Genomic DNA, 72,089 nt, shown 5'->3' on the forward strand with positions numbered 1-72,089 from the left:
TAGATGATACTAAATTATCAGCTGACTTTCAGTTTCATAACTCCATTCTCATGCTGGCATCTGTACCAATGCAAAGATAATGGAACTGCCATGAATGGAGGTGTTTTATCACAGTTCTAAAAATAGTTTCTGTTTTAGGTAAATCCTCAAATTATTTTGATGTTACATAATTATTCAACACTTTTTTGACTTGTAGAATATGTCATTGCATGTGAAACCAAACCTTCTTTTCTTTATAAAGCATAGAGTTGTTGTTTTGGCTTAAAAAATATCCACTCCAGAATCCAGATGCTTCATACTGTCCAATGAGATAGATGTAGGAAAGTTCATCGAAGCTTGTTAAATGCTATCATCTTCAATTACCCTACAGTTATTAGAGTTTCCTAAGAAAACCTGATACTTCTCTTTTTACTAAAACACCTGCACCAGCACCATGTGTCATAGATGCACTGTTCTGTCAATGTGTTTTCTTCTTCTTCTCTGTTGGAATCCTTTTGGTCAGTATGAGCTGTCGGCTTAGATCTAACTCTCTCCGCATTTCTGCACATGTGGAACAGAAGTCAAGTCCCTGAGCACATTTCAAAGCTGCTGGTTTGCCCTTGATGTTTTAAGTTTTCTTTCTTTCTTTCTTTCTTTCTTTCTTTCTTTCTTTCTTTCTTTCTTTTTTTTGGGGGGGGGAGAGAGTGATACTGAAGATGGTCATGCTTCCTGCATTGCTTATTCTTCATAATATTCCAATTAGCTATAGGGAAATCATATATATCATATAGGGTAGAAGAATGCTTGCTTACTTTAAAAGTTTTGTTAATAGCCTTGAAACATATCTACTCAGTCACAATCTGGCCATTAATTAGTTACAGCTGAATTTAGCTAAAATTGATCTTGTGTCTATATTAATTGCTCAGATTAAAAATAATAATCTCAAATGCAGTATTTCGGTCTTGGAATCAAGAACTAAGTGAACAATTCCTTTTGTGCACTTTGAAATGACCATGATGTATTTGATGGTTGAAAGAGAAGATGTTTGGAAGAGAAGTATATCACAAGGAATTAACAGTTTGCATCAAAACATTAACCTAATTGAAACTTTAATTGTACTAAACAAATCACAGAAAATTGTATTAGTTTTAATGATTGAAAAAAAAAAAAAAGAAATGACAAATACCCACCATTTGCTTCCACATGGATGGAACTGGAGGGTATTATGCTGAGTGAAGTAAGTCAATCAGAGAAGGACAAACACTATGCTTTCACTTATATGGGGAATATAAAAAAATAGTGAAAGGCATTATAAGGGAAAGGAAAGAAAATGAGTGGGAAAAATCAGAGAGGGTGACAGTACATGAGAGAAACCTAACTCTGGGAAACGAACAAGGGATAGTGGAAGGGGAGGTGGGCGGGGAGATGGGGTTGACTGGGTGACAGGCACTGAAGGGGGCACTTGACGGGATGAGCACTGGGTGTTATACCATATGTTGGCAAACCGAACTCCAATAAAAAAATACCAAAAAATTCATTGATTACTTTTTTCTTAATTGAATTGTTTACACAGCCTATATACATATAGTCAATATAATTTCTACTCCCAATTTATTCATTTTAAAGTTATGAAAATATGGTTTTGTTTGTTTGTTATTGATACAAAAGGCATGGTAATCTTTGATTACTAATCATCAGAATAGTTGAAGATAGCTTTGAGAAAGTTTAAGATTTCAGTTGCTAAGCAAAGGATCTTGAATTTTAGTACTGTAAATAATGGGAAACCACTATTGATTTCAAACCACTGGAAATGTTTGAAGGAAGGGTAAATTGGAAAAGGAGGAATTTTTTTCAGCTTTATTGAGAGATAGTATATTGAAATGTACAACATTGTATAAGTTTAAGGAGTACAATGTGATGATTTGAAATGTGTATATTAAGAAACGACTAACACAACAAGACACAATATCTATACCGGTGTGTGGTGATAACATTTAAGATCTACTCACTTAGCAACTTTCAAGTATATAATTCAGTAAATATAGTTCACTATAGTCGTCATGCTGTGCTCATTTTATACCTGGAAGTTTATGTCCTTTGGTCAACATCTGTCAATTTCCTCCTATCCTCCCTCCCCTAGTCACCATCTTTCTACTGTTTCTGTAAGTTTGGCTTTTTTTGGATTCCACATATAAGTTAGATCATACAGTATTTGTCTTCCATTGTATGACTGATTTCACTTAACATAATAAGAGGGCCTTTTTTTTAAGTTGGTAATGGCTATGTACATATCTGAGTTAATTAAATTGCTTGCACATGACTGAGTTCACAAATATGCTGGCAGAAACAAACTGGCTTACAGTATTCACATGGGAGGGCCCCAGGGGTCATGGAAGACATATTCAACAACTAGTGGAGGCTTGGCCACAGCCTAGGATACCTGCAGTTTTAAGAGTCCAAAATTGCTACTGAAACTGGATGCTGGTTGAGTATCATCAAGGATGTCAAAAGAACTTAAGAGATAAGGGGCGCCTATAGGAGAAGTTATGTATATATATAATATATAATATATAATATATAATATATAATATATATACCTTATTTAAGAATATGACCAGCACAAAAGATCTCTTTAATTCTTGAGTAAAATACGTCTTTATTAAAACTCTGTTGATTTTTTCAACTTTTATTCATCGCACAAATATTTATTAACTATTTACTGCATTACAGGAAATTTAGGATATTCAGTAAATGTTGTAAACTAGATGTAAAAGGTTTCTTTCATAGGACTTGTATTGCAGCTTGGTAGGTGGTGGGTGGGGAAGACAATAAACCAACCCATCTGGAGATGATAGTAACCTTTATAACAATAGTTTTAGTTGACTGGAAGGAATAGAGGTAGGATGAATTGAGGAAAGAACACAATGTGAGGAAGTGGGCATTGTGTTAATAGACAACTCCTTGAGAAATGTTTAAAAGTGACTGGAGAATAAAGCCATACACAGAGGGCAACATGTTGTACAGGGACCTTTATTTAGGATTTTTGTATGTTAATAAATATGAAAGTCTGAAATTTGTCAAGATACTCATAATGGTTTTGGTTTCACTAATAATCTTTAACTTTTAAAAATTTAAGTTAGCATAATTTCTAAAGCCACTTGGTCTTAAATGGACAACTATATTAAATAAAATTAAATTAAATGATGTATATGATTAATAGGATTTGATGCTTAGAGAATTTTCCAAATTAAAGAAAATAATAGGGTTAGATATTATTTTGAAAAGAAAAAAAATCTTATGAACATTTTTAACCAGCAGTTTTGTTATTTAAAAATTTTAATGTTATGAATTAGCTCTGGCTTTTCCCCAGTTATAGATAGGAACTATTACTGCTGTTCTCAAAAGGGAATGCATTTGTGTGTTTACAATAAATATGCTGTATTTTAAGTACAAAAGATATAAAATATATTTTCAAATATAATTACTCAGAAATTCTATTTCAGAAAGATATAAAGCTTTAAAGTTCTGTACTAAATGACTGAAAATGTGCCCCTTTATATTGTACATGACCTCATTGCCAGTGTGAAAAATGTTAGTAATCTATACTTTTGAAACATATTTATTTTTATTACTTTTCCTTTTTCATGGTAAGTGTAGAAATACCTTTCTAGATCACAAAACTATAATAAATGTTAAAATAGATTTTATCTCAAGTTCAATCATGCCATAACAAAAATTCAAATAGAAAAATATGTCTTTAATAACAGTTTCTACCACCAATCTGAGTATACCTAAATCTTAATTCTTACTTTGCTTTGCAGTTTCATACTAATTTGCATATCTGTTATTACTTGCTGGTATGCTTGAATGCCATTACATTTTTATAAATTCTATCCTTCCTCATGCACTTAATATGTATTTGTTGTATGCCATTTCCAGTGTCTCTTGTAAACAAGATATTTCAATGTGACTTTTTCACTTAATGAATATTTTACATGAGTCATTCAAACCATAAGCATTCTTTTCTTTCCTAATCTCCCCCATGACATGTAAATATACCATATAAGGTAAGGCTGCCAGAAGATAGCCATTTTAATGAGTTGCTATTTTCAAGAAAATGTAATAATCATTAGACACAGATCCCTGGAAACCTAAAGCAACAGCATTCACCTGGAAAATAACACAATTCAATAATAAAGAAAGTTTCTGAATGTAAAAGCATTAATTTCTCATTTTCATACTTTCCAATGCCATTTTGAAGTCATCATCACTTTATTGCAACTCTAGTTTTGTCAGCTTACCAAATCCAAACCTGCTTTCACAAGCACTAGCAACATCTGTGAAAACATGAATTAAGAGTACCCCAAGAGAGGTCTTGTTGTATCATAATTTTAATACAAACGACATGATGAGGCACTATTAGTACCATTATACATGATGCTACATTTCTTTAATTAAAAAGAAGTCATAAAATAAATATTGGAAACATTGGCTTTTGATTGATATATCAAAGCAGTTGATAAATTAGTGAACTTACTTTGGTGGAGAAATATGGATAAAACAATATAAAATTTAAAAGAAGTTTGTAGACATACAATAAGCTAAACCAGAGTTTCAGCAATCCAATATAGGCTCCAAATGCATGTTTATTTCATCACTTAAAATGTTATGTGCTTTAATTTGGCTCCAGAAATCCAAGCACTTTTGGCCTTTTTAATTGATTATATGTTTATTTTAAGAAATCTTTACTGAAAGACTCTCAAGAGAAAAACAGCTCATTTTGATAAGCAATCTCCCAGGCATGCACTCACCCAGAATTACCCATTTACATGTTATATGTACCCATATTATAGATAAAATGTTCAACTTGAAATAACTGTGCTGGCAGCAGAAGGCATGGTATAGGAGAATTTGGAAGACAAACTAGGTTTCTTCCATTTTACTGTAAGTTGGAGATTTGCACCTTATATTTGATGGTACTATTTTTCTCCACCCCATTCTAATTTTGTGTTTTTTCAAAAACATATCATTTACTTTCCTCGATAAAATGACCAGGGCATTGAAAAAATAATATTAACTGAATTAGAGGTGAGAGATTAAATTTAAAATCAAGATAAATACTTGCATAGCATGCAACAATTGAACATTTAGAAAAATCTATACCTAGATTTATCTTGCTTATTTACTACATATTTGCTTATTTGGGCAACTACAAATGCAACATAGACCACATGGCATAAAAAGTATCCAATAGAAGAAAGCAAAGGATAACATAAATCTTGACCTGCACTAACCAAACAGACATAGACAGGGTTAAATTTTCCTCCAAACACACTCAATATACTCCTTCAACCCTAGTGATATAGTGTAGTTTTTTCTTTTTCTTTTTTTTTTTCTTAAGATTTATTTATTTGTGAGAAATCCCAGGAGAGAGATTCGCGAGTGGTGGGAGGGGGAGAGGAAAAGAGAGGAAGAGAAGCTCATGCTAACTCCCTGCTAAGTGTGGAGGCCCATGGCCCATGAGATTATGACCTGAGCTAAAACCAAGAGTCAGACATTTAACTGACTGAGCCACCCAGGCACTCCTGGTGTAGCTTGTTTTAAATCAGAGCACTAATCTCGATAATGTGCATCACTTCTCCTTTTACAAAGGATGAATGAATAATTAGGAAATGGAGATAAGCTTTATCCTTAAGTTTCTTAAATTGTTAACAGATATCTTCAGATTTCATTCAACTTTAAATTCTGTTTATGGAGTTTCTAAGAAAAATTGCACCAGACAGTTAAGCAGGCCAGGAAGATTCCATTCAAGACTGTTGCAATAGGGAAGAGAGATTGAACTCAACTGTTTCTCAAACCAAAGACTGGCATGTTTTTGAGCATAGAGTGAAGTTGCACAAAAGTACTAAAGGGGAGGTGGTAAGTGGAAATTAGTCATTGTGATTACTCTTTCTTTCTTTGCCTATTGATATTTATGGAAATTAGGCTTCCCTCTCCAACACACATGCACGAAAACACACATGCACACTCTTACATGCTTGCACATGTGCACACATGTGAATAGTCTTCTTTGATGATTACATTTCAAAGGGATGGCTTCTAGGATCTTGAGAATGACATTTCAGGATTGTAAACCTGGCAAGAGGCTGAGAAAATATTCACATCTCAACAGGGCAGAGAGAGAATTTATAATTGGAAGCTTTCTAAAGTCAAGGAAAGGGAGGTCAGGAAGCAATAGTTAGCAAGGAAACTGTCTAAAGTTTAGTCATGCTGAGGGGAATATTGTGGTCAGAAGTCAAATATAGAAATGGAATGTATTTTCTAGTATTCAGGAATAGTTGAGGAGAATCTTACACTATGTGCATTTCACTTTCATAAGAAAAATATCATTTAAATTCTGTAGTAGAATAGGTGCCATTACCTCTACTGGTATAAAAAATGCCCTATTTTACATAACAGAAGTCAGTTTACTTAACTATTAGGAGAGGGATAATAGTACTTTCATACAGTTGGTTATTACTAGGATTAAATAAAAATAAATGTGAAGCTGTTATGACAGCCCAAGATCATAGATTACACTCAGATAAAGGATAGCTGTTAGATGTTACTAATGAGTATATAGTCTCTAGATTCTATTTTTTTTTTCTAGATTCTATTTGAAAATTATTATATGATTGAATGATGTAATTATTATGGTGAAAATATTTAGGTACTCCTTTTTGTTTGAAATATCTACTAAGATAACTTTTCTATTCACTGTATATAGCTATATATACATTGCAACTTCATTTTTATTTGGGATATATATTATATTTATATAAGTATTATATATTTTAATAATATGTATTATAGATATAATACATATATATGTATTATATATAATATATTTTATATTTTATATATATATATATTATATATATTTTTTACTTCATTCGAAGTGTGAAGTGCTTGTCTCTTTGTAATGTTTATAGTATGTTTTCCCAAGGTCCTATAAGTCAGAGGAAATGACCAAGGCTGAGGGGAAAAGTCTAATAATCTTTAAGGATATAGAGCTCTTGAGGCCACAAGGCCTTCATTCATCTTCCCGTCCTCTTAGCTACCTAATGGTTTCTGTGCTTTCTTTAATGACTAATGTAAGCAACTGTTGAGTTCCCTAGTTGCCACACTCTGCCTTGGTATCTGGAGTCTCAGGGGTATCTGCTGCTACTGTGGCTTCCTTTCTCTAACCACAGCCAGTCTTGCGATTTACATTTCCAATATCTCAGCTCTCCTTGAAACTTTAGCTATTGTCTCTTGGCTCTTGCTACTGGTTTTACTTCTAATCTCAGCATTTTTGTCTCCCATACAATGGTTATAAATTCATATGGACTTCTCAGTGGCATTTTGTTTTTCTCAATGTAGAGAACTTCTCTCTTTGGAATTTAAGAGAGTTCCCTGGGAATGACATAAAAGAATGTGTTTGCCTAACTACTTCATGTTCAGCGGAGCAAACATAAACTGTGGTTACCTAGAGTCAAAGAAGATGAGTGTAAATATTCTCCTCCAGAACCACGTCTACTGTTCAATAATTAGGCCTCCTGGAGACACTATACTAGCACTATTAAAGGGTAAAATATGGGTAAAAATAATGTGGGTAAAATTTTCAACTTTCTAACAGAGTAACATGTAGAGATTACAGAATAGCTCTTCCAAAGAAGGGGCAAGCTTTCCTAGCCTTCAAGTCTCTTCATTTAATGTTGCTGCTGCCAATAAAGCTGTTTGGGGCAAGAATTATCAAACTTTTCAAGGATCAAGTTTTGCCATTCTCATAGCAGATTTTCCTGTATTTTCATCCTCTACTGATTTTTCCAGAGAACCTAACCCTCAGACTACCTGTTAACCAGGATGAGGTACTAGATCAATCTCAGCATTTTCCTGAGTGCTTGCTAAAATTTTGAATCAATAGGAGTTTTCCAGAATTATTTTCCTTTGTGTACCATGTTCCAATTGAGTTTAGGGTCTCTGCTTGCTTGAATCTATTTCTGCATTCCCCCACTACAAAGGCTGCCCATGAAACAACAAAAAGTATCAGTATTCATAATCACCCTCCCAATTTCCACAAAGCATTTTTCCAAAATAAAGCCTAGATGGCTCAGCATCTTATCTCAGATTGAGTTCCCTGATTATCCATAGCACTTCCCTTCCCTACTTTCCTGATTCCCTATATTGAATCTATTGTCTTCTTCATTCCCTAAGAGCTTTTATATTTCATCACCCCCCACACCATTCTAAAAACAGACCTACAGGTTCCTACTGGAAAAATAGATATTGTTTTTTTTTTTTCCCCTTGATGAACTAGTGCTCTTAAAATAGTAATGAAACTACCAAACAGACTCTATCTCACCATTTTTGTTTTGTGACTTGGCTTTTATGGTACTTGAACATAATTATTATACTAATTCACAAGCGTTATTATAGTCAATGCTTAAAAGCACTGTAAGCTTGGTTTTATTGACGAGCAATCAAGATCAGCTAAAAGATGGGGAGAGCTGGGACTTGAACTCACTTCTGTTCCTATATTGCTTGCTCTTCCTATGATATGATGCAAGTTCTGTTATAGTACCTCTCTTGCAAAACTGTTGAGCACTGGAAGGGTGGAAAGTTATTTTTAAAAATTCCTATTCTAATTATTAGCTATGCAGTATTTTCTCCAATATTTTTGTGAAAGTACCGAAGCAGAAAATTTTCAGCTAACATCCATGTATCCACCCAGATGCTGACACTGACATTTTATCATACACTCTTCTATCACATAGTGAATTTTAGGTCAGCAATTTTGGCAGGTTATTTTTTTCTCATTGTAGAACAGCTTTTCAGTCTGCAAAATGGGAATACATAATACCTATCTCATATGGTTCTTTGAGAATTACCCAGGAAAGCATTTGTAATTGATCAGCAAAATACCTTGAATAAGAAAATCATAAATTCAATGAAAATGCTCCCCCTGTGAACAGTTTTCCTTCCAGTCAAGGAAAAAAGATGCATGCAGGAAAAAAGCTGCAAGTAGTTATATTCATTATTAAATAAAGAATTTGCCCAATAGAGGATGATTCTATTTTCAATGGCATTTTATTTCCTTCAGATTCTTTGAGTTAACAAAAAATTCATTTTAACTTCCTGATCTCTTAAAATATGGAAAGTGCACTGACTCTATCCTAGTCATCAAGAATCCTCCGACTCCATGGTGAATATTCAGAAATGTTGAGTCTTATAGTACCATTAGGTTCTGGTCAGATTTGGATGTGGGAGATACTGACCCTTAAAATCAGTGTTTCATCAGGCCAGATGTTAAATCCACTTGTTTTCTTACCGTGACTAATGGTATTATTTCCTCTCCCACAGAGCCACTAGAGATATTACATCTAAGAACATTCATTTAGGAAAACCTTCACTTTTAAAGTTATTTGTTTAATGTATTTTTTAGGGATAAACAATAGTAAAGGCCTCAAAACTGAGATAATTTTAAGATTCACTAAGGTGACACTGATTAGAGAACTATGTGCAATATGTTAAAAGAATAAAAAAGACTAATAGCAAAGCAAAACACAGGATAATAATTACATTTTTAGATAACAGATTGAAATGTAATTGCAGAGGTTGTGTTATGTAGCTAATACAAGGGGAAAGTTGCTTGATTTATATCCATTTTTACAGTTTTGATTTGGAGAGAAAACCTGAAAGAATAGGGATTAAAAAATAAAAAAAGTCAAATTAGGATCACACTTGACAATATAAGTCTTGAAAAAATATATCAGTAATCCGAGTCTCACCTCTAGCACTGAACTCAATGGCCTTTGATTTTCTCATCTATAAAATTAGAATGTTGATAAGACATTGTCTCCAATTTAATTGCTGCTTTGGAACTAGGTGAAGGAAGGATTGAAACTGTTAGCAGAAATATATCAGAAGACTTTGATTAGTAGAAGAATATGCTATTTTCTCCTATTTTATAGGCAATATTAAGAAAATTATTGGAGAAACCAATAGAACAGCAATAAGGTTGTAGAGAAACATATTATTATGCAATGTTAGGTGAGCATGTAAATTTCTACAATTTGTCTAGCAGAATTTCAATGTTGGTAATAAGTTAAAACAGGAATTGCATATCACTAGTATGTCTAAAGAAGAGGGATTGAATGGTTCTTCCATGTGTGTTTTTATGTCCATTGATTTTCAAAGCACACACTGAAAAGATGCATATGGAACAGCTACCTGTGGCTGTTCAAGTAAAGTGTTATAGTGAAATAATGATAGGAGATATGAGGATTTTCATGTTCATTTACTTGTAATCCTTTACTTGTAAAGTATTCTGCTGTTAGTCTAAAATTTAATATATTTTGTAGGAATAAAGGCAGCAAAGGATCTTAAAGAAAACAATTTAAGGCAAGTGAATTGAAAAAATTAATTTAGACATTCTGAGAATTCTGGCTAACATGGTGAACTAAGCATTTTATTAGAAAAATTCCTACTTTCACTTTAAACAATATAATAGAATGTCTCTAGATTCAACAAATGTGCTTAAAATCTTCAAAGATATAAATCATAGAAATCATCTAACAATAACAGTATGGCATGAAGGAAAATGGGTGGATTTATTTTGAAGATACATAAAATCTAGTTTCTGAAATTGAAAAAAATGGGCAAGAATAATGGTCAACAAGTTATAAACAAAATGGGAAACTGTGATTGGAAGATACAATTGAAAAAAGTTATTAATTCTGCAGGAGAGGGAAAAAAACATGGAAAAGAAAATCAGTTTTGGAAGGATGGAATGAAATGGTATCACAATAGGAGAGAATGGAAGAAGTCTGTATGAGAAGAGAAAATTACTGAGAAACGTACAGTGTTACATACAGTCAGGAATCCTCAGAATAATGTCCCAAAAAGAGTCCCAAAAAGGATAAGTCAAAATAAGTATGTAATGAGACACAGCACATTAAGATTGCAAAACATTTCAAAGGGTATATTTTTGACCTAGTAAAAGTGAAAGATCTCTTTAAACAGATCACCCCAAAAAACCCATAAGAGAAACATGAGTGGATCTGACTACTTAAGATTTGTGTTTAATAAAAGTCTCACTGGTAGTTGACAAATTGGAAGAAAGACTTTTCCTTCACTAAACTGGACAAGAGATTAACATCTAGAATACACAAAGAACTTGTGGAAACAAACAACAAAAAACAACAAAAAAAGGCAATAGTATATGTACAAATGATGTAATTTGCCAATTGTAAGAGATAAGACTTAAGGATTAAGATATGAAAAGAAGTGGAGAAAGACAAATTATGTAATGAGCTATTTCTTTGTGCCATTGGATGACAATTATTAGGAGGATGCATAAAGATATACAGAGGAAAACACTTCTTGATGCTGATACTACTGAAGGATAATAATATTTGCATATCCTATTAGACTATCACATTTGCCAGCATATTTTCCAGACAAAAATTTTTCACATATTCAAAAGCAACATTAATATGTTTCACATATTCAAAAGCAAAATATTAATATGTTAATATGCCACATATTAATGTAGCGGGTATGATTCATGATTAGAAAAATGTATCAAAAACAAATAGAGAAATTGTGCTATGAGTATACTACAGAGTAAGTGGGTACAACGAAACACAGCAATGAGCAGATGCTAAAAAGAATTGTCAGTAAAAAAAAAAAAAAAAAAAAACCATAATGAAATTTAGATCATGTCACTATCAAAACCACAAACACAAATCTCTACAAGCATATATAAGAATTACATCAAGCTTTATTAGAAAACATGTCTATGAGAGAGAGAAACTTAAAGGCAGTGTTCTGTTTTCCTGTGTATAAATCATACTTTACTGTTCCATTGCATTTTCCATAAGATTTGTTGAAAATTGGGCATTTTTAAAAGTATAAAGGAAAAAAAAAAACGGGAAAACAGGTTTTCCCTTTCTCCAGAGTTTGTTGTTGCTTCTTCTTGTAGATGATATTTACTTAGTAACCTTGTTGGGTTAATTTTGTAATGCCTGTATTCTTTGTTGTGTGGGATCACTGAAGTCTCTGTTCATTAGCTTGGTGGTTGGCTAGTGGATGGGCAGAAATTTCCTTAAATGCTTGGGAGCAAAAAAACACCTGTAAGGCTTTAAAGATGGACTTTGTAAGTATTGGAATATGCCTTCAAAACATAGTTTAGTTTCTGCTTCCTGTTTGCACAAAGCTTGAGTGTCAGTCAGAGATAGGAGTGTAGGGTATTTCCAGGTCTTTCCTGAGCTTCATACAGGAGTTCATGGCATTCTAATTTCCCAGGGATGTGTTGGAGTTTTCAAAACTTATTTCCCAAAATATTTTATCTGCTTTCCTGTTGAACATTTTGGTTAGTTTCTTGTTTTTCCTAAGATCCATCGCCCTAGGCAGTTGTGACTAACATGTTTCCCTGTAAATGTTTTAGACAAATGCCCTGAGTAGCTACTTTAGCACTCAGAGTGTTCTGAAAGGCCAAAAACAAGCCTTTGGACATCCTCCATGGAGGCATCGCATAGGTCAAAATACACAAACACAGTGCCTTGCAAATGAGGTTCATTCTGCAACTTTTCACACCAATACCTGTACCAGTAAAGTGATTTTTACTTCCCAGATAACCACTGAGCTGGGAAGAGAGGGATGAGACCAGGATAGGTTAAATACACCACAGAGTTCTTTATCCTTGTTGAGATTCAGCCAGTTTTTCTTGATTAGGCATTTCTCTGGTTTCTATAAGATTTCCTTTTTCTAGAGTTCCAAAAAATTGTTTCCAATAGCTTTTGCCAGTGTATTTGTTGCTTTTATGGAGGAATAGATTTTGGTACTTTTCACTCCTCCATTTTCACTGATGTTCAGAGTTAGAACATTTAAAAACATGAAGAAAGCAATTGAGATTATCTTGTGAGTCTATTTTTTTTAATATGAAGAAGTTGAAATTAGAAATTAAAAGTTTAAAAAAGTATGCTTTGGCATGAATAAGCAGAATGTTTCAGATGTAGATGTGTCTGAATATATTACATATTCCAATACATATTTGAAATTAACACATGACTAGCTAGAAGCTAAACTTCAGTATGTTATTTTTGTTTTTTAGTTTTTAAAATTTTTAAAGTAATCTCTGTGCCCAATATGGGGCTTGAACTCATGACCCTAAAGTTAAGAGTCACATGCTGCATTGACTGAGCCATCCAGGTACCCCACTATGTTCTTAATATTTCTCCACCTCAAGTCTGTTTTTTCTGTTTCCCACTTCTTTAATGACAACAGGTTGAAGATATTGGCATCAGTTTTGCCTTATTTTTCTTCTTATCCTATAGTTCATAAACTGTCAGTATATTGTCAGGACCCTATTTCTAAACAAACAAATCCATTGCAGGAGGTTCCTAGCTGAAGGTTCTGCTTCCAGACTCTTCTCCATGTAAGGCTCCAAAAGTAATTTTTTTTAAAGATTTTATTTATTTATTCATGAGAGACACAGAGAGAGAGAAAGAGGCAGAGACATAGGCAGAGAGAGAAGCAGGCTCCATTCAGGGAGCCCGGTGTGAGACTCGATCCCCGGACTCCAGGACAATGCCCTGAGCCAAAGGCAGATGCTCAACTACTGAGCAACCCAGGCGTCCCCAAAAGTAAAATTTTATCTCATTTTATCCTACTGTCATTTGTGCATATTGAATTGGCAGAGACAACAAAATAAATTTAATTGCTGTTCCTTAAATAATGTATATGCTTCTGTACCTACCTCAAGTGTCCTCTTTACTAGTAACATCTAAATTCTATCATTAATCCAATTCCAAATACCACTTATTTAGGGAAGCTTTTCCTTCTACACAAAGACTTTTCACCTGTACACTGGATATTTTTTTTTTACACTGGATATTTTTATGAGCAATAGTTTACCTACACATTATTTTATGGCAGCCTTTATGTGCATTTTACTTCCCTGAAAAATTTCTGAGGGCAGAGATTGACCTTTCCATCTTTGTATCTATCCATTACCTTTCTAAGTGTTTTTGCATAAATCTAACACTCAGAAAATATTTATTGAACTTAATTAAAACTGTAATGTAAATTGCTTATCAAAGGTTGGTAAGCAAAAGTGCCATTCATTAAATAGATCACATTTCATGTATCTACAGACCATATGCTATAATAATCATAAATATCTCCAACTATTGTTCTCTTGCTGCAATAAAAGAGGCAATTAACAGTTATTTTAGAAAAGTGTTAAATACTTTTCTGTGTAGAAGTGCCAAAGAACTCCCCAGTGGGCAACTCTATAATATAAGCTGGAAAATGTAGCAATTGTTCTTTTTACTTTATTCAAAAGAAAGCTTATATTTATAGATCAGCTGACTATGATTTCAAAGAAATATTCATAAATGTTTACATACCTTGAGTCTAAAACATGGCTCCTTTAGAAAAGATCATTAAATATGGCTCTTTTATAAAAGATCATTAAATAAGAAGTGATATTGTAATTGAAATTTTATTTACTCTACCATCAAGGTTATTTTGTGACTTTTCCCTGTTTCCCAAATCATAATAAACAGATATTTGTCTCCTTGCTTTTAGTCAAATGGTTGTAAATGGGCTTTGAGGGAATATTTTCCTTCACATTCCTTGACTGAGTTTTTGTTAGGCTGTGAGCCAAGCCATTCTTACCTTTTTAATATTCTTAGTAATTACTCCATGCAGTGCTATTATTGCTCATTCTGCTCTACATTTGGATTAAGGAACAGACACAGATTAATTACCTCCAATTTTATTTGTCAGATTTCATCACTAATACAAAACACATTACTAGTCTTAAAGAATGGGTCATTTCTTTTTTATTTTTTTAAAGTTTCTTTTTTAAATAATAAATTTATTTTTCATTTCTTTTTTAAAAGATTGCATGTATTTATTTGACAGAGAGAGACAGAGAGAGAGAACACAAGCAGGGTGAGTGGTAGACAGGGAGAGGGAGAAGCAGGCTCCCCGTGGAGCAGGGAGCCCAATGCAGCACTTGATCCCAGGACCCCAGGAACATGATCCAAGCCAAAGGCAGCCCCTTAACCAACTGAGCCACCCAGGTGCCCTGAGAATGGGTCATTCTTAAAGTGTTCTCCATTTAATATTCTTACTGTGTATGCTTCGGTAAGACTTGTCACTTCTGTGGTCCTTTCTGCACTGAATGGGACAAGAAAACTCAGTCTCTGGTGACAGCTCCTTTTTGTCCTGACTGTACAATATTTTCCTAACTTTTATCATCACCCTTTGGCTTTCTTAAGAACTTTTATGCTAAAAAAAAAAAAAAGAACTTTTATGCTAGTCATTTGATTCTCAGCACACCCAGTGAGGCACATGAAATGAATATGATCATCCCCTTTTACATAGAAAAAAACTGAAACTGAGAAAGATTTAAATGAATTATTTAAGTTTAGTGGCAGAAACCTTTTTCCTGACTACTAGCTATTTTCTATTTCTATAATGTTTGCTGCAGTCCTTGGTTGATTATAATTTTCGTGAGAAAAAATGGTATCATGTCTTGTACTAGTTGTTTTTAGATACAACCTTAAAGGGATGTTGAAAACAAGTGATGCTCATTTGAATAATTTTGAGGACCCCCTCCAAAAAATATTTTAAGCTTTTATAGTTTCTATTTTGCATTTTTTTTCTTTAAGGGCTAGAATCATTATGCTAAGATATTACTAGTTTTTTTATTACTCTTTTAATCACCATATTTGAAGGAGCTGTTCAGAAGCACAAGTCTATTAAAAATAATACCAAGAATGTTGAAGAATTATTTAAGAAGTTGGCCTATAGCATGATCTGATGGGAAAATATCCTCTGTATCCCTCAAGAAACTTCTAGTGAATTTTAAATAAATTATTTATTTTTAACTTCAAGGCAAGGTATATACAAAACCGTGAATGGAGCTAAAGTCATATGTGGTGTTTAAGTTACTCAAATGGTAACTTTTTGATCCCACTTTCTGGTATCTTTGCCCTAAGTATACATTAATGCTGGTAAATATATGTTTTAAAGACTTTTATGATGTACTTTAATTCTAGCATTCTGATAATTATTATAGATTAATATAGATATATAATTCAAATAGTGATGAATTCTGAGGAATTTAGTTCTATTGTAAAAGTTCAAAAGTAGATCATATACTGATGTACAGGGAATCTTCCCTTATTTTTATATCATGCAAAGAACTTCCTACCCATGCAATAATCTTGCTAGAAAACACAAGTAGAAGAAAATGAAAGGAAAGAAGGAAGTACTTCCAATATCAAGAAGTAGCTAAATGGCTAGTAATGAATATAAATTTAATCTCATGGATACTTACTCTCTTGTGCAGCATTTAACAAATTAGAGTTAACTTTTTAGGTATAATATTTTGTCAGATAAACCTCAACTCAGGTTGATGAGGTTCCATAAGCAATTGCCAACCAGGGAACAGATTGGAATTTAGTATTACTGCTGCGTTTTTAAAACTTTCTCATCACCTTCTCATTGTGTTGAAATGTTCTTGATCCATACTTTTTTCCCTCTTTATGGCAATTTGATGGTGTAGTCAATAGCAATATCATCACAAATGTTTCTTTGTGAGAGAGACAGCTGTGTTCACCTATAAGTAGTATGTACCATGAAGAACTTAATTCAAACAGATGCAATCTAATTAAGGCCTTATAAGATGTCTTCCCCTCCATACACACACATCTCAGAGCTTAGTAGAAACAAAGTTGCAAACTAACTTCAGAGATTTTACATGCTTACCTTTATTCTCAAGTCAACATTTTTATAAAATTATAAGCAAAGGGATTTATTACAGATTTTTAAAAAACAATTAATTACTTGTTTCCATAGAGATTCTCTTTTACTTTCTATGTTTTTACCTAAACAAAAATTCTGTCTTTTTAAATGCATTCCTTCTAGATAATTTTCCTTTGGGGACACCAAGGTTATTAGACATTGCTATCATGATACATGATACACTCCATCACACACCATTGCCATCGTGATCTGTTTGCCAAAGGCAGAACTTTTGAATGATGGCCTATTGCTTTTCCAGGAAATTTTATTACCTTAAGACATACATACAATGCTTTCATCTAGAAGATTCTAGTCACTTGGCTATTTATCTATTTGTTAGCTGATTTTCATTTGACTACAGCCCCTTTTCCATTTATTTATTCAGCACTTTGTTGCAGGTACTGGAAGCTTGCAGACTACATTCCCAGATTCATGAAAGCTGACCTCAGGCTTGTTAAGATGAAACATGTCATAAAGAAAAGGGCTCTCCTTAATACCTATCACCCATTTAACCCATTCCCCCGCCCACCTCCCCTTCAGCAACCCTCGGTTTGTTCTCTTGTTAAGTCTGTTTTATGGTCTGTCTCTCTCTTTTTATCCCCTTGTGTTCATTTGTTTTGTTTCTTAAATTCAACATGTAAGTAAAATCATATGGTATTTGTCTTTCTCTGACAGACTTATTTTGCTTAGCGTAATAGTTTCTAACTCCAGCCACATTCTTGCAAATGGAGAGATTTCATTCTTTTATATGACTGAATCATATTCACGTATATGAATATTATATATATATGAATATATGTATATATGATATATATGACACATATATGCATATATGTGATATATATGATATCTATATCTACACATATAATGCAACATTTTTATCCATTCATCAGCTGATGGACGTTTGGGCTCTTTCCATAATATGGTTATTGTTGATAATGCTGCTATAAAGCATCAGGGTGCATATGTCCCTTTAAATCAGTATTTTTGTATCCTTTGGGTAAATACCTAGAAGTCCAATTGCTAGATCATAGGATAGTTCTATTTTTAACTTTAGGTTCTTTTTTTTTTTTTTAACTTTTTGAGGGACCTCCATACCCTTTTCTGGAGTGGCTGCACCAGTTTGCATTCCCACCAACAGCTGGAATATAGCCATGCCTTCATGCATTCATGTATGTATATGTATACCAATGGCTGCTTTGGTGCTACAATGGCAGAATTGAGTGGTTACACCAGAAATCCTGGGGCTATCAAGCCTAAAATATGTACTATTTTATCATTCAGGACAAAGTTTGCTGACCCCTGATCTACACCAAGGAAAGTAGAGTATCACATTGGATCAGGCTAAATTTGTTGATATTGGTGTTTTTACTCAAACCTGGAAATAACATGTTTACTAGAGTAGCTCAATTTATTTGTAGAAGCCTGGATCAAAAATTGTCCTATATTTAATGAGGCTAAGATAACAGAAATCCTCTTGTATTGAACAAGTGATTTAAGGTATAAGAATGTTAAACTGAATCTCATATATCTCCCAGGGCCCCAAATATGGAACCAAAGGGTGCCTAGATTCTCTCTTCAATCAAACATTATAAAATGCACCATTGGGTAGAGCCCTCGTATCATTGTAGTAATTGCCCTCTGTACATATGAGGGTAGGAGATGGGGCCATTAAAATCAGTACCCCAGTTTGAAATGGCACAGTAGGATCTTGGTCTGGCAGGGCAAAGAGGCAGGCATACTTACTCTAGTGAGAGTAGGGCTGAAATAGTAAATAAGTTTTAAATGTGAAAATTGTTGGTGGCAGCTAGTTGATCATAGCAATGAAATAGATGGGCAGTTAGTAGAATATTACATGGCTCACATAATCAAGAAGACTCTGGATGTGGTGAGCAGAGATATGACTTTAGTCATCTCACAGACAGCAGCTCATTTACAGATTCATTTAATGAAGGGAAGGTATGTCCCTTTGAAGAAGAATCCTGTCAATTTCTAGGTACTCTGTTTTTTGCATCCCAGTGGTACAGAGCTTGTCAGAACATCCCCTTAAAAGAGAGAGAAAAGTCAGTCAGTACATGTATCTTTTACTATCACATCACAGGACCCCACCCTCCCCCACACATACATACACATACAATGCTTGGTACTATATTCTTCCCTTTTCATTTTGGAGGCATTTTGTTTATCAATGTGAGAGTTTTCTTCAAGTTATGTCTTAGAATGCCAGTTTAAATGAAGCTCAAATTAAACCAATCCTCTGCAGCAGATCTAGGCTTAAGTACAAGCTATTCGTTGGGCCTTGGAATACAGTAAGTCCAATGGAACTGAAATCTTTGCAGCAGGCAGGGATGCTTTGTGGAACCCTTAGCAAGACCAGAAATATAATCCCAGTTCCAGGCCCTGAGGCATTTTAGGAAGTCATGTCACCAGATACTATTTACCTTTTGAGAACTTGCTCTTGGAGCAAGTAGAGACTGGATGCTTCACCATCAAACACCAAGGACTATGTATTCCAGGTGTCACACTAGGAATATGATCCTATCTAACTGCTAAACCATTAAAAATGGAAATCGCCTGTCACAGTCCCTAATCAAATGGAAGTAGTACATATTAAGCTGTTTTCAGACAAATCATGAAGACACTGTCAAGTGCATGAACAGGAAGCTAGAAGTTTTAAGGCACCTGTTCCTACTACATGATTAGTCTCTCTTTTTCCACATAGTTTCATACCGAGTTCCCGAAACTTTAAGACTGAGGAAGAAAATCCTTGGGAATGGTTCATACATGGTTCTGCATGATATTTGACACATATGGAAAGATATTATTACTATGGAGATTTGAGATGGTAATATTAAATTAAATTTAATTAATATTATTTATTATATTTATTTATATTAAATATTAAAATTTGCACAGCACCTCATAGTTTGAATAAATGGTCAAAATATGTGAATAATATGGTTAGAAAGTGGATGAATCTTTCAGAAAGAACATAAAATACAGAATATTTATGTCCCATGTGACTCATCTCTAGACAACAACCATTACTGAGGAAGGTCCCAAAGGGCAAAGGGCAAGATGATCTGCCCTGTTCGCACTGGTTAGCCACTTTCTTAGACATTTGAGTTCTTGTTCACTGTTCTGAGCTACAAAGTTTTCATGGCCATGGGGATGAAGAAATTATGCTTGAAATTAAATAACATAGGCTTCCCCTTGGGGAGGCTAATTTTTTAAAATTTAATTTTTTTTTTTCTTAAGAACTCATGACCCTGTGATTTTCTTAAGAACTCATGACCTTGTGATTGATTGTGACCTAGGCTGAGATCAAGAGTCAGCCACTGAACTGAGTCACCCAGGTGCTACAAGGTGGCTAAGTCTTTTCTTGCTGGTGTTTATATTCACTCTACAAACTCCAGAAAATAGCCATGAGTTCCCAGGATGTTACCAATGTCAGTAGGGACTAATCAAGAACTTGGAGGGAACTTATTATATCAGACTCCTTGGAGCATGAACGGGATATCAGTTTGTTCTTACTGGCATAAACATTAATACTTGATAAAGATCTGCCTTTTCTACCACAGGTACTTCTCCCAGCACTATCATCCAAGGACTTAAAGAATGTCATGAAATAAATTCAGTAAAAGATATCTTTTTTTGCATCTTTTCCTCTGGACGCATAATTCATTTTATTGGTTTATTTTTTTATGTCAAGTTTATTTAAATCCAGTTAGTTAATATACAGTGTAATATTAGTTTCAGGAGTAGAATTTAGTGATTCTAGGTGGCTTTCCTCTCTCTTTCCTCCCATGTTCCTCTGTATTGTTTCTTAAATTTCACATCTAAGTGAAATTATATTGTATTTATATATGGTATTGTATATCTCTGACTGACTTATTTTGCTTAGCATAATACACTCTAGCTCCATCCACATTGTTACAAATGGCAAGATTTCATTCTTTTTATGGCTGAGTTATAGCCCATTATATATATGTATATATATATCTTAGATATATATACATATATGTGTGTGTATATATATATTTTTTTCAGAGTATCAGTCAATGGGCAGTTGACTATTCATAATTTGTATACACATTGTATATACATATACATAATTTGTCTATTGTTGATAAAGCTGCTATAAATATTGGGTAGAAGTATCCCTTCAAATCAGTATTTTTGTATTCTTTGGTTAAATACCTACTAATGTGATTGCTGGATCATAGGATGATACTATTTTTAAATTTTTGAAGAACTTCCTTGATGTTTTCCAGACTGGCTGCACCAGTTTGCATTCCTACCAGCAGCATAAGAGGGTTTCCCTTTCTCCACATCATCACCATGTGGTCAACACATGTTTCCTGTGTTGTTAATTTTAGTCATTCTGATAGATACGAGGAAATATCTCATTGTAGTTTTGACTTGTATTTCCCTAATGACAAGTGATGTTGAGCAACTTTTCATGTGGACATATAGTTCATTTTAAAACAGAAAAAAATGTAGCCATGGACTCACTGACATGAGACATAGTAGTCTAACCAAGTAATGGATTACCTAGAAGCAGTGATTCTATCAAATGTTGGAAAGATCTGTCAGAGTCTTTCTAATATTTTGTTACCAGTTCCCTAAATCAAATATCTTTCTGCTTGAAATCTTAAGAGTAGTATCTGTTATCTTATCTGGACCATGACGAGTACATCTTGCAATCTTTTTATAGGGTGTGTCTAGTAGCTGTTGAATCATTAAGTCTGGTAATCTTAATTACCATACAACTAGAAGGAATAGTTTTCACTCCTCATCACATCCAACTCTATTAGCAGCATGACCAACACAACCAAATCAGAAGATATTTTGACTAAAAATTCCATAATTTATTTAGTTGTAAACCTTTGAGGCATCAATGTATGTATGCTCTTATTTTAATCATTTTAACAAATGAACAAATATGATTTTCTTGTTTACTATTAACTTGCTTATATTAGACATGGAAAATTATAAAAAAGAGTTTTAATTAATACAGGGAAGTTAGAAGAAGGCACCACTTAAATTCGGTGAAAACGAAGTTTGAGCTTAGAATAGTATCAGAGAGTGTCATCTTGTTATAAGGTGGGAAACAGAATAAAGCAGTCTGGCTATGCTGTGGATTGGCTAAAACTAATGTATAAAAAAATAAATACACTAATCTATAGACCAGTGGCTCTCAAGTTGGATTAATTTTGGTCCCAGGGAATCAAATATCTAGAGACATTTTTAATTTCAACTAAAAGACTTCAAACTCTTAATATAAATAGCCATCTTATTAAATTGTTAAGAAAAAATTGATATAGAATATGTGTAAAAACTGTTAAATTATTTAATAGTAGTATTTAGTAGTAGTTTACTAAATAGTAGTTAGTAGTATGATATTTATTGAGTCCTAAGTTTTATACAAATATCACCTTGTGTAATACAAGTTGGTGCTAAGTAGTAGAGCTATTGGTTCAACAGAGGTAGTTTTATACAGAAGCCTGATTCTTGAATACAGTTAGACTACCCAGCATGCACTAGGATGTTAACGAGAGAAAAAGAAAGTTTGTGAGTATATATTGAATCATTATTTGTTACAGACCATGAAAGGATGGAAAAGATAAAAAGAAAGAAAAGAAATTTCCTGGCCAGAAAAAGACCCTGGAGCCTATAATAGGAAGAGAAAGAGAGAGAAAAAAGAATACAGAGAAATTAGTGAGGTGATTTTAATCTTATATTTTTATATTTCATCCAAATGCTGCAAACAATAGTTTTCTGGGAATTAGGATTCTTGTGGGTTAATCAATGAGGCAAAAAAATGGATTTATACAAAAACACACAGTAGTTGAAATAAAGAATCTAACAAATAATTCTTCAACTTATATCAGGACCCTACTGATATTTGAAATCATTGATGCCTAGATATAATTAAGTATAGGTGTATTAACAGGAGTTCTCCATGTTTATGTGATACATTTTTAAAAAGCTCATTAGCATACCCTATATTGGACATCACTGTACAAAAACTTCTTCAAAATATATGAAGAGTGCCTATAAAATAACTTGGTGTCCAAAGTTACTGTTTTTTTTTTCAAAGAAAAGATTTAGGAACTTTATTTTAGCCTTAAAAAATATCTTTATTTTAGCCTTTGAAAAGGAAAAATAAGCATACCATATTCAGAAGTCAAAATTTTTAATAATTTCTGCCCCTCAAAAATAAGGAAAAACATTATTTATTAAATATCCTGCTTACAGCAACCAGCTTTATATATTAGCTACATTCCAGAAGAGTTAAGTTTCTGGTGTTACAATTAGTGTTTTGATTATTCCCAAGGCACTGTACTTTTGCCAGTAAAAAAAGATAGTAAGATCAGCAGCTAGCTTTACCAAGACAGAGATATTGAAAGTCTAGGGTATGCACAATGTGTATTATAGACACCAGGGTATAAATATTGGGGCATAACTTCTTAATACTTCCAGTGGTAGATTTAAGGGATCTTAGGTGAAAAATCCAAAGCAATGTGCTTTATCTGAGTGTGGGATTTAGTACCAAGAAATAGAAGTAGAAGGGTTCAAAGCCTAATCTGCCACTTGCTCAGCCAAATGTGTCATTGGTGTTCCAGACATTTTATCATATTGTAAGAATTTCCAAATGATGGAATATTGATGTTTGTGGTCATATCTCTTGATTTCCTGCAGAATACCTACCCCATACATGTGTTGAACAGAAACTCCTCTCTGTGATAAAACGTCCTTTAAACTGTGCTATCTTTTGTCTTAAATTACTGAAAGTCAATGCAGTTATCAGACTCACAGTGGTGGTAAGTCTGCCATCTGTTCAACTTCTAAGCTGTGCTGAAAATAAATGGTAATCCAATCATCATGTTATATTTTCTGCAAAGGATTTTCATGGAAATGCTTGATTTCTGAGTTAGTATAATGCCCTTTTGTGAGGAAAATGAAATCCAAAGCTCTCTATATCTGGCTTTGTTATTTTATTATGCAAAATATGAATGATTTTTGAAGTCATCATTAACATTTGCAGACTTAAGCAGTTCCTTGCTTAGTGATTAAAAAGTCAAGGACAGTTTTTCAACTGGCATCTCATTTTGCTAACTTAGTTCTTAGTCAATACTGACTTGATGTGGGACAACTCAGATTTATTTATCCATACATTATTTAGAAATAATTTAGGATTTATCCTATTCCACCCCTATGTTTTATCCTCCCAGCTTAGATATTTACTTCTTCCTCTGTTAGGAATCTGAGAAAAAAGGCAATTGCAAAGTCTCTTACAATTTTCTAAATTGAAGGGGTGGACTGTTACTTATGGGGAGAGTAGTACACTCCCAACATTATAATATTGTTATTAATAAGATTGATTATTCATGATCTCTCTTTCCTCCATTTCAATTAAGTTGAATTCCATCACATTCTACAATGTTACCTTGTTGTAAGTTCCTGGTGCAATTGCAGATTGTTCTTGTTAACAGTGATGTCAGGTAGCTGTGAATCTGGTTTACTTCTATTTGCCTCACAATATTGGTAACTATTATGGATGGGCAGTATTCACTCTTGGAAATGGAAGTCGCATTCACGCCCCCTCTCTCATGAGGGTATGAGAGTAATCAAAGCTCAAGTTTTCATGTGATGCTTTAAATATATTTGCATACTTTGAATTTCAAAATGACTTTTTAAAAAGAAAAAAATATTTTATTTATTTATTTGAGAGAGAAAGCATGAACCAGGGGTAGAGGCAGAGAGAGAAGTAGGCTCCCTCTGAGCAGGGAGCTCACTCAATGTGGGACTTGATCCCAGGACTGTGAGATCATGACCTGAGCCAAAGGCAGACACTCAACCAACCGGGCCATTTAGGTGCCCCTCAAAATGACTTTTGAATACTGTCTTTTACAGAATTTATCCATTTGCAAATAACTTACTCAGTTCTAATTCTAAATTAAAATGTTTTTTGAACTTGTCCTGTGATTAGTAAATAAGTCACTAATTATATAGTGTTACTGTGGCCTGAATTGTGTCTCTGTTCCTGAATTCATATGTTAGAGCCCTAACATACTGTAGTGGTACTTAAAATTTGGGCTTTTAGGGTGGTTAAAGTTAAATGAAGTCACAACTGTAGAACTCATATATGACAGGATTAGTATCCTTGTAAGAAGAGGAAGAGATACCTTACAGTTCTCTCACTCCACATACACAAAAAAGAGAGGCTGTGTGAAGACACAGTAAGAATGTAGGTGTATGCAAACCAGAAAGATAGTTCTTACTTTAAGCCAATTCTGATAACACTCTGTTGTGTGACTTTTACCCTCCCAGAACTATCAGAAAATAATTTCTGTTGTTTAAGCCATCCAGTCTGTGGTTTGGGGTTTTCTTGTTTGTTTTTTGTTTGTTTGTTTGTTTATTTGTTTATTTTGTTACAATGGCCTGAGCAAATGATATGAGCACGAGACTTCCAAATGTATGCAGAAATTTACAAGACAGAGTAAACTCACTATTCACTTAAAATATGTTTGAAGCCTTATTGACTGATAGAATGATACCAAACACTTCTATAATTTATTTTATTAACAATGTAATATATTACATGATTATTTGCAAACATATCTAGGAATTCAGGGGCCTTTTGGGGCAGGCAACTTTGAGAAATCTCAGGATGATCTTTTGAAAAACAGATTTAGGCTATTCCATTTTTCTATTAAGGCAAATGTATCTACTTGGTTTTGTCATTAGAGGTGACATTGCTAATTTTATATAGAACATCTTTCTGGTGTTTTAGCTACAATTCATCAGACACACAACAGCATTTTCCATTTATTAACATGCAACCAACACTTTTTCTGCTGTATTTTTGTTCTCTTTAAATAACATAGTATTGCTGTGAAGGGTGATGGTATCTCAGAGTTCAGCTTTAAGGATGGCCAAACATAATTGTGCATGCCTAGATTTGATCCAAAGTCTATTATGCAAAATATATCCAAACCCTGATTCTTCATCTTATAGTAAATTATAGCCAATATCTGCTTGTATTCTTGGGAATACTGGGTCTTCAAAACTAAGTGATCAAAAATTATTTTTAACTTTCTCATGTTATGAGCCACACAGTTTTCAGAGAATTAATGGAAGAGTCTTTTTACTCATCATTTAGCATACATATTCTATAACTCGCTCTGGGATTGAGAAAGGAGTAATTAATTCTTTGCAAGAGAAATTAATTCTCATTTCTACCTACCTGAAAACCAAACTCTTATAAACAACTGATTAAATTACTAGAGTCAATATTTGTTGAATTATAAGGCAGATTTTTCAAAATTTGTTCTATCATGCCCTAAAACAGCAATAACTAGAGATCTTCATTTCTGTGGCATAACAGTCCTGCATTTGCTGAAGTTAGTTTAAAAATAAATTATAAATTATGTTCTGAATATAAAATATGTACTCATTGTAGAAACTTGAAAAGTTAGAATATATAAAGTATATGTAAAGTTATAAAGTATCCATACAGTAATCCAGTATTTAAAGTCAATCCTGTTAAATATTGATGTATTTCCTTTTTTTTCTTTCCCTCAATGTTCATTGCCAAATAGGTAGGTAGATAAATAGAAAATGGTGTATGTGTATGTGTTCTATAAAATTAGACTAAGTCTTTTCAAGTTTTGAATCCTAATTTTTAAAAATCTGAGCATAAATTATGAAATAAAGGAAGACTATGGAATTGGATAGTGACAGCCAAGTAATAAAATCTAAATACCCTTTGTTTTTATCCTTGCTATGCACAAGGCTCTGGGGAATTTACTGCATAAGCTCTGAGGATAGTCATAATAATATATCTCTACTGGGGAAAACTTTCTGTGGGTACTATGTAGGCCACACATCTTCCATGAAAACCCATAAACATTTCATGCTGATATGATTTACACTTTTTTTTTTCACAAGTTGAGAATGTAGTTTAAGTCACATCTGCTGAAAAAGGAAGGGTTTGTTTATACGTTAGCTTCAGGATAATACTAACTTGAATGTCTAATAATGCCATCACATTTATATTTTTATAATCATAATAAATATATGACACTCTCTGAGGTAGGTAGAGCAGATGCTCTAGTTTGTTTGTCTGTTTCTTTGTTTTTCAATAGGCTCCACACCCAGAGTGGAGCCCAACACAGGACTTGAGTTCAGAACCCTAAGATCAAAACCTGACCTAAGACCAAGATTTGGATGCTCAACTGACAGAGTCACACAGGTGTCCTAAATGTCCTAATTTTAAGGACTGAATTGAGTTTTTAATCGAAAAAATAAAATTTCTGAAATAACAGAATAAGTGAATAAAATTTAACCATATATACATACAATCTCTCTCTTCCTAGATTCCTTCCAAATGATGGAAAATAAATAGGAAATATAAGAAAACCCACAAGGACATTGATAACAAAGGAATAGAAAATAGAAATCAATAAATTAAAGAGAAAATGTTTAAAACAATGAAAGGACATGGAGGATGAGGGATAAATTATTTCTTAGAAAACAGTAAACTCTAATTTAAAGCCCTACTAATGAGACTATAGGTAAGAAGTACACAAATTTATCCTTAAATTCTGCAATGAGTCTCAGAAATTTGGGTTACCAAGTATATTGAGAAGGAGGTTGAACTACAAGACTATAAAGAGAGACAAAGTGAAAGTCTAGATATTTTGTGCCACTGTCCCTCTGACTTGTCTCTTCTACATCCAGGAAATGTGGCATATCGTTGGAGAATTCTTATTCAGAGAAACTGAATAAAGAAAATTAAGTAAGAGAAAATATCTCCAAATACTGATACTTGGTAGATCCTAAAAACACTGTCTGTTTTATTATTTTATAGAGAAGCCAGTAATTATTCATACTGCAGTGAATGAGGAAATATAATCACCTTCAAATATTTAATTCTTAAAAATAAAAATATACTTCAGAATCAGTAGACACTTGAGGAAATGATCCAAATTGAATAAGAAAGAATAAAATAGTCAAAGATTGAAAAAGAATCCCCAACAGAAAAGCCACATTGAACACTTAGATGAGAAGAAATGTCACAGATTACCACCTTAAATATCTGCAGGAAGATAAATCAATAGTTTGCATCTATGTGGACAAGGGTGGAATATTATGGAAAAATATTAATCAGTAAATTGTAATAGCTCTTGAAAACAAATAGGGTAGCTAAAACAATAGCAACAACAACAAAACAAAAGATTTATAACAAAGTCAATGAAATGCCTCTGAACACAGAATAAAGTGATCATATCTAAGAACTGCCAAATTATAATTAGAGATAAATAGATTTATGTTCAGAAAATCTGTTCTCCATGTTCATCCTTCTTTTCTGATGTAAATTTTAAACTTCTTCATCTACCTGATTTTCAAAACTTACTCCTCTCTCTTTAGTCAGGAACCACATCTTATTAGTCATATCTAAAAAATTACCTTCTGAATCTGGTTCTGCTTCCTAACAACACTGATGATTCCTTCTTCCCACTCTTATCCTCTCTGCCAATAGCACTGGGGCAGCCCTCTAATTGTGGGTCTGCCACTTAATTCAGTTCATCTATGTCACTTCTAGTATTAATTTTCTAAAAATTTTATTATGACAATTGAAACTTACTAGCTCCCTTTTGCCTTTTACAAAAGAACCAAATTATTCAGCCAGGCTTTCAGGCCCTTATTTATATGGCCTGATTCCTATGCCCAGTGTCATCTCTCACTAACACAAGCATTCAACTTCTAGTTACACTAAAATTTTAATATTTCATATGTGATTATGACTATTCAAGCATCCATTGCTTACTTTGCATATGCTAATTTTTTGAACAAATTACTCAAAACTCTTCCATCTATATTTCTCTTCCAGGAATGAACAGATTTTGTTGGGAGAAAGTTAAATGTAAGCAAGAATGCACATTTTATTATTATTATTATTATTATTATTATTATTATTATTATTTTCCTAATATGATAAAAATATATTTTCCAGGAACAGTTGAGAAAGTAAAGTCAGTAGTTATCCTTACTGAATCCTTGTCACTTTGGAGACTGTAGATAAAATTTCTAAATTTGAAAGCAGAATACAAATTGGAAAGGTTGTTTGAAGATCAAACATCACTATTTTGATAACTTCAGTTATCTCTTTTTGGTGTCTTTTTTCTCATATTCAGATTCTCCATTATCAATACTTTTCCAGTCTTCTCTTCATGCCCCCACCCAACCAAGTTAATTGCACATGCAGAGGAACAATGTTAATGAACCAGTTAGAAAATCTTAGCTCTAGTACAAATGTGAAAGGCCAAAGTATTGGTAAAATCAATTTATTTGATTATTTAATTTAAAGATGTATTATTGAAAGTAGGTGTTTTGTGTATTTTTAGTATATTAGACAGTTTTAGTAAAGTTTGAATTGATCTTTTTGTATTTTTATTTGCATAACTAGTTTTATCTGTGGAAATAAAAATAATGAATATAAAGACAATACAGTACCAATCTTATATTAATTTTGTTGTTTCCAAAAACAAACAAAAAAAGAAATAGAAACCATATAGTCTTAGTTCAGAGATGTAGAGAACTGGAAGTGTCACTCCAATTTTTACAGCAAGCTGTAAAAACTGCAAATAATTAAAATTAATAACTTTTCTTGAACCCATTAATAAAAAGAGGTCACAGTATAGTCAAGTAACCTAAAATATGAGGGTGGGAGAACACAATCTAAGCATTTGCTTATCTGGGACAGACACCACAGGATACCACATAAGCCAATAAGAAAAAAAGCTAGTAAATTGTAGTGATTTTCAAAATGTGAATGTGGGATAGTACAAGACCCTGAAGTCCATAGGGTGGCAGATATAGGCAGGTCTCCACCGTTTTGTGAACTTTTCCTCCAGGATTCCCTGAAACCACTCACAGGAGAAATCAGATAGAAATCTGAGAAAACTTTTTTTTTTTTTTTTTTTTTGGTGGTACTGACAGTAGACAAAAACAAACAACAGCCACTGATTTGTCTCCCTGGAGACATGCTATATTCATCTCTGCTATCTCTATAAAAGAGAAAAAGCCTTAATTTGCAGAGGGAAGTAGAACAAAAACTCTGACTATATTAGCACTGTTGGGAAATCTCTTAAACTGAGGAAAGGGGCAGGAGGAGTGATGAGTTAGTACTATCCCATGATAGGGGTAAGATTGCGTGCTAGTGTTCACTGCAGATAGTGGGGAAGGAGCTCTTGGGAAAACCAAAGCCTTGAGACAAGGAAAACAAATCCGACTGACATTTAGGATGAATTAGAACATCAGGGAATGCCATCTTCCCACTCTCCTCACCTCCAGGCTGTCAACATCTAAATCAAAATAACAGTGGAATACCATTGAGAGAATTGCAAGAGACTTGATTATCTCAAGAGAGCAGATATTGAGGAATCCCTTAGGACAGATTCCCTTAGGACACCAAACCATAATCCAAACTGATAGAGGCATATGAAGCCTGTGGTATACCGAAGGAAACTGTAGTAACAACAAACTTTAATCCCCAACTCCTGACTTCATTAACACACAACCCCACATTTGTGTTCCTTTGAAAAGAAAGACACGCACATGTGAAGTGTAAGTATATTTTATAAATACAGATTCTATATAGGTAGTTAGGCAGATAGATATAGATAGAGTTTAATGTCTTCTGTCATGTCCAGTTTTCAAACAAAAAATTATAAGGCATTACAAAAAGGCAAGAAAAACATAGTCTGACAGAGACAAAAATATCATCAAACTAGTTTGAAGTATGTCACAGGTATTAGACTCAACACATGGGAATTTAAGATAACTATTTTAGTATGTTAATGGCTCTAAGAAAAAGTATAGATTGGATAGGTAATTTCAACATTGAAATGGAAACAATAAGAAAGTATCAATTGGAAAACCCAGGGGGAAAACAAGTAAAACAATGAGGATGACTGCCTTTGATGGGCTTAACAGTGGGCTCTACATCATCTAGGAAAGAGACAGTGAATTCCAAGATAGTCAATAGAAATTATCTAAACTGAAATCAAAAGAAAATCATACAGCAGAACATCTAACATTAAGGAATAGTATTAAATGAGCTAATAGACACATAATTGTATTCTCAGAAGGAGAAAGAAAAATGGGAAAGGTGAAATGTATGAAGAAGTAATGGCTAAGTTAAGAGGCATCTGGGTGACTCAGTGGTGTGAGCATTTGTCTGCCTCTTGATGGCTCAGGTCATGATTTTAGTGTCATTAGACTGAACCCTGCATTCGATTCTGCACTTAGTGGGGTATCCTCTTGGGATTCTCTCCATTTCTCTCTACCCCTCTCCCTGTACCTGCAAGCACAGTGGTGCTCCCTCTTTCTCACAAATAAATAAATTAATCAAGTAAGTAAGTAAGTAAGCAATGGCTAAGACATTTTCAAAACTAGTAAGACACCAAACGACATACATAAGTAGCTTATAGAACACCAAGCAAGATAAGTAACAAAACAAACACAAAAGAGCCTCATTTGTGCACATATATTCAAACTGCTGAAAGTGAAAACAAAGGCAAAATTTTGAAGAAAGGGGAAACACACATTACCTACATAAGAACCTAAGATAAGATTTATAACAGTCTTATCAGAAACCATGCATTCGAGACAATAATGGATGAATATTTTCCAACTGCTGGTTTCAAAAAGGAAGAAAAAGGCTCAAACCAAAATTACATACCCAAAGAAAATACATATCAAAAAAAGTAAGAGAAATGAAGACTTTCTCAGACAACAAAAAATCAGAATTTATTGCCAGTAGAACTAATCTACAAGATATTCTGAAGAAGGATCCATGAAAATGAATAAAATAAAATAAAGAAGGATCTTTGGGCAGAGGAATGTGATATTGGTAAGAAACTTGGATCTACACAAAAATGGAGTTGAAAATAGAATCCGTAGAGATAATTTTTCAAATTTTTATTTGCTTTTCAAGATAACTGAATATTTTAAGCAAAAATATGCTATTGTGTAATTATAGTATTTGTATGTAAAATTTAAAACATAAAAAGATGGAGGAAGGAATTGGGGATAAACTGTTATAGATATATTAAAGCTAAAACAATTTAATATTATTTGAACATAGACTCATTGTATGTATGTATGTATGTATGTATATTTCCAAAAGTAAAACAAGTTTGGAAGACTTATGCTACCTTATTTCAAGCCTTACTCTAAAACTATGTTAATCAAGGTAATATTGAATTGGCCAACTAGAGTCAGATTAATCTTTGAACTGGAATAGAGAACCCAATAATATAATGGATCTCCACAAATATAATTATTTTTTCAGAGCTACACTCAAAATTCAAAATTCAATCTGAAAAATGACATTCTTTTTAATAAGTGGTGCTGGAACTGTTGTACTTCGGCATTAAAAAAAAAAAAAAAAAAAAAGGAACCTTGATACATACTTACCTTCAAGCAAAAGTTGCCTAAAATAATTGTAGACCTAAATGTAAAATACAAAAAAAAAAAAAAAAAAAATCTAGAAAAATAAATCACATGACCTTGGGTTTTGTAATGAGTTTTTATGGATGGCATCAAAAGCATGATAGATAAACAGAAACAAAATTAATTGGTGAATTGGACGTTATCATAATTAATACTTCTTGCACTGTGAAATTTTAGGGTAAAGTCAGGCCAAAGTTTGGGAAGATATTTATGTATTATATATCTCATATTAACTGTATCCAGAATACAAAAATAACTCTAATCTTCAACAAACAAAATAATCTATTTTAATTAGGAAATGAACAAAAGATTTGAACAGACACTTTCTCAAAGAAGATATATACACATGTCAAATGAGCATATGAAGAGATGCTCAAAATTATTAATCATTAAGGACATGCATATTAAAATCATACTGAGAAACCTGTGAACAACTACTAAAATGGCTAAGAAAAATAAAATGACATAATGAAGTGTTATCAAGGAGGCAGAAAAAGATAGCATTTCCATTACTTGTGAAAATGTTTGAGCAATCTTGGAAAACTAACTTGGTAGTTTCTTGTGTGAGTAAACATATTTTTACCATGACGCTATTAATTATTACCCGCACAAAAATAATTATTACCCAAGTGTACTGAAAACTTATGCTCATAAAATAACCTGTTTAGATATTTGAATTGACTTTATTCATATACTCTAAAATATAGAAATAAGCCATATGTCTTTTAACAGGTGATTGGGTAAAAAAATATATATATATATATAAGTTTTATATATATATAAAACTTCCATGTAATGGAATGAACTATAAATTTACCACCACAACAAGGATAAATATCAAAAATATTTTAGTAAAGAGAAAGAAGTCAGACCCAAAGATTACATATTTTGTGATTGCATTTATATAATATTCTGTAAAAGGTAAAAATTCTAGAACAGAATAGAGATCTATACCTGCTAAAGGCTTTGGAGAGGGAGGAGAGAGAGGCTATAAAGATGTTTGCACAAAAGGAATTTTTATATTGATGCAAGTTTGCTGTACGGTACTATGGTGGTAGATATATTACTGTCTGACTTTATGAAACCTATGGAACTGTACACTACAAAGAGTGAATTTTAGTATATGAAAATTTTTTTTAATGACAATGTGGTAAGAACTGAGGATAGAAAGCAGACAGTGAAAACTAAGTCTAACTGAATTAAAAAGTATGAAATATTGTTAGTAAAGGTGGTGAGGAAAAAAGGCAATGGGAAAGCATCTAGAAGTTCTGATAAGGCTAAAGACAAAAAGAACATCAGTAGGAAAACTAAAGAATGGGTACTAAAGAATGCACAAGATAAGATGAGCAATGAATGTTAAACGGAACTGATGAATTATTGAAAACTACATCTGAAATTAATGCTGTACTATATGTTGGCTAATTGAATTTAAATAAAAAATTAAAAAAAAAGAAAAATTGAAGAAATATGGATAAAGTATATACATTAAGTAATTATATTTTTTCCAATTTTGATTTCTGAAATTTAGTAAAAGAATGTTATGCAAGTTGCTAACTTTATTTTTTATTTTTATTTTTTAAAGGATTTTATTTATTTATTTGTAGAGACAGAGAGAGAGAAAGAGAGGCAGAGGGAGAAGCAGGCTCCATGCCGGGAGTTGGATGTGGGACTTGATCCTGGGTCTCCAGGATCACACCCTGGGTTGAAGGCAGCACTAAACCACTGAGCCACCTGGGCTGCCCACAAGTTGCTAACTTTAGGGGAAGGGGGGCTGTGAGAACACTGTACAATTTTGGCGACTCCAGTAAATACAAATTATTTTGAAATAACATATATAAAAATACATAGTAGCAGTTCTGGGTCTTGGTTTGTTTTTGTTTCATTTCCATATAAACTTAGAGTCATGTGGTCCACCTCAAAATTCTGTTGGGGTTTTCACAGGGACTGCATTGAATCTGTAGATCAGTTTGGGATGAACTACTCTTAAGAATAGTAAGTGTTCCAGCCTATGGACATGATATGTCTCCTTCTTCATTTAAGCTGCCTTTAATATCTTTCGGAAACACTTTGTAAGTTTCATTTTATGGGAATTCCACTACTTGTGCTACATTTGTTCCAAAATACTTTACTTTCTAATGTTTATACGAATTTTTCTAGTCTTCCTTATCTTTAGTAATTTTCTGTCTACTTGTTTCACTAATCTTTTCTCAACTCAAATCTATTCAGGAACCCATCTGGTATATACATTCTGTCCAATTATTATGCCCCTCATTGTAACTTTTTCTTTTGTCTCTTTTCCATATCTATTTTTCTCTTCACAGTCTTTTTTGTGGTTTATTGTTAGTCCATTTCCCTTAGTTCTTTAAATACGTCATTCCTATTTACCTTGAACAGTTTTATATTAGCCACTTTAAATTTATTGTCTGACAGGGCACTTGGGTGACTCAGTCAGTTAAGCATTTACCTTCAGCTCAGGTCACGATTCCAGGGTTCCATGATTGAGCCCCACTTTGGGCTCCCTGCTCAGCAGGGAGTCTGCTTCTCCCTCTCTCTCTGCCTCTCCACCACCCTCCTGTGCACCCTCTCTCGTATAAATAAATAAATAAATAAATAAATAAATAAATAAATAAATAAATCTTTTAAAATATTGTCTGATGAATACCAGGCTCACTCAGAGTTCGTTTTTATTGGCTCCCATTTTTGCTATTTCTACTATGTTATCATATATATATATATATATTTTTTTTTATTTTTATGCTTGGTAGTTTTTGGTTAAAACTGAATGTTATATAGTTACTATATTAAAGTAGCTCTGTAGTCTATTTTATTTTTCTGTGGGTCTTTTTTGTTGTCGTTTTTAGTAACTTTATAAACTTGCCTGGTACTGAAACTTTGTCTATCATGCATATATATATAATATATATATATATATGATTATATGAATATATAAATATATTATATATAATTTTTGTTTTTATTACCTGGCTACCTGGCTTCCTTTGATATTTTTTCTGTGTTAGTGGTCAGGCAATGATTTGTGTGGAGTTTGTATTTAGATAGCTCAAGTCCATAAGGCTCTGCCTTCTACTGAGCTGTCTATATGTGGGTAGAGAAATTCATTTTAATTCCTGGAAATGGTCAACATGACCTAGATTTTAGATTTGTCTTGGTTCTTTCAGATCACCTCCATGTGTGCATAGTTTATCTGTCAGCCAGGTATGTATGAATTTAGTTTCTTTCTATGGATCTGACACTTCCAGGTTCTCACCATTAAATTCCTGCCTTGTCTGCTGCCCTTTTAGAACCATGACCACCATCTTGAGCTCGCATATTATGGGTTTTCCTCAGTTTTTCAAACTGAATCTGCTGAGTTTAGTAGACAAAGACATGGGTTTATCCTCTGCTTTCACCCCAAATCAGATCTGCTATCTGTAGTTGCTAGTTTATCCCAAACCCAAAGGCAATAGTGCTATGGTTTCCAGTGACCAAGCAGAGAGGAGTATAGAAAGGCAACAGGTTGGGCTTGTAATTTCTTAGCATCTCAGCAGTTTTTAAAGACCAAATGCTTCTCAATTTTTGGTCTGACTTTGGTTGATTTCTAGTGCCTGTAAATGGCTATTATTGGCAAAGTTGTCCAATGTTATACTTGTTTTCTACAACTGTACCTCCTTTCTCCACTGTTATCTGGAGTGCTTTAATTAATTCTAATGGAAAATTGGACTGATTTAATCAAAGAAAAAGTGTAACCTTGGTGCCAGTATACCTTAAGTACCTCTCTAAAATGTTCTAATTTCTCTTATTTTTTAAATACACTGAGAGTAGACTTCTGTTTCAGAACTTTTAGTAGAATGCAGAAAATGTTTTATTTACATTGTATTATTTATAGTTTTATTTTATTCATGGCAGGTAACACTGGATTGTCATTTAACTGTAGTGATATAAAATGTTCCTTCATGTCAGAGCCATGTTAAAACCAAGTTAGCTTCTGTCAATTGGCTTGAGATCTGAGATCATCTTTCTGCCTTTTACCATGGCCACTAGCTTGCTGCTACAGTCTATCATCAGTGTACATTCACTTCTCAGGATTCTGACAAGGGCACTGTGTTTTATCTTAAAAAAAAAAAAAAAAAAAAAGACTTACAAAGTAAGGAAATGCAATTTCATGTTTCTTAGTTTATCATTCTTCCAGAACATCTATACTATGAAAATGCTAGTATTTACAGGGCAATTAATATTTGCAAAACATCTTGGTTCCTTTAATTACTTACTCTAATAAATAAATGCACTGAATTGCTATTTTGGTATAATCACAAGGAAACTCTCAGGAATAAACCTTCTTAATGTTTTCTGAAGTGCTAAAGTCTGGTAATTAGACTACATTTTAGAAATTTCACATAAAACATTGCCAGTATACATGCCTTTATCTAGTGAATGTATTTCTCTGTATCTCTCTGTTTCTCTATTTATCTATCTATCAATCATCTATCTATCTAATCTGAATGCATTCTGTTGGTCAGGATATTAGTCCCTATATGTTAAGATGTATTTAGTTTGCATTATACAATAACGTGTATAATGAGAAATTAATCTTATGAATAATTGCACTTTTTAGCCCTGAGAAAAGCTGTTATTATCCCCAAGTGCATAAGGTAGAAAAATCTACTTTCTAACACTTTTTACCTTCTAAAGTAGGGACTGGTATCTTTTCTCAAATATAACTGTGAAGAGTAAAAAGTCTCTTTTAAGCAGGGGTGAAGATGGAATGAGTATTTCCATTGAAATTGTGACAAAGTGACATTGCCTACTCATTTTAGAAGACTGCCCAAGGAAGCACACCATGTGGCCTGATATCAAACATGGAAACCTGGAAAAATGTTCTTATCTCCAGAAAGTCAGGACTGAAACAGATTATTATAATGAGAGAAGGGTGGTTGGTGAGCTTTCTTCCCCACTGTCCATATATCCAGGGACATCACTGCTTCCAGAGGTTCAGTCAGTAGTAGCTTGGAAAGTAAGCCATGAAGTCTACCAACTACTTATACTAAAGTTCTGTTCAGATAAAGAGAATTCTGTGGATATTTTAAGTGTGTATTATTCCTTGTTAGGAGTGTTTAGTTCCTGGAAAGGAGATAAGTAGTAAAAAGGAATACTTCAGGAAAATAATCACAACAGTAAGTTAATTGTCATATCCTGGGAAGAGGCTCCATAGCCTTGGTCTAACTGAAGAACTAAAGATGCATGAATGTTACTACATAACATTGAGGCAGGTTTTTTTTTTTTTTTTTTTTTAAGATTTTACGTATTTATTCATGAGAGAGACACAGAGAGAGGCAGAGACATAGGCAGAGGGAGAAACAGGCTCCCAGTAGGGGGCCTAATGTGGAACTCGATCCCAGAACCCTGGGACCACAACCTGAGCCCAAGGCAGATGCTATACCACTGAACCACCCAGGCATCCCTGGGACAGTTCTGAAGTAACAAACTGAAAAGGATGGCATTCTAGAGCTTCAAGTGGTTTATTTTTATTGTTGTTTTTCTTTTTCTTCTTTTTTTTTAATCTAAATGGATAGCATAGATTCCTTTGCCTAAGTAAGATATGAGTGTGGTTTCCTGCCACTGTAAATCAATCAGGAGGTAGCGAGGATACAAAGGAAAGAAAATCATTCTATTATCTTGAATTAATCAGTTAAATATATATTGCATTTTGGGAAAAAGTGATGCAAATTCTAGAAACCAAAAACATGTATCTGTAATAAAAATGCTAATGATACTGTAAGAAACACTATAAGGAAATATAAATTTAAAATCTTCACCATCATATCACTGTGCTTTTAAGACTGAGGTCCTATAACACAGTACACATTTGCCTGTGGTTTGCATAATTCTTTTTTTCTACACTACTTCTTTACATATCTGTATAGGAAGGTTGCTTTTGCCTCCATCATACCATGGAAGATTAAAAATTATATGTTAGTGTTTCAGTTTTGAATTCATATTCTGTAATATATTTACATCTCTTCAAGTTTCTATGGCATACAAATCTACACTTACATTGATTATTTATATATTTTTATTGTGATGAATGTCCACTTTATTTCTCAATGCAGTTCATGTGGTTATAAAATGGATTCCAAGATCCCCCCAAATAATTCTGCATATGTCCAGTTTAGCTAATGAAATAGTCTCTTTAAATACTTTACTATTATCTAAAGTGTATATTAATATTTCTGAAATGCTGTTTGCACATATTTTACAGGTATATAATGTGTCTATGCCTTTATCCATCAATCTATAAGGAACAGAAAAATGGAAAGCAAAGGAATAAACACCACAGTAAACAGATCAGGGATAAAAAAAAAAAAGAAATTACTGTAATAACTCTTTAGCTATGAACCAACAGGATGACTTTTACTTTTATTTTTAAAAAATTCCCTTCCTTTCTTCTCTGTCTCCACACATGCACACACACACAGACACACACTGAACTCTGAATATAAATCTTTCCATAATAATTTAAATCAATATAGACTTAAATCAGTGAAACGCTTGTGTAATTTGTGGCTGCTAGCTTTATGTGTGCTCATGCCTTCTAAGCTGCTGCTTTGAGACATAAAAGACAGATCAAATAGTATGGGAAAGACAGATTTTTGAAACATCAGGACAGGGCATTAGCTAGGAAGCACTAGAAGTCTGATAAAAATATGCCCTGAGGCCCCAACCCAATTAAATACATTTAAGGAAATGGAGTATTTCAGATTAGTTTCACAGAGATGTTGACAGTTCCCTTCAAGTAGTTAATCAAATTCAGCTGAATTGCATCACCATAGACAAATGCGGTGTCTCCTTTTCCTGGACTGATAGACTAAAGGGACTCTGTTGATGCATTAAAATCTTCTTGAATAAACTCTTTTATTTAGCTTCACTTTATAATTTCTGACCTTGTCAAAAGGCGAAGTAATTTTGTTAGGATGAAGAATGAATCATGCTTTATAACAGATGTCTTCAACCCCAGGTGTGCTTATTCTTGAGGGATACAAAGACTTTTCAGAGACTACATGACACAGATTGTTTTTAAGAGAATGGGGTATCAGATTTTCATGTTTCTGATGAACTTCTGTCTAAAATTGATCTGATTGAGAGTTCTGCAATTCTGAAACCCAGATCTACTGAAAAATTGAAGATTCTTTCCCATCTCCATACTTAGCACAATCGCCTTCCTTCCAGGTTACTTAAGAAAAGGCAAATTGTTCAGCCTTCCAGAATCCTACTAGTCCCATCCATATTCTTGGGCACCAATTAAAAGGATAATTTAAAAATGTATGGCTCCTGAAGGAGGGTATATTGGCAGTAAAACATTATGAATTTACAACAGAACAAAGCAAACAAACCAAAAACAAAACAGAGAATCAGTAACAAGCTCATTGCAGATTCCTCAGTGCCATATCTAGCTGCCTGCCTTCCCATTATCTGTCTATTTATCTATCCATCCATCTATCTTTGAAATTGAATTCAGAAGTGAAATCCCATGGGACTTGTATTAGCACACTTATTTTGAAATGAAAGCCACTGGAAGATGTAAAATGTAATGAAGGCACACTTGTTTCTAACCAAAAGCAAATTCATTTGGTCATTTGGCCAGAAGAACTGCCATACCAAATGGATTTAATTTGAATGGATTAAATTTATAGCCAGATAGTCATATTGATAATATAAAAAATGACAACAGGTATTTACAGCCCATTTTAAAATTAAAAGAAATTACTGCTTTCCAAGTTAAACCTAATGAAAAAAGTTGGAAATCACCTGAAATGGGCAGGAGATATATATATATATATATAATCACTGTTTTAAATTCTATTAAGGGTCCCAGGAGCAGAGATTTACAAAAAACGCTAGTTTTTTCCATTTGGTTCTTGGATGGACTTGCTTTCTGATACTTTTGATTAATTATTTAATTAATGATGAATACATTATCACTTAAGAACAGAATCAAAATCACAGGAACTAAATTGGAGCACGTACCATAGACGGCACGTGAATTTGCAAGTTGCTGTTAAAAACTGTTAAACTGGAAATATATGAAGCTCTTTTTTGGAGTTGTTGAATATTAAGTCGCAAAATACCTTATAGATCCAGTCTGACCCTCTTCTTTGGTGGTCAAGGGAACTGAGGTCCAAAGAGAAATTATTTGCCCAAGACACATAAAGGGTTGGTGGCAGAGTTAGGACCCACACTTAGGATTCCGGACTCCAATCCTCCTCTTTCTTTTGAATCAAGCTTTTCTGTTTTAAGCACCAAAAGTTTCTTATCCACTTAAAAATGTGTATTTTAAAATTTGATAAATGGACGTACAAAAATAGTGGAGAGCTGTATCTAATAAATGTGTCAGGAAGTTATTTTGTCAGTAAGTGAACGTACTTCTTAGCTCTATGGAAACTGTTAATTAGTAATTAGTGGAAGCAGTCATCATATGGAAGCAGACACCATCACATGCCTGATTGACTAGCTCTTTTGCAATGGGGGCTTCTGATGTATTAAGTTGTTGTATTTCAAAGGCGTACAATGTAACAAGTTGTGCTTTGGTAGAATCTTCATGAATAACAGGGAAAGATCTTACATAGAATTTACATACAGATTCATTTCTGACTATGTATTTTCCATTTCATTTGTTTGTTTACATTCTTTGTGTTCTTACTGAGAATTTTGTATGTCTGGGGGGGCGGATAATATCAATAATGTTCTATGGCATTTTCATTTCAAGGTTTGCTGATTACATTTACCAACAGGCGTAAGTTAAGGTAGCCTATGTCAGGTCATTGCTTTGTTGATTTATCTACCTTCAGTCTAAAGTTGAAGTTTTTCCCTCAGTCTCAATAGACTAATTTTTAACGAGAGAAGTTTAAGTGTCGTCTTCAATTTGAATATATTATAAACCAGTCCACATTTCCTTGTCATTGTCTGTCATAATTAAAATTATATTTGACTTCCTAAAAGAGTCTGTGAAAATGCTTACATTGAATTTAAATACATTGTTAAATTTAAGATGTATCTATACAAATATCAATATAACCTACTGTTTGAGAGCATAGGGTTTGAAGTTAGACTTTTGAGCTTGATTGCTGATTCACCTTTTGATTAGCTGTCTGATGTTAGGTGAGTCAAATACTTTGCCAAACTATAGTTTCTTCATTTATAAAAATGGAGAAGATATTTGTAACTAGCCCATATATTTGTTTTAAGGATTAGATGAGATAATGTTTGCAAAGTTTTAGTATATTTCCTGGCTATGAATAAGCATTTCATAAATGTTCTTCAATACCATTATTGATTTATTCTTCAATCCAGAAAAGACCAAATGTATTCCATTTGTTAAGAATCCATACAAGACCTACATTTTCTTCTCTGTCCTCTCTAAATGTTTAGCCCACACTTATTTTCTTCTTTTCTGAGTTGCAATTATATTATTTACCCTGTTAATATAAAGTGTGCTGCTCTATTTTTTTTAACATTGATTATATTGTTCTCAATGGAATATAAGTTCTTTGAGGCCAGGGTCAGAATGCTAACTAGCTGGTAGCCAGTTAACAGTAACTTATTGAATCACTGATTAAACATTAGAATGGCTGAGAAAGCAGAATTCTTAAATGAGAAAACAATTTCTTTAAATATAGTTTATAATACCTATAAAAAGAGAAAATATTTAAGGACAAACATAATGAAAAAAGGGATTCCAGGAAAATGATTTTGGGATTTGCATTTAGTTACCTGAATGGTAACTGACTTGAGTAATCAGAGAAAATGAAAACTGATGTCAGGAATAGGGGGAGCACATAAATAAGACATCATGGAATCTTCAGAAGGCTCAGAGAAGGGAAGTATGAGATATATATGAAAAAAGGACAGGGGCGCCTAGGTGGCTCAGGTTGAGCATCTATCTGCCTTTGACTCAGGGCGTGATCCTGGAGTTCTAGGATTGAGACCCCCATCGGGCTCCGCACAGAGAGCCTGCTTCTCCCTCTACCTATGACTCTGCTTCTCTCTCTGTGTCTCAAGAATAAATAAATAATGGGACACCTGGATGGCTCAGCAGTTGAACATCTGCCTTCAGCTCATGGTGTGATCCTGGGGTCCAGGATCTAATCTAGACCCACATTGGCCTCCCTACAGGGAACCTGCTTCTCCCTCCTCCTGTCTCTGTCTCTCTGTGTCTCTCATATATATATATATATAGTATATATATAGTATACTATATATATATGTCTCATATATATTTAATATATATATATATATATATATATACACTAAATATCTTACCATCCCCTTGAGGTCATAAGACCTAAGTTTTACAAACTTGCAAACAATTTTCTTTTTTCATGTTCCCAGACTAGTTAATTTAAAAGAAAGGACATTAGTCTGAGAACGTGAAAATAGAAAATTGTTTACAAATTTTAAAACTTAGGTCTCAAGACCTCAGGGGATGGTATAGATTTAGTTTTTATAAATTTGAATAAAAGGATAAATTGGGATCCTTCCCCCATAGTTGAAGAGATTTTCTTTCCTTCCGTCCTTCCTCCGTTTGTGGGGTTTTCTTTCTTTCTTTCTTTCTTTCTTTCTTTTTTCTTTCTTTCTTCTCTCTTTCTTTCTTCCTTGTCTTTCTTTTCTTTTCTTTTTTTTTTTTTTTCTTTCTTCTTCTTTCTTCTTTTCTTCTTTTCTTTTTTCGTTTTTTTTTTTTTTCTTTCTTTTTCTTTCTTTTCTTTCTTTCTTTCTTTCTTTATTCTTTCGTTCTTCTTTCTTCTTTCTTTTCTTCGTTTTTTTTTTTTTTTTTTTTTTTGTTTAGGATTTTATTACTTATTCATGAGAACACACAGAGAGAGGACAGAGACACAGGGTGAAAGGAGGAGCAGGCTCCCTGCAGGGAGCCCCATGTGGGACTCGATTCTAGGACACCAGGATCACCATCTGAACCAAATGCAGACACTCAACCTCTGGGCCACTTAGGGGCCCCTTGAAGTAGATTTTCATAATGAAAACGGTGTAGCAATCAAAGGTGACTTTTCACTATTTAGCTTTGAAAATACTGCAGAAATTAACCCCATTCAAAGGAAAAGTCATAATAACCCAGCTACCTCACACCTCAGAAAAGTCCACCAAGAGGAAGTAAGGTAACCAATACCAATGATACATGCAGAGATTTTTTTTCCCATTTTCTTGAGTCTGTCCCTTCAAGCATGTTTCTTAACATGAATGACAGGAAGTAAAGAGAGAAAATACTCAGAAGAGATAGAAAATCAGGAAATGGAAAATAACATAAATAAAATAGACCAAAGACATTGTAATAAATACTGCCAAAGAGCATATATGGATTATACAAGTAAACATATTTCTATAAGAAAAACACATTCAGATTTTAAATTATCCTTTGAAACTAAAATAAGATAGCATAAAACAAAATATAAAAGGGAAATATTGAAATTAAGGATGAGAAAATCACCCTGAATTAGAATACTTCTACACAGAGACACAACTTGACACATAAGAGAGAAGGCTTGGAAACCAAAAAGTTGACCCAGTAGGTGCACCATCTGAAAGTAAGAAAAAAGAACAAATAGCTGAGGCAACAGAGGGATTACTTAGCAAAGAAATATTTTTTTTTTATTTATTTATGATAGTCACAGAGAGAGAGAGAGAGGCAGAGACACAGGCAGAGGGAGAAGCAGGCTCCATGCACCGGGAGCCCGACGTGGGACTCGATCCCGGGTCTCCAGGATCGCGCCCTGGGCTAAAGGCAGGCGCCAAACCGCTGCGCCACCCAGGGATCCCGCAAAGAAATAATTTAAAGATGTTCAAAGTTGAAAAGATTATACTGTTATGAAATGATATATTTGAGAATAAATTTTAATAAGTTAAAGATGGTTACTGTGAACTCTAGAAAAACCACAAAATAAGTTAATAAAGAACAGGGCTATAGTCAGTTCCCTAATGGAGGAGATGTAATGGAATACAAAAAGTAATAAATACAAAAGGTGATAGCAGAGATTAATTGGAATAGAAACAAATAGTAAACTATTATATTTAAACTCAACTATATCAATAATTACATTAAATATAAATTAAATTAGATACTCAAAATAAAAGATACAGATTGACAAACTAGATCAACAGCAAGTGTAAACCCTTTAAATACAAAACCTGAAAGACAGTAAAGGCTGTGACAGGAAAAGATACACTAAGCAGACAAGAATCATAACAAAATTAGAATGGTTATATCTAAATCAGATGAAATAGATTCCAAGAAAATGATTATAATCAAAGATAAAAGAGACACTTTGCAATAATAAAATATTAAAAATAAGGATTTGATTTCCTAAATAGAAATAGCCTGCAAAAGTACACCTGGGTGGCTCAGTAGGCTAAGCATCTGCCTTTAGCTCAGGTCATGATTTCAGGGTCCTGGGATCCAGCCTTACATCAGGCTCCCTGCTCAGTGGGGAGTCTGCTTTTCTCTATATGCCCCTCTTACACCCTGCTCATGCTCTCTCTCTCTCTCAAATAAATAAAAACTAAAAAGAAAGAAAAGAAAGGAAAGAAAAGAGAAAGAAGAGAAGAAGAGAAAAGAAGAGAAGAGAAGAGAAGGAGAAAGAGAAGAGAAGGAGAAGAGAAGAGAAGAGAAAAAAGAAAGAAAGAAAAGAAAAGAAAAGAAAAGAAAGAAAAGAAACAAAGAAAAGAAAGAAAAGAAGAAAAGAAAAGAAAAGAAAGAAAAGAAAAGAAAAGAAAAGAAAAGAAAAGAAAAGAAAAGAAAAGAAAAAAGAGGGATGTCTGGGTGGCTTAGCAGTTGACCATCTGCCTTCAGCTCAGAGCATGATCCTGTGGTCCCCAGATCAAGTCCCACATCGGGCTTCCTGCATGGAGCCTGCTTCTTCCTCTGCCTCTGTCTCTGCCTCTCTCTCTGTGTCTCTCATGAATAAATAAAGTCGAAAGAAAGAAAGAAAGAAAGAAAGAAAGAAAGAAAGAAAGAAAGAAAGAAAGAAAGAGAGTCTACTTACTGTGGATAACACCCAAATCAGGTATATATGCATCACTATCAAACAGCAGAATGTTGGATTCAAAGAGCAGATTGTAAACACTTACATAGAAAAAAAAAAAAAAAACTCACATGCAACAACTCAAAAATTTGAGCAGTATCTAATTTCTTAGCAGTGAACACTGGAACTGGATGAAATGGAATAGTGCCTTCATATTTTCAACTGGAGCTCTATTCCCATTAGAAGTATATTTCAAATATAATATTAGGAGAAAAAAATAAGACATACATTCTCAAAAAAAATCCCATGTATTTTTTCTTTAATTCCTAGAGGATATGCTATACTAGAAGAAGGGGATGGAGGGAGAGGAAGAAAAAAATGAGTGCCCAATGCCACAAAGTGATGAAGCAATCCCCAAGAGAACAGTATTGGGAGATTTTGTGAATGCAACTGTATTTCAAGCCTAGAGAGTAAATGGTCCAGATAAAATCAGGACCAACATTTGAGAGGGCTATCTCTAAGAACACAGAGAAACTGAGAGATTGCTTTATAGGTTTAAATACATGGAGAGTAGATTTATACTTTCTACAGTAGTCACATCAAGACAGCTAAGAAAATGGGGGGAAAAGGTAATTATTAACTCCAGAAAAGATAAAATAGTATACAAAAGTGAAATGTAATCAAAATACTCTGTATCATTCAATTGTAGATAAATATTACATATCACAATATTATAAATAATATTATAGATTGTTATAAACAATTACAATATAGTTATAGTAGATTCTATATTGGAGAAAAGAAAAACATTTGCATCAGTATAATGTTTTGGAGGACATGGTAACTATTCTGATTTTCCATTTTAAAAAGCCAATGATAATCCCTGAAACAAATTCAATAAATACCTGCATAATCATTTTATCTAAAAATATTAAGATACATTTTATATAACTGAAAATTTAAAATTTAAGTGGTTGTCTTCAAGGGACATAAATGTGGCAGGACTACAGACTTTTTATATCTTATACCAATACAATCTTAAAAAATGTAAAAACATGAAATGATGAAAACTCCAGTAGACATAAGTGAAATTTATAGTAACCAGGTGAAGGAGATGATGAACTTTGTCAGGAGGAGCTGAAAACATTCTCAGGAAAAAGAAAACAAAACAGTTTGCATATGACTGGTCTTTAAGGTAGGATATCTAACAGCATACAACCCTGTACTTGGGCCATGCTATCATGGAACCCCATGGAAATCTATACTTCCTAGAGTAGGATAATTAAATTAATCTACAGATGTACATTGAAACAGTTAGATGAATGCCACAGCTATTTGCTCCATTTAAAAATCATGATTGTGTCTTCAGATATTTATTGTTTCTTAGAAATTTATACCTATGAAAGTTTTGCTGTTCTTTTTCCATCAACTGTATTTCCTTCCTTACGCCTGAGGAATGGTACTTTCCCCCAACCAATATTCTATACTAGAGAGTAGCAATAGGCTTTAACTGCGGCACATATGTTTGAAGACGAAACATTGAATTCTAAGTGTTTTATGTGGACCTGCAGCATGCTGTTTGCTAGAAATTGAGAGTCTGGTAAGTGAGTCTTTCAACATTTCAGAGCAACTTCCTTTAGCCTAAAACAAAATGGCTTTTCACTTCTCACTACGACACACTATTCATTGCAAACTAAAATTTCTCTCTACCTATTTCAGACTGCCTCCAGCAGAGGAACTAACAAAGCTATTGAACTTTTGCAGTAATATGGAAGTCTGACAGTGATTTTGGCAGCCTTTTCCATGAGGTTATTTTCTGGAGTATATGCTTGTATTTTTGTCTGGAAAAGAAAGGAAAGTAGGAATCCAAACAACAATATGTAGGACAGAATGAAAGGACATGTAAGAAATAAAATGATGGGCAAAGCTGTGAGGCTTATAGGTTGATAGAAATGAGAGAAATCTTGTTAATAGAAATGAGAGAAAATGTGTTAATAATCAGTGCTCACTTCTTAGGAGCTATGAATTCTAATTCTCAATGAGTTGCTCATGTTGTCACTGAACCTGATAAAGGAATTGGAGAAAGTTTGTATAAAATGTAAAGCTGAATAGTAAATATGGGATTGAGTAATCAGAATTCTTTAATTCTTTATTAAAGCTTTGGAATTAGAAGAATATGAACTTCCTTTGTTACACTCAGTTTCTTTACATTTAATCTATAGTCACAAGCATAGTTACATGTGTGACAAGTGTCTTCTAATAAAGCAGATTATCTATCATCTATGTATCTACCTACCTTCCTACCTACCTATCTCTCTGTTTATCCATCTATTTACCCATCCATCTTAATATAATAGTTTTTGCTTAAGTTGGGAAGAAAATGTAGATAGAATCCTCTACAAGAGGATATTTTGTAGTTAGCAGTAGAGAAAATAAAGTTTCAGGTCAAGCACCGAAGCAGGAACAGTTATCTTTAAGACATAGGATTTATTGGTAAATCAGATCATTCAGGGAGATTGGAATCCAGTTTTCTTTTAGGTCAGGCTATGTGAAAGAAAGAAAGCAGGGTCATCCTTCTGGCTCAGAGCTATCTTTGATGGCCTAATCTTTACTCTTTCCAGGTCCTCAGAGAGATGCAGTAAGCAAGAAAAATAAAACTGACAAAGGACCAAAGTAGTCACTGCCAGATACATCCCCAGCCAAAAAGAACTGGAGCCTCTTAAACCTTCTTGTTTCACTCATTGATGAGTCTACTGTCATCTGTGAACTTGGAAACAAATGAAACAATGTAGCAGACTAAGTGAGCCTGGGAATAACAGTGAAGCAAAATGCGTGCTATAGATCCTCAGTCTTGTATATCTGCTTCTTTAAGAATAATTCCTAAATTTGCACCTAGAGTTGGTAATGGCTTTGGGTGGAATTTTATTTGGAAATATCCAAGGGTTAATGCCATTGTTTCTACACAGAAAATTGTAAAGAGGCTTATTGAATGTAATTAAATGGTACCCCTCTTTTTAGGGTACAGAGAGGTCTGGGATGGTAGAAACAATAGAATTTTAGGCTATTAGTGCTTAAAGTAAATTTAAGAAATGAGTTCATCTCAAGTTATTTTTTTAATTTAAGAAGTGATGCTAGAAATATTATAGTGATATTTAATTTCTTATGAAGAATTTCCCCCTTCTATTTCAAAAACATTAAAATGTTAGATTAAAAGAAAAAGACAAACAATGAACACATAATGTAATGTTGAATGCAAGTCCTTCCAAGGGAAACCATCAGGTGCTATAAACAACGAGGAAGTGAGAGTAGCCCATGAGGGAAAGGATATAAGTCTTAAAGGCTGGTGTTTTAACAGGAGAGAGAGCTGTAGGCCTCATGCTCAAGGGGGACCTGGGACCGTTATTCTTGTCTAAAACTTAGACCTGTGAAACACACACACTTTGTGCTAAACTTGATAATTTAGCACAAAAACCATCAAGCTTCCCTGATATATGAGTGGGACATACTCAGCCTTTGTAAATCATAATCCATGGCCAGTGCTATGAATGGGTACTGGGCCAAAAAGCTTTAATACCAAAGTAGTGAGGCAGGATGAACAAGAAATGAATCAAAATATTATCTAGATCCAGTAAACTGTATGGGATCCTGGCCAGGGAAACCTTAAAACTGTCCTATACAGAAACCTCTACAACTCAGGGCATTTGGTGAATATGTAGAAACGATTAGAGAACAGAAAATCCAATTCTAGAACTTGTATAAACACTTTGTATGAATTAACTCATTTAGTGCAACAAAGATATATTAAAATACATGAGGAATAAGATTTTAAATTTCACAAAATAATGCAGAAAGAACTGCTTAAAGTTCTAACTAGCAAGGGGGAAATAAAGCCAGCAAGTAGGACTGATATGAAGGCAGTCATAGTAAGCAAAGAAGATTTTAAAACATGGAAGGGCACCTGAGTGGCTCAGTAGTTAAGCATCTGACTCTTGGTTTTGGCTTGACTTATGATCTCAGAGTAGTGGTTGGAGCCCTGCAAAAGGCTCTGCACTGGGCATGGAGCCTGCTTCAGATTCTCTCTGTCCCTCTCATGAATAAATAAACAAAATCTTAAAAAAAAAAAAAAAAAAAAGATTCTCTGTCTCCATCTCCTTTTACCCACCCACCCCTGCTCACTCCTCCATTCTCTCTCTCGCGTGCTCTAAAAAAATAAAATTAAAATATGGAAGAATTTTATTATGTTTTATATGGAAGAATTTTAAATAAGTATTAGATATTAGAGATTAAACAAAATTTAAAAATTAAATTAGTACATAATTATATAATATAATAATTTATTGAAAATAAGGTTATAAAATGGAATTATGAAACTGCAAAGTTAATCAAATACGGAATTTGTGAGGAGCAAAACACTCCAAGGTTTTTTTGTGTGTGTTAGGAAAAAGGACAGAGATAAAGATTACATTTATTTAGATTTCACTGGCAAAATACAGAGTTGTTTTAGTTAGAAGAACTCATGTTAAATGCTGCTACAGACAAACACAGTGATATCAATGGCTTAAGAATGAGAATTTGTTTTTAAGGTACATAAAGTCTCCTACCTCTAGTATGCATCTAGAACATGTGCTGTAGAATGTTACTGCAGCATGGAAAGTATGCTGGCATTTATTTGTCTCATCTTTGAGGAAATTAATCACTTCTCACTGTCCATCAGCTATTGCTTTCAAATTGCTCCCATATAACCACAAGGGAGGCTGGAACTGTAGAATACAAGAGTATTTCATGAGTCATAAAGTGCATGTAAATAAACATTAACTAAAGAATAGGAATAAAATGCTCAGCATCCAAAGTTATAGAGGATAAATGAGTAAGCCCAACATGATTAAGAAAAGAGAGGCAGTGAAGTTAAGGAAAATTATGTTACAAAGAAAGTACAAAATAAGGTTGTATAACTAAATTCTAATCATGTCAGAGGAGCCAATAAATTTAAATACATTAAATTATCTCATCAATAGACAGAGGATCTTTTCAAAATACCAATCTATTTGCTTCTTGAAAGAAACATACTTAAAATATAATGGTAGATAGACTGGAATAAGAGTATAAAAACTAAATAAAATTAATGTAACATTATTAATATCAGAACATCATAATGTAAAAATAAAACAATACAGCAAGTTTGATATTTTAATGATAATAGGACAACATATTATAAATGTATTATAATCATGATCTTATACATAGTAAAATAGCATCAAGATTCGTGTGATAGAACATGAGATAACAGTAAGCCAAAATGACAAATCAAAAGTCACCAGTGAGATTATAAATATACTTCTCACAATGATATAGGTGAGAAAGAAAAACTGAGTAGGGATATAGAAAATAATATAAAGACACAGAAATCACCAATAATGCAAAACAAATTATTTGAGAACCAAACTGCTGAAAAAGACTGATAAAGAGAAAAAAGAAAGGACAGACTTACACATTAAAGTAATTAAAAAGGGGAAAACAATGCAGGATTTTCAAAGAATAAACTAAATTTAGGATAAGCTGGGGATGCCTGGGTGGCTCAGTGGTTGAGTGTCTGCCTTCGGCTCAGAGTATGATCCCAGAGTCCTGGGATCGAGTCCTGGGATCAGTTCTACATTGGGCTCCCTGGGGGAGCCTGCTTCTTCCTCTACCTATGTCTCCAGCTCTCTCTGTGTCTCTAATGAATAAATAAATGAAAAATCTTTAAAAAATTAAATAAATTTAGGATAAGCTAATATTATTTAAAGCTAAAAGGATAAGCGAAAATCTTAGCAATTTTGAAAATTTAAATGTTGTAGGCAATACCAAAAAAGTATGAAATTTGACAAAGGTATGTTGAAAACTGAAAGTAATCATTAAGGAAAATGAAATAATTCAAAAATATCCTCCATAAAAGTGGTTGATGATATGAAGTTGACATTTTTTTTTTTTTTTACATGTGACATCCATGACCAGTGCAGAACCCAACTTGTGGCTCCAATTCACAACTCTGAAATCAAAACCTGAGCCGAGACTAAGAATCAGCTCCTTAACTATCTGAGCAAACCAGATGCCCCTCTATACAGTTGACTTTTATCAAACAGTTATGGAAAAAAATTCTGTCTTTGCATATAAAATATAATGAATATTTCCCCTCTCACTTTTTTTTTCCTTTTTTTTTACTAACTGAATCTGGACACAAGAATTGAACAAGGATATAAACAAAGAGAATTGTGGGGTGATCTTAATCTTAAATATTAAATGCTAAGTCCCACATCAGGCTCCCCACAAGAGCCTGCTTCTCCCTCTGCCTGTGTCTCTGCCTCTCTGTCTCTCTCATGAATAAATAAATAAAAATGTTTTTAAAAAGAAAAAAAAAAAGAGGGCAGCCCAGGTGGCTGAGCAGTTTAGCGCAGCCTTCAGCCCAGGGCATCATCCCGGGGACCCGAGATCGAGTCCCACATCGGGCTCCCTGCATGGGGCCTGCTTTTCCCTCTGCCTGTGTCTCTGCCTCTCTCTCTTCTCTGTGTGTCTCTCATGAATAAATAAATAAAATATTTTTAAAAATTTAAAAAAGGAAAAAAAAAAGAGAAACATACAATGTGAAATTCTCCTTCATAAGAAATTAAGTATAAAAGGTACATAATTGGGGATCCCTGCGTGGCTCAGTGGTTTAGCGCCTGCCTTCGCCCCAGGGCATGATCCTGGAGTCCCGCATCGGACTCTCTGCACGGAGTCTGCTTCTCTCTCTGTGAATAAATAAATAAAATATTTTTTAAAAAGGTACATAATCATGTCAACAGAAGCAGAGAGATTTTAAATTGAATATTAAATTAAATTAAATTGAATAGTCTATTATGCAGTAAATGCTTACCAAGTTATTAACAGATCTAACTACTACAGGATATCTATGAAAAGGAGAAAAATTTAATAGTAAAATATGAGACACATTTTCATTAATTTATTAAACAAAATTAAGAAGATTGCTTTATATTTTATATCTTCCGTTTTACTTATTAGAGCATTTGCCAAAAGTAGAGGACAAGACCTTTCTCACCTTTGTGTCCTGAGGACACAAAAGTTGATGTTTGAGGCTATCAAGTAGACTATGACTTTAAATGGTAATGAGAAAAACAGAGGTGTGAATCATGATAAGATAGCAAAGCACATAACTAAAGAAAATCAAGAGGAAAAAATAGAAAATAGAAACAAACAGGACATCCAAATATTGGGTTAATATGTTCAGAGAAATAGAGAAAAAAGGGAGAATTTTACCAGAAAATTGAAATAAATGTATATGAAAAAAAAGAATCAAATGAAATTCTAGAAATGAAAAATAAAATAATTGAAGTAGATAAAGCATAACATAAGGGATACATATGGAATATGGTGTACAAATTTAATTGTACTTCAGTTTAGATAGAACCTGGGAGAATAAAATAGAAGTAATATTCAAAGGAAAACTACCTGAGATATTATTAAAACTGCAAAGTTTTTAAGTCAGCCATTGAAGGAGGGAGGAATACATAAAATCTGTAAAGAAGCAATAATAAAACTAAGTTCTTACTTTTCAACAGAAAATTTGGAAACCAAAAGCCAATGGAATTGCTTCTTGAAAGTGTTGAAATAATTGTGAACATATAATTTTATAATAAGCCAAACCATCTTTCAAGAATAAAAGTGAATAGAGAAATTTTCAATACAGACAAAAATTAAAGAATTCAGAGACAAAAATATGAAACAAACAAACAAAAAACCTTGAGGATATTCAGGCAGAAGGAAATTCCATATAAAACTATGGTTATGCAAAAAAAAAAAAAAACAACTATGGTTATGCAATAAAACAAATACATACTCATACAAAAAGGGTAAATATGAAGTTAAATTAAAATTTTATGGGTTTTTAAATATGGTCTATTGAGATATATAACAACAAAGGTACTAAACTAGTTCCACATGAACTAGTAAAGAGATGTGGGGAAGTATGACATTGTCTAGGAAAATGCAACACTATGATTTTAAGGTAGTCTATAATCAATTAAATATGAATATTGTAATCTCTCTGTTAATTAAAAGTACAAAGGAAGATACTAACAGCTTCAGAAAGGAAAAACAATGATAATAACAGTAATAATTGGTTAACCAAGATCAAAACAAGGATAAAGTAAAGGAAATAGAGAACAAATTGAGCAGTTAGAAAACAAATAGCAAGTTGGTGGATTTAGAGTGGTTAAAGAAGAAAATAAGTGATGCAGATTTAATTGGTGGATAAATGTAATTTAATTGTATTTCAGTTTAGGTAGAGGCTGAGGATGGGAGTGTCGTGCTGGGTTGGCTCAGTGGGTTGAGTGTCTGACTCTTGGTTTCTGCTCAGGTCATAATCTTGGGGTCATGAGCTCATACTCTGCATAGGACTCTATGCTTACTGTAGAATCTGCTCAAGATTCTCTCCCTCCCCCTCTCTCTTTAAAATAAATAAATAAATCTTTAAAAAAGAGATTTAGAAAAGGCTGAGGGAAATAGACTAGCAGCAGTATTTGTAATACCATTAAATGGAAATGTAACAAATATCCATGTAAAAGACAAAGTTTGATGGACACGATTAAAAGAAAATCTATACTGCCAATAAGCCACATTTTCAATATGAGGATGAAGAAAGGAATATGAAATATCATGCAAGTATTTACTGTAAAAATTTGGTAGTCTTTAAAGCAAGCATTATAAGAAATGAAAAGACTTTTAAAAAGATTTATTTGAGAGGGAGAGAGAAAGAGTGAGCATAGAAGAGGGAGAGGCAAATGTTCATATGACTAATAAAAACTGAAAGACCTACAGGTAGATTAACACCCACAAAAATTATTGAAGTTTTTAAGATAATGTCCCCAGTATCTGCTAGAAAAAATAGAAAAGAATAGAGATATTGATGATTTAAAAATATACTTAAGAAACTTAACCTAATTGAAATACAGGGAATAGTAAAACTGATACTCACAGAATTATTATTTTTAATGCTACATGGAACATCTATCAAAATTGATCCTTTGATGAGCCATAAGTCAAGATTTAACAGATTTCCTGGATTAAAATCATACAGAATATGTTATTTGTCCGTATTGAGATTATCCTAGAAATCAGTCAGGAAATGAAAATTAGTAAACTCTCAACTGTTTAGAAATTATATAACATTCATCTGAATAACTTATGAGTCAGTGAAGAAGTAAAATGAAAATAGGAATATATTTTCACTTAATGATAATGACTACAACATATCAAAATTGTATCATGCAAGTATAATGTAATGCTTAAAAAGTAGTTTAAAACTATAAATAACTTTCAGTAGAAACAGAAAGGGCTGTACAATATTCCAATCTCCAAACAAGAAAAGGGATTAGAAATTAATCTCCAAAAAAGTAGACAGAAAGAAATAATAAGCCTAAAATGGAAATTAAATGGGAAAAAGCATATTTTCTGTAAAATTCATCATAGCTAAACATTGTTTCTTTGATAAATACACATTGCAAGACAAATCAAGAAAAAAGATAAAAATTACTGTTATCAGCAATGTAAAGTAACACAATACAAATTCCCACATGTTTAAAAGATAAGAAATATATTCTTAAGTTTATTTTTCCCAGCTTTATCAGGTATATCTGACAAATAAAATTGTACATTTTTACAATGTACAAACCTGATGGCTTACATACACATACCACAATCAAGTTAATTAATACATCCATCCTCTCAAACAGTTACCTTATAAGTGTGTGTGTGAGGGAACACTTAAGATCTATTCTTAGCAAATTTTAAGTATACGATACAATATTAACAGTAGTCAACATGTTGTACATTATTTATTAAATTCTCAAAACCTATTTATCTTGCAAATAAGTTTGTTCTCTTTCACCCACATCTACCCATTTCCCTCACCTCCAGTTATTCTATAATCCTACAACTTTAATTAATTTCAAATTCCACATGTTGGTGAACTCATTCATATTTATCTTTCTTTCAGGCTTACTTCAGTTAGCATAATGCCCAAAACAAATTGTGTCTAAAAAAGGACAATTTAGATAAAATAGACAAATTCTTTGAAAAGTACAACTTAATTTATATACAAGAGGAAACAGAAAAAAAATTACTGGACCTAAACCTATTAAATATTGATCTTATACAAACTTTTCTAGAGAATATCTACAGAAAGATATCCTACTTACCAATACATTTATGAGGGCATCGTAGCATTGATTCAAACAGCTAACAAGGATATTAAAATAAACAAAATTCATCGGTAAATATCTTTGTAAATACAGGCACAAAATATTTAAACCACATAGGGAATAATATATAACAACCAAGTGAAATATATTTCACTAATGCAAGTGTAACATTAAAAGATCAATCAGTGTAATTCAAATTATTAATAGAATAAAGCAGACAAAAACAGAAGCAGAAAAAGCATTCAACAGAATTTAGCAGCACTTTATAAAAACTGTCACTGAACTATTAAAAATCTTAGCAAAAAAATTAAAAGTAAGGCAGACTCATGAATCATAGCAATACCGCCAAAGGTCAATGAGTTACAAATGTGCAATTGGGAAAACAAAAAGACAATAACAGTAGTTTAGATGCGGAGCAGTTTTACACATGATCAGTGAGAATATAAGTTGGTACCATTTCTTCATATTATTTTTTTTTTTACTTTTTCCTCTGTGTTGAGGTATAAATAACAAATTCATAAGAGATTTAAAGAAAAATCATGGTGAGTTGATCCATGCATACATTGTGAAAGGATTATCTCCACCTACTTAATGAATATATCCATTCACCTTACATATCTATCTACTAATTATTATTTGTTATTATTATTTAAGTTTTACTCCATTGGAGATTTCAATTAAATAACACAGTGCTGTGACCTACAGTCACCACGTTTAGCATTAGATCCTCAGATCTTATTCATGTCACAGCTAAAAGTTTTTGGCTTTTTTACTCTCTGATTCTATGAGTTTTACTTTAAGAAGACAGATCTTAGATTGGGGGCAAGAGGGCGGAGGAGCAGGGTCCTCAACTCACCTGGTCCCACCAACTTCCCTGGATGACTTTCAAAACATCCTGAACACCTACAGATGTTCGACCTGAGATTCAAAGAGAGAACAGCTGGAACGCTACAGGGGGAAAAGTGTTCACTTCTAACAAGGTAGGAAGGTGGGAAAAAAAAAAAAAAAAAAGAATCAAGTCGGGGAGGGGCTGCGAGGAGCAGGGCCAAGGCCAGGGTGAGCCCCTCAGGGCGGGAGAGCCCAGCCCCGGAGAAGCGGGGACTTTAAAAATCCGCAGGATCCTTCCCGGAGGGAAAAGCGCTCAGCAGGGCAATCGGGGGGGGGGGAATTGCAGGAGGGGCAGGGAAGCCTCCAGATTCCCGGAGTCCCTATTAGAGGAGGGGGCGCCCCGGGAAAAGCGCACCTCAAACGGTGGGAATCTCGGTAAAGGGCTGGAGCGCAGCCCCCGGGGCACCTGGGAGATGCAGGTGGGTCAGGGGGCCCAGGGAGCGGGTTCTAGGGGCGCAGGCCCGGGATCCCAGGGCGCCAGGGGACACAGCCCAGGATCCTGAGCTCCCCCGGGACGTGTGGAGGTGGGGAGGGCGCAGGACCGCGAGGACTCTCCTGCCGCTGGGTGCCCCCGAGCTGTGCAGATCAGCACACCCGCCCCCAGAGCATCCAGGCCAGTGCGGACTGGGAGTCTGCGGCAGTTACTGGGGGAGCTGACTCCAGAGCTACAGACCTGACCGCCGCCAGCGTGGTTTTCCCTCCTTGTTCCATGTGTGCCTGGGAGGGGCGGGGCCGCCTGGGAACAGTGACCTCAGGGGTAAACAGCTCACAAGTAGCCAAGCACCTGGTAGGGGGCGGGGCATCTCCCGCAGGTGCACACACCTGAGAGTCAGCACAGCAGGCCCCGCCCCCAGAAGACCAGCTGGAAAGACAGGGGAAGAGCAAGTTCTGGACCAAGTGCACCAAGAAGCTCCAGGACCAAGGAAAAGTCAGGGGAATACAGTATTTAGAACTAGAGGGTCCCCTTTTTTCTGTTTTATAATTTTCTTTTTCCTTTTTCCATTACAACTCTTTCTTATATGAGACTAAAAATTTCCAGTATTTTTTCTTTCCCACCTTAACTACAAGATTTTACCAGTTCTTCCTTTTTAAGTTTTTTTTCTTTTTTGACTTTCATATTTCTAAAATTAAATGTCTTAGATATATTTTACACTTCTCCAATCCCTCCAACATACTCAATATAATTTTGGGACATATACGAGATATAGGTTTTTGATTTGTACTTTTTGTTTTCTCTGCCTGGTTTTGTTCTACAATGGCAGAAGTTAATACCTTCTAAAACATGACCAGCATGCACCCAGAACCAAGTGGAATACCGTGCTGGTTCATTCTGTGAGATTATATTCTCTTCATTCCCATTCTGCCCCCCTTTTTATCTTGTTTATGTTTTAGTGGTCAGTGTTGGGGCTTTCTGTAAGTATTGCTGGTTTATATAAATTTGGGATTGAGCATCTTCTAACATACAGAACAAAATACACTCAGAACCAAGAGGATCAACCTCTAGGACCACTCAGAATCATCTAGGGTGGAATTTACTTAGGTCATGGTTGATATTTTTGATTAGGCCACTCATACAGCCACTCTGCACTGAACAAAATGACTAGAAGGAATAATTCACCACAAAAGAAAGAATCAGAAATAGTACTCCCTGCCACAGAGTTACAGAATATGGATTACAATTTGATGTCAGAAAGCTAATTTAGAAGCACAATTATTAAGCTACTGGTGGCTCTGGAAAAAAGCATAAAGGACTCTAGAGACCACGTTAATGCAGAATTTAGATCTAATCAGGCTGAAACTAAAAATAAATTAAATGAGATGCAATCCAAACTGGAGGTCCTAACTGCTAGGGTTGATGAGGTGCAAGAAAGAGTGAGTGAGTGACATAGAAGACAAGTTGATGGTAAGGAAGTAAAAAAGAAAGAACAATTAAGAGACCATGAGGAAAGGTTAAGGGAATAAATGATACCCTGAGAAGGGAGAATCTATGTATAACCGGGGTTCCATAAGACGCTGAGAGGGAGAGAGGACCACAAAGTATATTTGAGCAAATCATAGCTGAGAACTTCCCTAATTTGGGGAGGGAAACAGGCATTCAGATCAGGAGATGAGAGGTCCCCCCAAAAATCAACAAAAACCATTCAGTACCTCAACATTTAATAGTGAAACTTGCACATTCCAAAGATAAAGAGAAAATCCTTGAAGCAACAAGAGAAAAAAGATCCCTAACCTTTATGGGGAGACATATTAGATTAACAGCAGACCTCTCCAAGAGACCTGGCAGGCCAGAAAGGGCTGGCAGGATATATTCATGGTCCTAAATGAGAAGAACATGCAGCCAAGAATATCCAGCAAGGCTCTCATTCAGAATAGAAGGAGAGATAAAGAGCTTCCAAGATAGACAGAAACAGAAAGAATATGTGACCACCAAACCAGCTCTGCAAGAAATACTAAGGGGCACCCTGTGATAGAAAGGAAGCCCAAAGAAATAATCCCAAAAACAGGGACTGGAGAGGTATAGTGATATCACTAAATGCATATCTTTCAATTGTAAGTCTGAATGTGAATGGACTAAGTGATCCCATCAAAAGACACAGGGTATCAGACTGGATAAAAAAGCAAGACCCATCTATTTGCTGTCTACAAGAGTCTCATTTTAAATCTAAGGACGCCTCCAGCCTAAAAATGAAAGGGTGTGGAACCATTTACCATTCAAATGGTCCTCAAAGGAAAACTGGGGTAACAATCCGCATAGCAGATAAATTAAAGGTTATCCCAAAGAGTGTAGAAAGAGATGAAGAGGGACACTACATCATACTTAAAGGGTCTATCCAACAAGAAGACCCAACAATCATGAATATTTATGCCTCTCATGTGGGAGCTGCCAAGTATATCAGTAATTAAAAACCAACGTAAAGAGATAGTTAGATTATAATACACTAATAGTAGGAGAGTTCAACACAGCATTTTCTGCAAATGACAGATATTCTAAGCAGACTATCACGAAAGAAACAAGGGCCTTAAATGATCCACTGGACCAAATGGATTTCACAGTTATTTACAGAACTTTCCATCTGAATGCAACTGAATACACTTTCTTCTCAACTGCACATGGAATTTTCTCCAGACTAGATCACATACAGGGTCACAAATCAGGTCTCAACTGATACCAAAAGATTGATTGTCCCCAGCATATTTTCAGACTATAACACTTTGGAACTAGAACTCAATCATAAGAAGAAATGTGGAAGAAATTCAAATACATGGAGGTTAAAGAGCAACCTACTAAAAGATGAATGGGTCAACTACCAAGTTAGCGAAGAATTAAAAAGATTTATGGGGGATCCCTGGGTGGCGCAGTGGTTTGGCGCCTGCCTTTGGCCTAGGGCGCGATCCTGGAGACCCGGGATCGAATCCCACGTCGGGCTCCCGGTGCATGGAGCCTGCTTCTCCCTCTGCCTGTGTCTCTGCCTCTCTCTCTCTCTCTCTCTCTCTCTCTCTCTCTCTGTGACTATCATAAATAAATAAAAATTAAAAAAAAAGATTTATGGAAACTAATTAAAATAAATATTCAACCATTCAAAATCTTTGGGATACAGCAAAAGCAGGCCTAAGAGGGAAATACATCCTAATACAAGCATCCTTCAAAAAATCAAAAAAAACTCGAATACACAAGCTAACATTGCACCTAAAGAAATTGGAGAAAGAATAGCAAGTAAAACCTACATCAGGCAGAAGGGAGATAATGAAGATTCGAGCAGAACTCAATGAAATAGAGACTAGGAGAACTGTAGAACAGAGAAACAAAGCCAGGAGTTTGTTCTTTAAAAGAATTAATAAGATAGATAAACCATTAGCCAGTCTTATTAAAAACAATAAAAGACTCAAATTAATAAATTCATGAATGAAAGAGGAGAAATCACAACCAACACCGATGCAATAGAAATTATTTTAAAAACATATTATAAGCAGCTACATGCCAACAAATTAGGCAATCTAGAAGAAATGGATGCATTTCTGGAAAACCACAAATTACCAAAACTGGAATGGGAAGAAATAGAAAATCTGAACAGTCCAATAACCAGGAAATCGAAGGAAATTGAGGCAGTCATCAAAAACCTCAGAAGACACAAAAGTCCAGGGCCAGATGGCTTCTCAGAGGAATTCTATCAAACGTTTAAAGAAGAAATAATACTTATTCTACTAGAGCTGTTCTTAAGGATAGAAATGGTTGGAATACCTCCAAACTCGTTTTATGAGACTAGCATCAATTCTAAAACTAGACAAAGACCCCACCAAAAAGGAGAATTATAGATCAATATCCCTGATGAACACAGATGCAAAAATTCTCAACAAGGGACTAGCCAGTAGGATCCAACAATACATTAAGAAGATTATTCACCATGACCAAGTGGGATTTATCCCCGTGATGCAAGGCTGGTTCAACACTCGTAAAGCAATCAACATGATAGATCACATCAACAAGGAAAAAAAAAAAAAAGAACCATATGATCCTTTCAATAGACGCAGAGAAAACATTTGACAAAATACAGCATCCATTCCTGATCAAAACTCTTCAGAGTGTATAGATAGAGGGAACATTCCTCAGTATCTTAAAAGCCATCTACAAAAAGCCCACAGCAAATATCATTCTCAATGTGGAAGAACTGAATGCCTTTCCCCTAAGATCAGGAACATGACTGGGATGTCCACTCTCATCACTGCTATTCAACATAGTACTAAAGGTCCTAGCCTCAGCAATCAGACAACAAAAGAAATAAAAGGCATTCAAATTGGCAAAGAAGAAGTCAAACTTTCCCTCTTTGCAGATGACATGATACTGTACATAGAAAACCCAAAAGACTCCACCCCAAGATTGCTAGAACTCATACAGCAATTCAGCAGTGTGGCAGGATACAAAATCAATGCATAGAAACAAGTGGCATTTCTATACACTAACAGTGAGACTGAAGAAAGAGCAATTAAGGAGTCAATCCCATTTACAATTGCATCCCGAACCATAAGATACCTAGGAATAAACCTAACCAAAGAGGTAAAGGATCTATACCCTAAAAACTGCAGAGCACTTCTGAAAGAAATTGAGAGACACAAAGAGATGGACAAATATCCCATGCTCATGGATTGGAAGAATTAATATTGTGAAAATATCTATGCTACCCAAGGCAATTTGCACATTCAGGGCAATCCCTGTCAAAATACCATGGACTTTTTTCACAGAGTTGGAACAAAAAATCTAAAGATTTGTGTGAAATCAGAAAACACCCTGAATAGCCAGGGGAATATTGCAAAAGAAAGCCAGAGCCGGTGGCATCACAATGCCTGATTTCAAGCAGTACTACAAAGTTGTGATCATCAAGACTGTATAGTACTGGCACAAAAGCAGACACATAGATCAATGGAACAGATTAGAGAACCCAGAAATGGGCCCTCAACTCTATGATCAACTATTATTTGACAAAGCAGGAAAGACTATCCACTGGAAAAAGGACAGTCTCTTCAATAAATGGTGCTGGGAAAATTGGACATCCACATGCAGAAGATTGAAACTAGACCATTCTCTTACACCATACACAAAGATATACCCCCATACACAAAGATAAACTCAAAAAAAACAAAAAACAAAGATAAACTCAAAATGGATGAAATACCTAAATGTCAGACAAGAAACAGTCAAAATCCTGGAGGATAACACAAGCAACACCCTTTCTGAACTGGCCACAGTAACGTCTTGCAAGATACATCTATGAAGGCAAAGGAAACAAAAGCAAAAATGAACTACTAGGACCTAATCAGGAGAAAAAGCTTTTGCATAGCAAAAGAAACAGTCAAAAAAAACTAAGGGACAACCTACAGAATGGGAGAAGATATTTGTAAATGACATATCAGATAAAGGGCTAGTATCCAAGATCTATAAAGAACTTATTAAACTCAACGGCAAACAAACAAACAATCCAATCATGAAATGGGCAAAAAATATGAACAGAAATTTCACTAAAGAAGACATAGACATGGCCAACAAGCAGATGAGAAAATGCTCTGCATCACTTGCCATCAGGGAAATACACATCAAAACCACAATGAGATAATACCTCACACCAGTGAAAATGGCAAAAATTAGCAAGACAGAAAACAACAAATGCTGAGAGGATGTGGAGAAAGGGAACCCTCTTGCACTGTTAATAGGAATGCAAACTGGTACAGCCACTCTGGAAAACTGTGTGGAGGTTCCTCAAAGAGTGAAAAAGAGCTACCCAGTGACCCAGCAACTGCACTACTGAGTATTTACCCAAAGATACAGATGCAGTGAAACGTTGGGACACCTGCACCCCAATGTATAGCAGCAATATCTACAATAGTCAAACTGTGGAAGGGGACTTGATGTCCTTTGGCAGATGAATGGATAAAGAAGATGTGATGGAATACTGTGTGTATACATGTGTGTGAAACACAATGGAATATTACTCCGCCATTAGAAAGGACGAATACCTACCATTTGCTTCAATATAGATGGAACTAAAAGGTATCATGTTGAGTGGAGTAAGTCAATCGGAAAAGGACAATCATCACACGGCTTCACTCATATGGGAATATAAGAAATAGAGAAAGGGATTATAAGGGAAATGAGGGAAAATCAGTGGGAAAAATTAGGGTGACAAAACATGAGAGGCTCCTAAGTCTGGGAAATGAACAAAGGGTATGCTTAGCTCATTTTCAATTCTTTTGGCCCATTGTATTTCATATTGTTATTTTTATTATTTTTATTTACATACATGAAAATTGATACCATCTGGTACATAGTTCTATGAATCTTTACAAATGCACACAGCAGTGAACTCAAAGCCACAATAAAGATACACAACATTTCCATCACCCCCAAAATATTCTTCCTAATGTTCTATAGTAGCATTGCTCTTCTTTAATCATGGTAATAGTCCTTTTCCTGAAGTCTAGTTTGATACTGTCATAGATACCCTCTTTCTTTCTTTTATTTTTGATAAAGTTTTTTTTTTTTTTCTTGAGAACGAAGAGAGAAAGAGCATGAACATGGGGGAAGGGTAGAGGGATAGAGAGAGGCAGACTCCCCACTGAGCAGAGAGTCCAACTCAGACTCCATCCCAGAACCCTGAGATCATGACCTGAGCTGAATCCCAGGATCCTGAGATCATGGTCTGAACTGAAGGCTGGTGCTTAACTAACTGAGCCACACAGGAGCCCTTACCCCCACTTTCTTTTGATTAATGATTGTGTGATATGTTTTTTTTTTTTTTTCAGCCTTTTACTTCTAACCAACCTGTCTTTATATTTCCCTTGGGTTTCCTATAGACATTATATATTTTGATCTTGCTTTTTCTTTTTAATTTTTGTTTGCTTTGTTTTTAAGAGCAGTTTTAAGTTTACAGAATATGTTAGTGGAAGGTATTGAAATTCCATATAAACTTCCTACTCTCCACATGTGCATAGCCTCCATATCTTGCTTTTACATCTGTCCTGACAAACTCTCTATTTTGATTGATGAGTTTAGACTGTTTACATTTAACATGATAATTAATATGATTGGATTAAGATCTATCTTTGTTTTGTTTTGGTCACTTCTGTTTTGTCTCTCATATATATATTCATTTTGCAGCTCATTAAAATGTAACTTATATTTTTAAATTATATTTCTTATTTGATTATTAAAATACCATAAAATTAAACACCTTTATTTTCCTATGATGTTATAGCAGAAATTATTTTTACCAACCTACAGCAATGCTTTTAGTGTTATTTAAAATAATAAATTTATTTTAAATTGTGCAGTATTATTTTCTTTTGATTTTTTATCCACTTCTACATAGAGCAGTTAACAAAGTACTTACCAACGACATGTAGCTCTTTGTTTTGCATTATTAAGAAAGAAACTATTAAAGATTGCTTAAAATGTTTGTCATTAAATATGGATTGAGTAATGCATGATTTTAAATATAACTGAGAAAAATGTAGAGTTTGAGCTCCTGTTTTGATACTTAGCTTTTATAGGTGGACTAAGAATCATATTAGTTTTGTAATATTTATTTAATATCTAAAGACATAGAAAATCTTACATGAAATTCTGTTAACTTTAGAGAATAGAGATTAAATCATTTTATTTCACCTCATAATATAGTTATCAGGACTTGTAATTGTGGTAGTAGTGTAGCCTTTGCCAACTTTTTACTTCTTGCTTTTTTGGGGTTAATAATACTGCCTTAACTTAACATTTATTTTTAAATATCTTTCCAAGCAATTGTTCTTTTTGGTGAAAAATAAGTTAGTTAAAATTAGAAGATATAATCCCTAAATCAGTTTAAACTGGCAAACAGAAGCTCTTATAAATCACAATATGTTGAAAGCCAGTGAAGCACTGATGGCCTCATTATGAAAATTTCTGCATTGTGGAACTTTGACTCTACCCTGCTGCTATACCTCATTTACTTGAAAATTTGTAAAATTTGATATATAGACTGAGTAGGAAGCAGGAAGGGACTCCACATATTACATATTAGTAGCACTAACATTTCTTTTTTTAAGAATGACGCCTGGGTGGCTCAGTGGTTGAGCATCTGCCTTCCACCGAGGGCATGACCTGGAAGTCCCAGGATCCAGTCCTGCACTGGGCTTCCCCCAGAGAGTCTGCTTCTCCCTCTGCCTGTGTCTCTGCTTCTCTCTCTGTGTCTCTCATGAATAAATAAATAAGAATAAATAAATACGATCATTTTTAAGATGAAATTGAATAGAATTAGAAATTACAAAATTAAAAATTAAGTCAACAATCAACCCCATGCTTATAAGCATCTTTTCCTAGTTTTTGCACTGCCTAACCTAATCGTGATCTATAGCACTTCCCCTTCTGTCCCCAGATCTCTCTTTAGGCTGATATATAACATCTCCATGTAGTTCTTCCTTGCTTTGACTGTGACCTAAATTCCCAGCCCGGTTCCTGGATAGAATCTTAATGGTGCAGAACTGTAAATGCATACTCCCTGTGTGCACTAGGCATGTGGGAATTAAAGAACAACAGCTATAACCTCTGTGTTATAAAAAATAGTGACATGGGAATAAAGTTATATTATAATGATCTATGTACCTGAATCAAACCACCACCTACTGTTTGAAGGCCAAAAGCCTCTCTCATGCTACTTCTCAACTATTTATGGGTACACTCAGGGTATAATGTATGACTTGGGAAATAGCCTCAGTCATAACATGACGCTAGCTATTTCCTCTTTTCCATTCAAATGACTTTCAACGTGTTTGGGGTCAAGTCTACTACTGCCTGAAAGGTACATAAAAGCAACTTATCAGTTATTAAGAGCAGGCGTGATTTCATTCAAAGTTAATTTGCTATTTTATTCTTAAACCATTATAATATACCTTATTAGATTTTTAAATATTTTTAGTATTTTATAATCATCTATGATTCCTGCATAAAACATTTCCATTTAACTTGCTTTATTAGTTTATATGAATTATTAATTGATTAATTAAAATTAAAATGTGCTTTTTCAGAAATAAGTTTTATTTAGTCAATCAATATGCACGTACTGATTTCTTAATTAGTGCTCAGCATTTTTCATGGAATTGGCATCATATTAAAGAATTCTATGAGATTTATGTCCAGGGATTGGGCAGTGTAACTGAGGGTTCAAGAAAAATACACAAGAAATTATTGATACCAAAATAAAATGTGACACAGGAAATCAAATGAAAACTACCCTTGATATACTATCATTCAGCATTCTGAAGTATGTGGCTGTCATTTCCAATGGAAAAGGTACTTTTAAAGAAATACTTTATGTATTTCATACTTTATATATTCCAGTGTTTCCACACACTTAGTGTTGCCTTAGAACAAAAACACTCAATTGTAATACGTAGTTTTGTAATTAATTGGAGTCAGGTATGTTTTTCTTTCCCTTTGCTGACAATATTCTCTTGAGGAGAACTTAAGTTCTTGAAGGGCACAAAATATAACTTCTATTTCTTTGTCTGTTCTCTAAATATCTGGCAAAGTCCTTGATAAAGAGTTCACCAAGGATTGCTTTAATGAAAACTAATAAATAGTGCAAAGTTCCTCACTACTTGAGGAGACCCTAGCTTATGATAACCTTTGTGCTTTTACAATTCCTTTCACTTTGGAGGAAAGGCAAAAAAACTGATTTTAAAGATTTGAAAAGAGAAATTTAAAATATTCTTTTGGAAAAAACCTGGGCAAATAAAAAATGCTGCTTGTTATCCTTTCCAGCTTTTTGATTCTTTTGATTATCTCATTTACAATTCATGACAGAAATACATCTTTTCTCACTTGCCATAGCTTTTTTTTTTCTTTGTATTCTCTCACTTTAGGCTCTTATTTATTAATTCAGTAACTGCATTATTTAGTAACTGAAAAACATGGCTGAAGATTTTATGAGGCCTCACATTTACCAACTTTTCTGCTGATTAAATGAAACACTTCAGTAATAGTTTCAATTACCCGGGGAGTTCAAACTGTTAATTAAAAGTAAATCTGGGTAAATTATGACTGAAGCCCTTTTGGTTTCTTTTCAGTATGAACTGTAGTAGTTTTTGCCATAAATATTGAGAAATAGCACTAGAACTGTAAATTTTCATTAAGTTATAAAGGGTTTTCTTGGGATCCCTGGGTGGCGCAGCGGTTTGGCGCCTGCCTTTGGCCCAGGGCGCGATCCTGGAGACCCGGGATCGAATCCCACGTCGGACTCCCGGTGCATGGAGCCTGCTTCTCCCTCTGCCTGTGTCTCTGCTTCTCTCTCTCTCTCTCTGTGTGACTATCATAAATAAAAAAGAAAAAAAAAAAAAGAACTACCTATTAAAAAAAATAAAAAAAAAATAAATAAATAAATAAATAAATAAATAAATGGTTTTCTTAAAAGATTTCAAATAATTTATGTTTGGATATAGACCTACTCAAAGGGGAAAAAAAAAACAAGAAATAATTAGGAGTAATTGAAGGAATTATATAACAGGAGTTGGTTAAGAAAATACAAAGAGCTCAAACTTGAGTGTAGCACTTAGAATACAAGACACAAACATCTAAGCTTTGGTTTTAATTGGGAATCATACTTATCTTTTTTAAAGTACTCCTCTCTATATAAAATCTGTTCCTTGAGAACCTATTTGTCCAAATAATATTGCATTATTTTTACTGGTTAACATATTTGTTTGTAATTGTTCTCATATTGTTTCCTGCTAAGTTTTCTTGTTTCACCTGTCTTCCTACACATAATTTTCCTTTAATGTCTTTTATGAACAATTCTCTATTTCTGATGGTTTATAGATAATTAATTCATAATTCATTTCTGAATAAGTGAAATAATCTAAGAACCTTTGAAGCAGGTCTATTTACCTGCTTGCAATTTTGTTGAATCATGTTTTTATTTAGAACCTTTGGAAGAATGCTAACATAGCATTATAAAAATTATTAAATGATGGAACTATAAAGAAAACACAAATTCTACTCACTTTGTCGTAGCAGTACAGTCACAAAACCAATGCATATCAAAGACCTAGCTGCATTCTTTTGAGATGTCTTCTGAGATCAGAGAACGAAAAAAAATCCTCCATAAATATGTATCAAGTACACCTGTTTGATTTATACATTATGCAGAAACATTAAGAAAACAGAGCTGTGTGTAACTTTGCAATAAAGAATACATTCACAAAAAAAATCATTTCTGAAAGAAGTAATGTGAAGCATTTTAGTGTTTCATGGAGAATAGAGAAAAGAACAATTCTTGAAATTTTACATTTAGACTATTTAAATCATCAAGAAGTTATCCTGGCCTTATTTCTGAAACTTTTAGTTCTCTTTCTTAGTTTTTTTACTAAAACAAAATTTATTTTTCAAACAAAAGGTGTGGACAAGGGGTGCCTAGATGACTCAGTTCATTAAGTCATCTCTGTCTCTGAATCTTGGCTTAGGTCATGATCTCAGGGTCCTGAAATGAAGCCCTGCCTCTGACTCAGCTGAGAGTGGAGCCTGCTTGAGATTCTTTCTCTCTTTCCTTCTGATGCACCCCCCTCTGCTTGTATGCATTTTCTCTCTTTCAAATTAATTAATTAATTGATTGATTAATTAAAAAAATTTTAAAAAGTGACCAGTAAAGAGACCATATAAAAGGGAACTGGTTAATTTTCCCAGAGTACATTGACATTTTCACTATTAATGTTCTAGAATTTTAAGGTTTTTCCTTCTTAGATGGTTAAAGAAAACATCTCCTTTAGAAAATTTAACTGTGAAACAACTATATAAACATTTTACATTTCCCCCTACTTTTATAGAGAGATCCTAGCAGACTTGTTTTCCCCAGACTACTCAGCAATAAAGTCTAAAAGGCAGATTTAGCTAAATATGGATGGATGTGAAATGCCCTACTTATTTTCTATGGACTAATTGATTGAGTTCATTTTGGAGGATGTCTTTCCTATTGACCAGAAACATGGCTCATTAGACCAGCTCACAAAGTGACCCTTTTTCTTAAAGAAAGTATTTCCAATATATTTGTTCATGTTTCATGTCACTAAGAATAGTGCTATTTAAAACTAAATACAATAATTTTGGATAATATACAGCAGGTATCATTTTAAATATAACACATGGGATTTTGATTTTAGGCACCATTTATAAGGCACTTGTCCTTGCATTATTTTAGACTTAAAGATAGCAGATTGCATGCAGAGATTTTTTTCACATGCCAATTTACTAGCCATATTTAAACTCAAACATTCCCTATTTTTACTTTTGACTGAAGTAATAATAGCTTACTAGTATTTTTCTTGAATTAAGTTCTGCATGTTAACTTTCCTACAGGACATGCACATATTAGTCTAAGCCTTCATTTTGCTCTGCAGTCAGCACAAACATCTATTTAACACACTACGCTTAATTTCCTGTTGAGTTTTGACTTTTTGTATTCTAAGGCATATTGGTTAAACAACACTCAACTTGGTTTAGGTTGAGAAATAATTGAGTCTATTTCATGGAAAATACTAAGATAGGGGAATTTTTAAAATGTTAAAAAAAATATGTGTTTGATGCTATTACAGATGACCCTATTTGTTGGTGGATTACGTCCAAAAATAAAAATTAGAACTTTCAGAGAGTAACTGTATGGTTCTCATAGTATCAGAATGCTTGAAAAAGTGAGGATTAAACATGTGGTTGTTTGTGTACGTTATGCCCATAGACTAGCATTTTGTAAGGCTTGACATAAGAAGTGGTTAAATTTAAGCTCTGGATCCAGAGTATCTAGGGATAAATCTTGCCTCTAATATTACCAGTTGTGTGACATTCAGGAATTTACTCAAGAGAAATGTGCCTCAGTTCTTTCTATCCAAAATGAGAATCATTATAGAACCTCTTCCATAGGAGTGTATTAGAACAGTGCCTGTCAGATAGAGAAAGTTTACTAAACGATACTTTTAGTTTTATTATCATTGCTTCATCATGTTAGACACACTGTCACATTTACCCTAGCATTCTATTAAAGTAAAATATGAATCATTACCTCTTGGAATCCTATTTAAGTCACTCAGAATTATTTAGATACCATTTATCCAAATGAATCTGAATTTTCCCTTCTGTGATTTAAAGTTGATTATTCTTGAAAGTGTACCTTTTATTATAGTATAAAATAATGCCAATGAGATATAAAAATGGATAGGTCTAATCTATATTTTTTAATTTGGAAAGAGATAATTATTTTATATCAAAAATTATGAAGCTTGACATTTGTTTCTATATTTTTTAATTTGGAAAGAGATATTTTCTATCAAAAATGATGAAGCTTGACATTTATTTTTATTTACATTTATATTTTGCTATTTTTATTTTTATTAGTAGTATTTGCCTTTTAAAATATGGAAAGAAGTCACTATTAAAAATTATAAGCAATATTGAAGAGTAGTATATGTAATACCCATTTAAAATTTTTCTTACATTTCATATATTTTATAATGAAATATTAGCACTGTTGATGCTAATATTTGAAGACTCTGAATCTATGTGTTTTCTGCTAAATGCTAGTTAGGGATTTTGATCAAAAGTGTTGCTATGCCAAAAATAAGATTTTCAGGGCTTCATGTATAAAATATTTTCAATGGCTACTATGCTATCTTTAAGATTCCATTGCCCACATGTTGCTGCTACTTTTTTTTTTTACATTTTTATATTTCACTCTTTTGATAACAGAGATTAGTGGATTTCTGAGACTAAAATTTGAAATATTGAGAAATAAATCACTTTATTCCTTATAGGACATTTAACAGACATGGATACACATGTCTTTGTGCCCTGTGCTGTTACCCAAGATCCACAGAGCAGGTGTCACTTATTTCCCACCAAAAGGTTCATAATTAAGACCTATAACTTTGATATGCCTGAGATGTAGGTATTAAATCCTAGGGAATTTTTTTATATCTATCTTGTGGTACAGCTGATTCAGCACCAATTATTTTTTTCTGCTATTCCTATTTTTACTTCAAGACCCAAAGAAGACTTCTTTCTTTTCCTCTGATTAAAGCTCAGACTTTTTCTTTACATTTAGTAACTGTATCTTCAACTTGTTGGATAACAAGCACAGGACCTCAGCACATCTCCTTTAAGACAATAACCCCACCTTTCTCAATCTTCAGCTCCTGAAATGGCCAGAATATCCATCAGTTTAACTACTATGCTATCATACCTTCTGATCTGCTTTCCTGACTCTTTTTCTTTCCATCTGGCCTCTGTCATAATACCTTGCTTGCAGCTCCCTTTTGACAATGTACATCTTTCAAAATGCCAGAGATATGATTGCAAGAAGCTGTAAATGGTAGTCTGTCTTGCCCTTAAGCCAGTGTCTCTGTTGTCCTTTTTGGAGTGAGAAACGTTTCATCAGTTTCACACAGGTTTAGTTATAAGCAAACATGAGTTTTCCAATACTATTTCTAATATATATCAGTGTCAAAGTACTTACACAGTACAGGGCATTATTAAGCTGCATACATGAGCTTTCTCTACTCCTTTTTATTAAATTCCAAAAAAAATTTGGTGAATTCACCCCCCCCCAAATTAGGAATTTTTAAAAGTTTTACATAAATAAATAATGAAACAAACATTTGCATTTGAAGCCAAATCTTCCAATGATGTCTTTTTTAAATTTTTTTTAAAATTTTTATTTATTTATGATAGTCACACAGAGAGAGAGAGAGGCAGAGACACAGGCAGAAGGAGAAGCAGGCTCCATGCACCGGGAGCCCGACGTGGGATTCGATCCCAGCTCTCCAGGATCCTGCCCTGGGCCAAAGGCAGGCGCTAAACCGATGCGCCAACCAGGGTTCCCCCAATGATGTTTTATAAATTTACAAATACTACCTTCTGAGACATCCCTGGACATAAGATTTTGTTCTAGAAATTCTTCTTGTTTTTGGAGAAGACATAACCGTTTTCTGAGATTCTAAGGTGGGCAGTATTTGGCCATTATCTCTGTTATATTTTCCTACATAAAAGATGACAAAAGAAATAAATGTCCAATTACTCATGTGATATAAATAAAGG

At 33.8% G+C, this 72,089-nt stretch overlaps 1 long non-coding RNA gene across 1 annotated transcript; it reads left to right on the top strand.

Annotated features, from left to right (window-relative positions):
- The first annotated feature begins 22,377 nt into the window (after nucleotides 1-22,377).
- Nucleotides 22,378-48,459, top strand: LOC125755953 (uncharacterized). Its single transcript, XR_007413607.1, has 3 exons — nucleotides 22,378-22,547; nucleotides 28,724-28,756; nucleotides 47,993-48,459. It is a non-coding gene; the product is annotated as an uncharacterized LOC125755953 (long non-coding RNA).
- Nucleotides 48,460-72,089: the final 23,630 nt, after the last annotated feature.

This window comes from Canis lupus, chromosome 10 (genome assembly GCF_003254725.2).
Source record: "Canis lupus dingo isolate Sandy chromosome 10, ASM325472v2, whole genome shotgun sequence".
NCBI classification, from domain to species: domain Eukaryota; kingdom Metazoa; phylum Chordata; class Mammalia; order Carnivora; family Canidae; genus Canis; species Canis lupus.